The sequence below is a fragment of the Mesoplodon bidens genome (genome assembly GCF_964165515.1).
Source record: "Mesoplodon bidens genome assembly, chromosome: 8".
NCBI lineage: Eukaryota > Metazoa > Chordata > Mammalia > Artiodactyla > Ziphiidae > Mesoplodon > Mesoplodon bidens.
This window is the reverse complement of record NC_138165.1, coordinates 105761225-105832822: the sequence shown is the minus strand read 5'-3', so window position 1 is coordinate 105832822 and position 71598 is coordinate 105761225. Positions and strand designations below refer to the sequence as shown.

The 71598-nt window shown below is 46.7% G+C and overlaps 1 protein-coding gene and 1 long non-coding RNA gene across 6 annotated transcripts; both read left to right on the top strand.

Annotated features, from left to right (window-relative positions):
* Positions 1-19830: 19830 nt before the first annotated feature.
* On the top strand, positions 19831-31789 carry NMUR1 (neuromedin U receptor 1). 2 transcript variants are annotated; one of them, XM_081242128.1, is made up of 3 exons: positions 19831-19996; positions 21898-22783; positions 25431-31789. In XM_081242128.1, exons 1-3 carry the CDS (start codon positions 19994-19996, stop codon positions 25811-25813), a joined length of 1272 nt encoding a protein of 423 aa, XP_081098254.1. In that variant the 5' UTR covers positions 19831-19993; the 3' UTR covers positions 25814-31789. The 2 variants fall into 2 exon arrangements, with proteins under 2 accessions (XP_081098254.1, XP_081098255.1); XM_081242129.1 differs by having other exon boundaries at positions 21898-22767; positions 25431-25803.
* Positions 31790-34238: 2449 nt separating this feature from the next.
* Positions 34239-53951, top strand: LOC308621759. 4 transcript variants are annotated; one of them, XR_014016505.1, is made up of 6 exons: positions 34239-34328; positions 35254-35362; positions 38203-38299; positions 38610-38817; positions 40167-40253; positions 52186-53951. It is a non-coding gene; the product is annotated as an uncharacterized lncRNA (long non-coding RNA). The 4 variants fall into 4 exon arrangements; XR_014016506.1 differs by lacking the exon at positions 52186-53951 and having other exon boundaries at positions 35257-35362; positions 40167-41379; XR_014016507.1 differs by lacking the exon at positions 52186-53951 and having other exon boundaries at positions 40167-41379.
* Positions 53952-71598: the final 17647 nt, after the last annotated feature.

The window sequence follows — 71598 nt, the reverse complement described above, 5'->3', positions numbered from 1 at the left end:
TTTTTAAACTATTAAAGTGGTTTGGGCTCTCTTTTTTAATGATATTAAAAAAGATATGCAATTTTTAATGCAATTTTAAAAATTAAATTTTCATTTTAACCAAGGTTGCAGAGGTACATGTTTTTAAAAGTCAAATAATTCTTTAAGGCTTACAAAAAACAACCCCCCCAAAATAGCAGCTTCCTTCCAGCTAAATTCCCACACCTCAACAAATAGAAAGAGAACTTTTCCCTAGTCTTATTACGTGCCAGGAATTGTGATAAATAATTTACCCAGGTTATCTCAACTTGATCCATACAACCACCTCAGGAGGTAAATATTATATTTATTTATCTCTCTAGTAGAGAAGAAATTTAGGCTGAAGAAGCAATTTCTTTGGCCTAAGGGGCCACTTGCCAGCACGGGGCAGATCTGTGATTGGAACCCAGGTTGCCCGAGACGCCAGAACCCGGGGAGCCAGACTTCCACATTAGCGGTTCTCAATGCGCGGTCCTCACCCGCAGCATCCGCCTTTCCTGGGACCTTGTTAGAAATGCATATTTCTTGGGCCCCACCGCACCCCTGGTGGCTCAGAAACTCTGGGGTTACAATCAACAGTTCAGTGACTTTGATGGACACAGAAGACTGCCAGCTGGTCTCTACCCGGATCCTCCCCACGCCGGCTTCAGTCATTTGGGGCTATTAAAAACGTTACTTTGCAGACAGACTTAGGAGCCCCTGGCCGTCCGTGGTCCTCCCCACTGTGCCCCCTTCCCCCACACACACACCTCCAACTCCAGCCAGACGCAGAGCTGAGTGAGGAGGGTGCTCCTCTTTCCCCTTTGAGGGGCGAAGGTGTGCGTGTGTGGCTTGGGGGCCTGGCTGGTTGCTCGGGGAGGTCTCTGCAGCCCTAACCTGGACTCAGAGCTGCTTGATGTCTGGTCTGGAACCGGATAGAGGCGTCTTTGCACTTTTCATCTAGGAAATAAGTGGAAAAAACCAAACAAACCAAGCCTACAAATGTCAGAAATCTCCAAAACAAGTTCATCGCTGAGCTTTAGAGCATATAAAGCTCAGTCTACTTGCTTCGTTTCAGCCCCCAGCCCCCATGCTGATGGGTTTCACCTCAGCCCTTTGCAGGGGCACCGTCTCCCACTCCATTGCCTCCGCACACCATTCCACAGAGCTGAGGCCAGGGTGGGAGAGCAGAGGGTCAAGAACCCACCCTGTGGCTGCAAGACTTCTTTTGTCTCTCTGTTGAACCCTGGAGGGTGGCTGCTCCCCACAGCTTGGGGTTGCCCTTGGGCTTGGTCTCTTACCTGATGCTGCCCTGGGGCCCTCGTCCTGGGGGCACCTCGCTAGTCGCATCCCTCTCTTGGTCCTGCCGCTCCCCAGGGGCACTGCCGTGACACAGGAGATGGGGGCCCCTCAACCCTCAGACCCACTGACCTCCTGTCTCCCCTCCCCTCTCTGCCCATCTCTCCCTCCCGTCCTGTAATCGGGGGAGGGGGAAACCGTGCCCTCCTTCTAGCTGTTACTCTGCCCTTCCTCCCTTTTACTTCCTCAGCAAACCCTCCAAGTTCTCCTAAGAAGGGCCTTCAGGAGAGAAGGGACCCTGCCCGAGTGGGTCCCCAGGGGTGGAGTGGAAGGGCAGACATGGGAGATAGTTTGAAGGCTGAATCAACAGAATCTGGTGGCTGATGGATGGTGAGGACAGGGAGAAGTTAAAGCCCAGCCATGCTGGGAGAACAGGCCTAGTCCCCAGAGATGGAGATGTGAAACATTTGTTCATGTTAAAGATGATGGAAGGACCAGACAGTGGACAGGTCCAGAAGGCCATTTGGAAGGGCTGGGCCTGGATTCTATTCATGGAGGGTATGGGAGACCTTGGTGAGGACCACTGCTAGGGAGTGAGGTGGTGATCTTGCACAGGGAGGGCAGAGGGTCAGGTCGCAAGGTGGAGATGGCTTTATTTAGGGGACTAAGGCAGAGGAGGAGCAGGCAAGGAGGATGGAATGTTTACAAACAGCTAATGGGGACCAGCTGGCCCACAGCCCCACCACAGGCCAAGCAGAGCAGTCAGCAGGAAAGGGAAGCAGGCAGGCCTGAGAATCAGGCATCCATGTATCCAGTGAGCCTGGTGCATAATAGGTGCTCAGTATGTGTGTTTCCAACTGTAAGGAACAAATGCAGGACTGGAGTGTATTAGTTTCCTGCGGCCGCCATAGCAAAGTACCACAGGGTGGGTGGCTTAAACAACAGAAATTAAATCTCTCACAGTTCTGAGGTCTTGAAGCACAAGATCAAAGTGTCATGAGGGTTGGTTTCTTCTGAGGCCTCTCCCCTTGGCTTCTAGATGGCCATCTTCTCACTGTGTCTTTTGCACAGTCTTCCCTCTGTGTCCTAATCTCATCTTCTTATAAGAACACCAGTCATATTGGATTAGGGCCCACCCCAATGATCTCATTTAACCTTAATTATGTCTTTAAAGATCCTATCTCCATATATAGTCATGCTAACTGGAGGTTAGGATTTCAACATATGAATTTTGTGGGGACAACATTCAGTCTTTAACAAGCAGCAACTACATACAGTTGGGGAGATAAAATATACACACTGAAGTAATGGACAAAATGGTGCACAATTAATTGTTAAATTGTGTGCTAGAGAGGAACAAGAAAATAAGGCTGTATATAAGAAATGACTAAAAGTTCTAGAGAACCAACTCCCTCTTGCGAGAGCACCAGAATCGCAACTAACTGCTGAACAATCATTGACAGAAAGACACTGGAACTCACCATAAAAGATACCCCACATCCAAAGACAAAGGAGAAGCCAAAATGAGATGATAGGAGGGGTGCAATCACAATAAAATCAAATCCCATAACTGCTGGGCGGGTGACTCACACACTGGAGAACACTTATACCACAGAAGTCCACCCACTGGAGTGAAGGTTCTGAGCCCCATGTCAGGCTTCCCAACCTGGGGGTCTGGCAATGGGAGGAGGAATTCCTAGAGAATCAGACTTTGAAGTCTAGCGGGATTTGATTGCAGGACTTTGACAGGACTGGGGGAAACAGAGACTCTACTCTTGGAGGGCACACACAAAGCAGTGTGTGCATCAGGACCCCAGGGGAAGAAGCAGTGACCCCATAGGAGACGGAACCAGACCTATCTGCTAGTGTTGGAGGGTCTCCTGCAGAGGCAGGGGGTGGCTGTGTCTCACTGTGAGGACAAGGACACTGGCAGCAGAAGTTCTGGGAAGTACTCCTTGGTGTGAGCCCTCCCAGAGTCTGCCATTAGCCTCATTGAAGAGCCCGGGTAGGCTCCAGTGTTGGGTTGACTCCAGCCAAACAACCAACAGGGAGGGAACCCAGCCCACGCGCCACCCCCCCATCAGCAGACAAGTGGACTAAAGTTTTACTGAGCTCTGCCCACTAGAGCAACAGCCAGCTCTACCCACCACCAGTCCCTCCCATCAGGAAACTTGAACAAGACTGTTAGATAGCCTCGTCCACCAGAGGGCAGACAGCAGAAGCAAGAAGAACTACAATCCTGCAGCCTGTGGAACGAAAACCACATTCACAGAAGGACAGACAAAATGAAAAGGCAGAGGGCTATGTACCAGATGAAGGAACAAGATAAAACCCCAGAAAAACAACTAAATGAAGTGGAGACAGGCAACATTTCAGAAAAAGAATTCAGAATAATGATAGTGAAGATGATCCAGGACCTCAGAAAAAGAATGGAGGCAAAGATCAAGAAGATGCAAGAAATGTTTAACAAAGACCTGGAAGAATTAAAGAACAAATAAACAGAGATGATCAATACAATAACTGAAATGAAAACTACACTAGAAGGAATCAATAGCAGAATAACCGAGGCAGAAGAACGGATAAGTGACCTGGAAGACAGAATGGTGGAACTCACTGCTGCGGAACAGAATAAAGAAAAAAGAATGAAAAGAAATGAAGACAGCCTAAGAGACCTCTGGGACAACACTGGGAATACACTTTCTTCTCAAGTGCGCACAGAACATTCTCCAGGATAGATCACATCTTGGGTCACAAATCAAGCCTCAGTAAATTTAAGAAAATTGAAGTCATATCAAGCATCTCTTCTGACCACAACGCTATGAGATTAGAAATCAATTACAGGGAAATAAACGTAAAAAACACAAACACAAGGAGGCTAAACAATACGTTACTTAAAAAACCAAGAGATCACTGAAGAAATCAAAGAGGAAATCAAAAAATACCTAGAGACAAATGACAATGAAAACACGACAATCCAAAACCTATGGGATACAGCAAAAGCAGTTCTAAGAGGGAAGTTTATAGCAATACAATCCTACCTCAAGAAATGACAAACACCTCAAATAAACAACCTAATCTTACACCTAAAGGGACTAGAGAAAGAAGAACAAACAAAACGCAAAGTTAGTAGAAGGAAAGAAATCATAGAGATCAGAGCAGAAATAAATGAAATAGAAACAAAGAAGACAGTAACAAAGATCAATAAAACTAAAAGCTGGTTCTTTGAGAAGATAAAGAAAATTGACAAACCATTAGCCAGATTCATCAAGAAAAAGAGGGAGAGGACTCAAATCAATAAAATTAGAAATGAAAAAGGAGAAGTTACAACAGACACCGCAGAAATACAAAGCATCCTAAGAGATTCCTACAAGCAACTCTATGCCAATAAAATGGACAACCTGGAAGAAATGGACAAATTTTTAGAAAGGTATAACCTTCCAAGACAACCAGGAAGAAATAGAAAATATGAACAGACCAATCACAAGTAATGAAATTGAAACTGTGATTAAAAATCTTCCAGGGTGGCACAGTGGTTGAGAGTCCGCCTGCCGATGCAGGGGACGTGGGTTCGTGCCCCGGTCCGGGAGGATCCCACATGCCGTGGAGTGGCTGGGCCCGTGAGCCGTGGCTGCTGGGCCTGCGCGTCTGGAGCCTGTGCTCCGCAACGGGAGAAGCCACAACAGTGAGAGGCCCACGTACCGCAAAAGAAAAAAAAAATCTACAAACAACAAATGCTGGAGAGGGTGTGGAGAAAAGAGAACCCTCTTGCACTGTTGGTGGGAATGTAAATTGATACAGTCACTATGGAGAAAAGTATGGAGGTTCCTTAAAAAACTAAAATAGAATTACCATATGACCCAGCGATCCCACTACTAGGCATTTACCCAGAGAAAACCATAATTCAAAAAGACACACGCACCCCAATGTTCATTGCAGCACTATTTACGATAACCAGGTCATGGAAGCAACCTAAATGCCCATCAACAGATGAATGGATAAAGAAGATGTGGTACATGTATACAATGGAGTATTACTCAACCATAAAAAGGAGTGAAAGTGGGTCATTTGTAGAGACGCGGATGGATCTAGAGACTGTCATACAGAGTGAAGTAAGTCAGAAAGAGAAAAACAAATATCTTATATTAACGCATATATGTGGAACCTAGAAAAATGGTACAGATGAACCAGTTTGCAGGGCAGAAATAGAGACACAGATGTAAAGAACATACGTATGGACACAAAGCGGGGAAAGTGGTGGGTAGGGTGGTGGTGGTGGGATGAATTGGGAGATTGGGACTGACATATATACACTAATATGTATAAAATAGATAACTAATAAGAACCTGCTCTATAAAGAAATAAATAAAAGAAAATACAAAAAAGAATTTTCTCATAAGTCCCACTCAACAATTTCTACTCAACAGTATCTCCTGTTTGGGAAATGTAATTATTTAGCTGGATACATACTGTATAAATGGTCATTTGGAAAAGCAAAGAAACTAGGATCTGGGAGTGAGGAAAGAGCGAGAAAGGAGAGTGGAATTATGTGGGCAGCTTGCGTCTCTGTCGCAGGTCCCAACCCAAATCCCCTCTATCTCTTACAGTCTGGCCTCCACCTAGCGGTCAGAGTGATTGTGTTTTTGCTTAAATATTAAGGCAGTACCTTTACAGAGTGGAAAAAAAAAATCTAGCAGTGCAGCTGGTACTATAGTAAAAAATGTCCCTCTCTCAGCCCTACTCCCCACTCCCTCAGTCCAGAAACAACCACTGAATTTTCAACATGTAAACCAGACCATAGCATTTTCCTACTGAAGACCCTTCCCTGGATCCCAGAGTCTGCTCTCAGGCCCTGCCCTCCTTTCTGCCCTCAGCTCACGCGGCTCTCCTCCTGGCTCATAGCGGGAGGTCCTCTGGCTTCCAGTCAGTTACTGAGGACACTGCCCCACAGCCCTTCCCCTGCTGTTCTCTCCGCCTGGAACACTCTTCAGGGCTCATTTCAGTTCCATCTTGTTTGGCAGCAAGTTTTTCTCTTTAGGTCCAACCCTGTTCAAGGTATCCAAGTCCTGTACCCTCCAGTGAGGGGCTCAAACCCCCGCACAGCTGAATTCCATGGCTGTACTGTCAACAACCAAGGGACATGATGACGCTGGTCCAGGGCACTGTGGGAAGGGGGAAAGGGCTCCTGACCCAACATGGATGAGCTTAGGAGCTGAGGGATCATTCATTTATTGAATATGTATCAGGGGAATTCCCTGGTAGTCCAGTGGTTAGGACCCAGTGCTTCCACTGCAAGGGGTATGGGTTCGATCTCTGGTCAGGGAACTAAGATCCTATAAGCTGTGTGGCATGGCCAAAAAAAAAAAAAGAATACGTATCAGGTGCTGTCTCCTATGACCTGGTATTGGGAAGATACAAGACAATGAGATGGGCATGTTCTCCTGGAACCTCTAGACAGATCGAGGAGATGCAATAGACAAGAAAACGAACAAATAAGGTCGTTCCAGGCTGCAATAAGTTCTATGAAGGGCATAAACAGGGGATGTAGAAGAAGGTTTGGGAGTGGAAGAGGGCATGCCAGAATGTGTGGTCAGGGAAGCCAACTCAGAGCCCTGAGGATGAGAAGATGCCAGGGAAAGAGCCAGGGAAAGGGAGTCCTAGCAGAGCAAGCAGCACGTGCAAAGGCCCTGAGGTGGCAGAGAGTGGTCTGGCCAAGCACAGGGAAGCAGAAGGTGAACAGAGTTGGGCAAGGCTGAGCTGCAGGCTGACTTAAGCTGGGGTTTATTCTAGGAGCCTTGGGAGGATTTTCAGGAGGACTGTGGCATGATCCGGTTTGATTTATGAGGAAGCTGGCTAAGGGACTTGAACTTCATGAGTCCTTTGTGTGGTTTCTGTAATTTTCCGTTTGCAGTGCTGTCTTGGGATAGCATTATGGGGGTTATTTTTGGTTTTCTGGCCAGCTTGGTTAAACCAACAGCAGGATGCATTTTATGAGTGCAGAGCAGCAGGGCAAGTCTCAGCAAATCTCCTACCTGCTTTTCTAAGACCTTGGGAGTTGTCTCCCCAGGAGTGACACTTGTGCCCCCTGAATGGGGTACCCTTATCCTTGACATCCCGCCACTCAGCACCTCTCCGGCTTGCCTTCCACTGAGAGTAGAGGCATCAATCAGGGCTCTCTAGAGAAACAGAACCAATAGGAGATAGGTGATAGATAAATAGATAGGTAGGTAAGTAGATAGATGGATGGATGGATAGATAGATAGATAGATAGATAGATGGATAATGAAAACTTTGAGCCAACCTGGGCCCTTTGGCTCTGTTGCTCTGGGCAACTCTGTGTATATTGAGAGTATTAACATCCACCAACTGTCTTTTGCTTGAAGATGAAGGCATTTGACTGAGGCTGAACAGATCTGAATTTGGGAAGGGATAAAGTTCTGGGCACTTGGTGCCTAATCTGGGCCTGGAGGCTGGTGTGAGAAGCCTGGTTGAGCCCAAACCTCTCCCCTCTGCTGTTTGACTCTCAGCCTTTGCTCGGTGACTGTTGGTGAAGTTCACTGCCAAAGTGACCTGGGACTCGCTGGGCAGGAGATGACTCACCACACTGGTCCCTTTGCCTGGGGGACCTCAAGAGGTGTTCCTGTCTCCCTAATTGCAAGTCTTGGCTGTGCAATCTTTGCTTTTTCTTAATCAGATCCCTCAATATCACACTCGAAGGGTCTGACCCTTCCCACAGAGTCTGCTGAACTCTGACCCCACAGCCCTTCATAACCTCCTGCTTCTCTGTCTTGGTGGTTTGTGTGGTCAGATGACGCCCAGCCACAGAGACAGGAAAAATAAGCCCAAGGGGAAATGAACACGTCCCACATATCCCATCTCAGATAAAGGGCAGAGGCAGGCCCTGGTTGTTTAATGGTCCTACCACTGTTCCCAGGCCTGAAAGTGTGTGTGTGTGTGTGTGTGTGTGTTAGCATGTGTGCAAATCACACCAGGCTCATGCCACGCATGCTGGGGGGATGAAGGCCAGCTCTGTGACTATTTTGGACTTTGGTTCAAGCCTTTTCCCTGGACAACCAGCCAGTGGGCAGTCCCCCAGCTGAGATCGTATGGATGGGGCTCAGAACCAGCCCCACCCCGGGGGACCTTGACCCTCAACCCGAAGAACATGATTGCTTTTGTTTGGGTTCCCTCAAAAGCGAACCTTGAGACAAGAATTGGGTTAAGTAGTTTATTTGAGATGTGATCCCAAAAAGCGTGGGGTGGAGGAGTGAGACAGTGATGAGAGGAAAGAAAATCAAGTGTTTATTAACAGACCAGCTCTGGCTTTGGGCAACTAGTGTTCAGTCCTACTGGGGACCCTCTGAGAGACTCTGTGGAACATGCCTCAGAGTTGTTCCACGAGGGGGAAAGGAAGCTGTGGTGTATTCGTGACCTGTTTTTTTAAAAAATAAGTTTTATTATGATATAACTGTCAGGACTTCCCTGGTGGTGCAGTGGTTAAGAATCCGCCTGCCAATGCAGGGGACACGGGTTCAAGTCCTGGGCTGGGAAGATCCCGCATGCCGCGGAGCAACTAAGCCCGTGTGCCACAACTACTGAGCCTGCACTCTAGAGCCCTTGAGGCACAACTACTGAGCCTGTGTGCTACAACTACTGAAACCCACGCGCCTAGAGCCCGTGCTCCGCAACAAAAGAAGCCACCACAATGAGAAGCCTGTGCACCCCAACGAAGAGTAGCCCCTGCTCGCCACAGCTAGAGAAAGCCTGCACGCAGAAATGAAGGCCCAATGCAGCCAAAAATATAAATAAATAAATAAATAAATTTATTAAATAGTTTTTAAAAAGATATAACCGCCATACCATACAATTCACCCATTAAAAGTATACAATTCAGTGGGGTTTTTTGTATATTTACAGACATGTGCAACCATCACCAACCATAGTCAATTTTAGAAGATTTTCATAGCCTCAAAAATCCCACACATTTAACTGTCACCCCTATCCACTACCACCCCACCTCAACCTAAGCAGCCACTAATCTACTTTCTGTATGTATAGATTTGCCTATTCTGGCCATTTCATATGAATAGAATCATATAATACATGGATTTTTGTGACCAGCTTCTTTCACTTTTCAAGATTCAGTCAAGCTATAGCATGTATCTGTACTTCTTTCCTTTTTATGGCCGAATAATATTCCATTGTATGAATATACCACATTTTGTTTCTCCATTTGTCCACTGCTGGACATCTGGGTTGTTTCCACCTTCTGACTATCATGAACAATGCTGCTATAAACATTTGTGTACAAGTTTTTGTGTAAACAAATGTTTTCATTTCTCTTGGGCATATACCTAGGAGTGGAATTGCTGAATCCTATGTAACTCTGTATTCAATCATTTGAGGAACCACCAAACTGTTTTCCAAAGTGGCTGTTCTGTTTTACATTCCTACCAGGAGTGTATGAGACTCTTAGTTAGCTATTGCTGCATAACAAATTACTCCAGAACTTAGCAGCTTAAAAAAATAAACATTTACATAACACACTTTTTTCAAGGGTCAGGAATCCAGGAGCAGCTGAATTGGTGGTTCTGGCTCAGGGTTCTAGCTACTGTCTCTCATGAGACTGGAATTATCTGAAGCTTTGACTGGGACTGGAGGATCCCCTTCCAAGGGGGCTCGCTTGCTTGCCTGACAAGTTAGTGCTGGTTGTTGGCAGGAGTCCTTATTTCCTCACCCCAGACACCTTCTCCTGCGCTGCTTCAGCATCCTCATAACATGGCAGGTGGCTTCGACCAAGAGCAAGTGACACAAAAGAGAGAAGGGCAGAAGCCTCAATGCTTTTATGATCTAGCCTTGGATGTCACACACCGTCATTTCTGCAACTGCATAGTTCAACCCTATTCAGTGTGGGAGGGAACTACATGGGGTGTGAGTACTAGGAAGCAAGGCTCATTGGGGGCCATCTTGGAAGCTGCCTACCATGTGGGGCATTTATCCATCCATTCCCATCCCTCCATAGGAGTGTTGTTTCTGGGGAGTTAAGTCCCTGGCACTTTTGGCCTAAACCAGAAAACCCTGAAGACACTACCATGCTAAAGAACACCCTCAGGCAGAGAGAGAGATTCAGGAAATTGTCACTGTGTATGAGCTGTATTTGCAGATGTTTACAGGAGATAAGGGCAGGGTGCTGACTTCACCTGTTACAGTGATCAGACCCGTCCCACGTCAGGTCTCCTGTGTCCTCCTTCCTTGCTGAAAGGCCCACCACCCAACACTTGCCCTCATGCTAACATCCCTCCCCTCCCCTGCCTGTGCGTTCTTATCTGTTCCTCCCTTACTTGGTCAATAGCTGTTTCAGCAGATTCCACAGACTTCTTTAACTATTTACTTGATTTTTGTTTGTTTTATGATTATACAAGCAATACACATTGCTGAAAATACAAACAACACAAAAATACATTACTTAGGAAGGAGAAGTCCCTTATAATCCCACTCTCTAGAAACGATCACTGTTGTCTGATTGATGTATGTTCTTCAACAATTTCCTGGGCATAAAAACCTACCCTAGGGCTTCCCTGGTGGCACAGTGGTTGAGAATCTGCCTGCCAATTCAGGGGACACGGGTTCGAGCCCTGGTCTGGGAAGATCCCACATGCCGCGGAGCAACTAGGCCCGTGAGCCACAACTACTGAGCCTGTGCATCTGGAGCTTGTGCTCCGCAGCAAGAGAGGCCACGATAGTGAGAGGCCCGCACACCGCGATGAGGAGTGGCCCCCACTCGCCGCAACTGGGGAAAGCCCTCACACAGAAACGAAGACCCAACACAGCAAAAATGGATAAATAAATAAATAAATTAAAAAAAAAAAAAAAAAAAAAACCTACCCTAGGGCTTCCCTGGTGGCACAGTGGTTGAGAGTCTGCCTGCCGATGCAGGGGGACGTGGGTTCATGCCCCGGTCCGGGAAGATCCCACATGCCGCAGAGCGGCAGGGGCCATGAGCCATGGCCGTTGAGCCTGCGCGTCCGGAGCCTGTGCTCCACAACGGGAGAGGCCACAACAGTGAGAGGCCCGCGTACCGCAAAAAAAAAAAAAAAAAAAAAAAAAAACCTACCCTAGTTTTTTTTAAAAAAAAACAACCACCTAGTAATATACATGCCTGGGATCCAACCCTTCCTGCTGCTGTTTCTTACAGGCTCCTCTGGGCAACATATCTTGCCTGGGTGCCTTTCTAGGGCAACATGTGTAGATCAGCCTCCAGCTTTCACATGCATGCACAGTGCCACTTAATATGCATGTTCGACCATTTATCGTGCCCATTCCCTATTGACAGAGATAGCAGATGTCTCTGGGGTCCCCTGTCTCCTCCCCTTGGTCTGACTCTGATTTCAGCCTCAGCTGGGGAGGGAGGGTCCCTGCTCAGGCACATGCTTTGCATCTTCCTCTTTCTGCTCCAAGACCTTCTCTGGCACACAGAAGCCCTCTGGACTCTTGTACAAACACAGTCAGGAAGTACAGGGGGAGCTAAGAGCTCCGAAGGAAGTCAATTAGAAACCAGTTGTCTGGTCCTCAGGCAGATGACTCTGGGAGGCATGCAGGGCACTCTGCTTTCAGGAGCTGAGATAAAGAAAATTTAGATTGTCTCCAATTTTTCATTATTACAGACAAAGTTATAACTCGTACCCTCTTACACTTATCTCTGTATTTTAGCTACTATTCTTTCCCATAAATTTTTGGAGGTAAAGTTGCAGGGCCAAAGGGATAAATCTCAATATTTTGGTAGTTACTGCCAATTTGTCCTCCAGAAATGTTGTAATACTCATCCATGGTGAGGGAGACTGTTTCCCTCTATCTGGGAGGCTGAGTGCAGTGAGGAGGGTGTCCTGCATGCTTCTCAGCTAGAGGAGGGGCGAGGGCAGGGACAGCTCAGAGCTAGACTTGAGTGGGTGAGGAGGGGTCGGCAAGATTGGTTACATACTGAGGGGGGTCCACCTAGTAAGTAAATATGCTGAAAATAACAGAAGGTACATTTCTCACTGTCAGGGAGGGATAGTAAAGGATGAATGCTGTGGTGTTGGATTGGAATTAGGGGTACTGATGTCAGTTCATGTTTTTCAATGTTTATGGCTAGATACACAAATAAATATTGATGTGTGCATATATGTGTGTTATGTTTACCTACATGTATATTTATGTTTATACATGTATTCCCTAGTTGGGCTTCCTGAGAGGGCCTGGGGGCAGCAACACCCTAGTAGTAATGAGCACACATGGCACCCAGATCTTGGTTTCTAAACTCCAGTCTCTGCTAAAAAGAACCAGAGCTCCTTGGAAAATGGCTGATTCCAGACTGGTGCAGGGAAATACATGATGAGCCTGGAATATCTGATTGTGCCAGAAAACACAGATATATTTATGATGAAGACATGTGAAAAGGATATAGCAGGCAACTTGAAGAGGTTCCCACTGGCCAAATCTGGGACAATTTAAACATGATAAATAATGATAATGGATTATTATTCATTGAATACAGTAAGAAATCCTGAGTCCACAAGGATATAAATAGTGAGAGGAAAATTTTTTATCTTACAGTACAGTGTCAACTAATCAATGAAGGAACGATAGAATTAGAATTACCATTTGGCAACCAATAATTAATTCATCTAAGAATCATAAATGAATGCTAAAATTAGTGGGTAAGGGTTTGATGAGAAATGGGATATTTACACAATCTCAAAGTACCCTCCACAAAATATAAACTAATTCCAAAAGGAAACGTAGTAGCTTTCCAGAGGAGAAACCTGGCAGGTACCACCTTAACCAAGGGAATAAAGATTACCATTTTCAGTAACAGGGCCAATCAAAACTGGGTCCTACCTCATAGGATGCGATGAAAAGGGCGGATCTCCCTTTCTATGATATTCCCACCCAAAATGTATAACCTGAATGTATCGTAAGGAGACATCAGCAAGCCCTAATTGAGAGAAATTCTACTAAATAACTGGCTTGTAATCTTAAAAAATGTCAAGGTCACGAAGTCAAGGGATGATTGAGGAACTGTTCCAGACTGGGACAACTGGCAGAACTTGAAAGGGTTTGTGGATTAGCCGGCAGTAATGCCTCAATGCAGTTCCTGAGGTTGATGGCTGTGTTGTGGTGATGCAGGAGAGGGTCTCCGTTTGCAGGAAACATGTACTGAAGTATTTAGGCAGACGGAGCTTCAGGCCAACAACTTACTTTCAAAAGGTTGAGGACAAAAAGTTCTTTGTAATTTTTTTTTTTTTTTTACCCGGGCTGCACCGTGCATCTTGCAGGATCCTATTTCCCTGACCAGAGATCGAACCCGCAACCTCAGCAGTGAAAGCGTGGAGCCCTAACCACTGGACAGCCAGGGAATTCCCTTTTTGTACTATTCTTTTTTTTTTTTTTTTTTTTTTTTTGCCGTACGCGGGCCTCTCACTGTTGTGGCCTCTCCCGTTGTGGAGCACAGGCTCCGGACGTGCAGGCTCAGCGGCCATGGCTCACGGACCCAGCCGCTCCGCGGCATGTGGTATCTTCCCGGACCGGGGCACGAACCCGTGTCCCTTGCATCGGCAGGCAGACCCTCAACCACTACGCCACCAGGGAAGCCCTTTGTACTATTCTTGCAAAAATTTTTCTGGAATGTATTTTGTCATTAAAAATGCCACATGTACCCCGGAGTCTGTAAGAATTATTTCATCCTCACAGCAGCTGGGGAAAGATGGTTAATGAGGCCCTGCAGCTCACACAGGCAGTCGGGGCAACAGGGGTTTCAGCCAGACTTGTGCTGTCTTTTTAGGTCATTCAGTGAGGGATGTGGTTGGTCAAGATCAGGGCTTTGCACAGGGAGTGAGAAGTAGGGAGAAATAGAGAGGATGGCGCCCTCCCCATGGAAGCGAAACTAAAGCCTGTAAGTGCCCACAGGCCCACGCTGTTAGGCATGATGCATCCCACCCCGACACAGGGACCACATAGGGGATGGGATCTGTGTCCAGGCTCCTGGCCAGAAACCCCTGTGTGCCCCTGGTGGCCAGGAAGTGCCCATGCTGGGCCTGGGCAGAGGTTGCCCTTCCATCCCGGCCGCTGCACCAGGACCAGGAGTGGAGGACCATAAGGCAGAAGGCCCTGCACCTGGGCGCGAGGAGAGGGGACCAGAGCAGGCTCGTGCTGTGGCTCCTGGCTCCTTGCACAGGGCCTGGGATCCTGCGTGCTTGGTAGGGGTGACAGAGTGGGGGGTGTGACAGTGGGGGTGACAAAATAGCAGCGAAACGGAGGGGGCCTTGGGAGCACCAGGGCATGTGACCAGCTGGAGTGCATCTCTGTGTCCAAGTTTTCCCCACCTGTCCTTGGAAGGCTTCTGACCAGGCTAAGCCTGACCCCAATGAAGGGCTTGGCCAGAGACAAGCTACCAGGATTAAGCAAGGAACTGCATTTTAAAATAAAAATATATATATATATATATATCTACATATATAATTATTATAAGAAAAACAAATGTTGACTGTTGAAAAAAATCTGTTTAACGGAAAACAAAAAGAATTACCTCCCCTCCTCTTACCCTAATCCACTCCCCAGAGATAACCCCTGTCAACTTCAGAACTGAGGGCTGCTGGGTTATAATATCCATCTCAAGGCAGCTGGGAGGAGAACTGACATTGTCTACTTGAGGACAGGCTGTTTATAAGTCCGCCATTTTTTAGTCCAAATGGACCAAAAAGTGTTTAAACTTTCAGTTCCTGGATGTGGCTCCCTCAAATAGGTGTGTGAACTGGTCCTTCCAAATTTGCATAACTGCAATCTCTTATCTTCTTTGCAGACACGTGTTCTCCTGGGTGTAGTTTTCCAAAAAGGTTTTGTCAACACTTGTGAGCCTGTTGGGACAAGCCACCCCACCCCTAATTGCCAGGCTCCCCTGTGCCCACGTGAGCGCCAGCCCCTCTCTCTGATGCTGGTGCATTTGAAGAGGCCTTGAACCCCTGGGTGGCAGAGACTTGTGTGCTTTGTTTTGATTGCTTGACAGCTGCATCGTCTGCCAGGGGCTGTGGATGCCCCTCTAGGCGGGGCATCTGCCTTCCTCCACTCCAGAAGGCCTGAAGGCTCACCTGTCCCAAACAGTGAGAGTGCTGGGGTAGGACCCAACTTCACAGCATCCGGGGTGTCACCCCGGGGCAGGGGTCCATCAAGTGTCTCAAAGAAGTAGGGACATGGTCCTGGGCTAGGGCTCATGTCCAGGGGACACAGGGTCACACCAGCAGCCCTTTCAGCTGCAAGGGGTCTTCAGCTACCTAATGGTCTTCAGGAAACCGTGCCTAAATTAGCCAGACCCAGTTTTGATATTTGCAAACCAAGATCCTCATCTGGCACAGGAGTCCACCATCACCTGCGACAAGAATTTCAGCAGCAGCATTTCTGGCACGCTGCCTTCAAGCGCTCAGACTCCTGGCCTTCTTTAACTTTGGGCCAACTGTACCCACACTGATACCTAACCCCCAGCACACACTCTCCGTGTCCCTGTGTTTTGTGCCCTTCGCCATGTCTAACGACTACTGGTGGATACAGCCAGCACTTTTCACTTACCTTGCGATAACCCTAGAAAGACTCACGCACATGCACAAACAGCTTTCACTTTTTCACTGCTTTTAGCTTCTTTAATTGATTTTCTCCAATTTAATGTTATTTCCTTTGTAATCCTGAGCCTCTTTTTGCTAGCACTTTGAATACTGCTTTTGTATCCATTGGCTTGAAAGCAGTCTGCCTTGGGAATGGCAATAATTGGGAAGAAAGGTAAAGTGGTAATCAGACCAGCTGGAAGTGGTCTGCTGTCTATAATCACAAAGTGCTGAGTGGAAAGATATTATTCCTGCCAGGCTGACTGTTCCTTCTACCCTCACCCCTTGGCATGCCACTGCCTATGGGAAGGTAGAATTAATAATATTCATGGAACTCTTTGAAACTAAACCAGAACTGAAGTATTAAGTGGTAAAGGGGCATCATGTTTGCAACTGACTCTCATAGAGTCCAGAAGAATTGCATACACACATATACATACACACAGAAAAGGATTCAAGAAATGTAAAATTTTAACACTTGGTGAATCAGTGTCAAGGGTGTATAGGAATTCTTGGTTGTATTCTTTCAACTTTTCTGGAAGTGTGAAATTGTGCCAATATCAAAAGCTGAGAGACTGGGGTCGCTCAGAACCAGCTCATGGCCCTTTGTCAGCAAGGGGCCGGACGGTCCCAAGTGGGCCTCTTCATGGGCAGGAGAGGCGGAGGTCTCCGAGGTCCAGCTGCAGGGCCTGGCCTGCCCATGCTCCCCACAGCTTTGTGCTCTCCTTCCCTCCCACTGGGGCCAGCTCTCCCGCCCCAGCTTGCTGGGGACCTTCCCCCCCAACCTGCTGAGGGAAGCTCTTCTGTCTTCCAGCTCCCACACCAGCACTGACTCCTGGCAGTTTTCTGGTATCTCCCGGAGAATTCCGAGCAGAGTTATGACCCCCATTTCTTGAGTGTGTCAGACCGAAGTGTTTTAACCCACGTTATCCCGCTGAATCCTCACAGCACCCTGACAGACAGGTGCTGTTCTTGCTGGTTTACAGACCAGGAAGCTGGGGTCTGGCATGCACAGTCTCTGGCAGAGTGGGGATTCTCATCCAGGCCCCACTGTCCCCTGCCTTCCTTTACTATCTCTCTTCTTGGGAGTAGGCCAGTTTCTGTGAGCAGAACCAGGTATGGGGGCTCGGCAGTACGGTTGACCACACAAGCCGCACGGCTTACTGAGGTGCATCCCAGCCCCCCACCACCTTGTGGGACCCAGACCTTTCCTCCTCTCTCCTGGCCATGGCCTGGCTCCGAGCCAGCCGAGCAGAGCCAGGTTGAAAGGGCTCTGACCTGGGAAAGTGCCCAGGTAAGCACAGCGACTCTCCTGCTCGGATGTTTGCTGTTCCCAGCTCTCCGTGTTTGCTGAGCCCGATTACTGGTGGGTCCCGGGCTGTCCCCCTTGCCCAGGCTGCAGAACTGCCCCTCCGTCCCATCCAGCGCCCCAGTGTCCCCAAGCTCACCTCTTCCTCCTTGTCTCATCCTCGAGGGCAGTAAAGCAGGGCGGGGTGGGGTTTCTGGACCTCCCAGGAGTCAGCAGGGTGGGGAGGGCTATGGGACTCATCACATGCCTCAGGCCCAGTGAGCCCTGTACACGCTCCGGGACCTGGGAGGTGTGCCCACCAGCTCCTCGAGGTCCCAGTGGCACACGCTTGGCAGATTTGCTGTTGTGTGGAGTTGGGCCCCTAGCACCCAAGTCTGGGTAGAAGTCTACTGGCTAAGCTCAGGAGACTGAGGTATACACCCAGAAAACCTGGCACCCATCTAGGCCAGGCCTCAGCCTTGTGGGAGTCCCCGGACGGACACGGCCCTGGGGAAGCCACCTCAGGATGGAGAGGAAGGCAGCAGATGTCATGGGGTTCTGATGGGACATGCTGCCGTGGTGCTCTCAAGCTCCAGCCCGGAGGCTGGGACACCCAGGGCCCTCTGGACAGTGCTACAGCCATGATGGCCACTGGGTCTCTCCTTTTGGGGAGCTACTCTTTTAGCCTGACTTGGTGTTTGATGGTTGCTAAGTGAATGATTCAGCCAGCTGTAGGAATTCCTAACAGGCGGAGCCATTCTTCCTCTGTAAGACAGAGATAAGGTCCTTCCCCATCCTTTCCTGGGCTCTGAGCGCCTCCAAAGAGTCCACAGTGGGTTTCGGACCCTCAGAGTCTGTACGAAGTGGTCACAGTGGTGTGAGAGGGTGTGTTCCAGTGAGGGGGGTAGGGGTCCACAAGGCTCATCACATGCCAAGTGCGGTCTGTGACCCCATGGGGGGTGGTCTTCCCCTCACTGCTCACCTCATGTGATGACAGCCCCGATCTTGAAGTTTCCATCCAGCCAGGCTCACGCATCTGAGGCTGAGTAGTTAAGTCTCAGGGACACCCCAGAATCCTTTCCCCCAGGGACATGGGCATCCCGTGTGGCTGCCCTGCCTGCAACCTTTCTGTGCCTGGGGCTGTGTTTACATGTGGAGTTCCTGGGAAGGCAGGAACAGGGTCTAACTCCCAGTCTCCAAGGCCTGACCGTGACTCATGGGGAGGGGGTGGGGCAGCGAGAGAGTCTGAGGAAAGAAGGTTTTGCCTCCAGTTGTCATTAAATAGAAATAATCCCACCCGGCGTTCTTGAGTGCTGCCCCTGTGCCAGCCCTGGGCTGCATCTTTGCAGTCCGCGTCTCACAGAGTGCACACAGTAGAGGTAAGGATGGTTACACGTTCTACAAGGCACAGAGGAGCTGAGTCTCTTCCCTCTACACAGCTCACAGCAGCCTTCCTGGGGCCTGGGGCTTTATACTTAACCCTGCCTGGTGCTTCTCACAGTGAGATTCTGGGATCTGGGGCTCTCTGGAGGGTGTGTGTATCAAAAAACACGAGGATTTCTGGATCTCGCCCAGACGAAGTAAATCAAACCTTGGGAAGAGGCCCAGGAGCCAGCATTTCAGCCTGTGAGATCCACGCTTCTAAGCTCCCTAGCAAGTTCCTGATGAAATAACTTCAGCTAAGGAGCTGGTTGGAGGAGGTGGGCCAAGCAGGGAAGGTGCTCCCTGCTGGGTTGAACAAATGCACAGTTTGGGGGAGAGGAGGAGGTCTCTTCCCTCTCTACAGTCTCCTCCCTCCTGTGGACCCCCTGTGGTAGGGAGAGAGGAGCAGGGGGAACATTTGAATGGCTGAGAGGTATTTGGGGTATTTGGGCTGGGAGAACATAGTGACGGGGGACCAGGGAGGCAAGTGGGGTGGGGAGGTCCGAAACCAGGCTAGACTTTGGTGTTCTTTTTCAGGAGGGAGTGGGGGGGCCCTACAGAAGGTTTTCAAGAAGAGGAATGCCATTGTTGGAGCTTCAGGAAGATGACTGGGCTGTGGGAGCCCAGACCAGAGGGAGAATGGAGGTTCCGGCAGCAGTCCTGTGGGGGGATGAGGACTGGACTCAGGGGCTGGAGGACCCAAAGGGAGAGAGCGTTAAGGGAGAGGGCGTGGAGACTGCTGTCTTGGGACTGAGATAGAGGGGTAAGAGTCCCATGTGAAGCCTAGGAGGGGGGATGAGACCTTTTGGGGCTTGTTGACTTGGAGGGGCTGGTGGGACGTCCTTGGAGGTGCATTTGAAACGTGGGGCAGGAGGTGGGATCTGGAGGGACACCGTAATAAGGGATTAAGCTAAGAGTCAGCACGCTGGAGCGCAGGGACATGGTGTGAGACCCAGATCATTTGAACTCCATCTCTCTGCGGCTCAGTTTTCTCATCCGTAAAATGGGTTGTTGTGAGGGCTCCATGAGGTAAGGGTGTTCCTGGAAGCGCCCCATCAGACACTGGGAAGCACAATCGCTACGGTCTGGGTGGCTGCGGGGGGCCCCAGACGAGCGTGTCTGGGTTCAGCGGCCGGGTGGGCTGCAGGGGCACCACTGCCCCCTGTTGGCGGTCCTGGCCAGAGCGTCCCCGGCCTCTGACAGGCGGGGCGACCCGGCGGGCTGCTAGTGCGCCGGCCGCCCTCAGTCTGCCTGTCGGCTCGCTCTGGGGCCGCGTCTGTCCGTCGATCGATCCGCGGACGCCCGCCCCACGCTCGGCGGGTGGGCTCCCGGCCCCTGGATCTCGCGGGGCGCAGACTGCATGGTAGGTGAACGGGATGCCGGCGTGGGCACGGGCGCGGCGGGAAGAGCGCGCGGGCAGGGTCTCCCCAGGGCTGTAGGGATCGGAGGGCCCGTCGGGACGCCCCCTCCCCGGGGGACTCGCAGCCTCCTGGGGTATTTCTGTCTTTTTGTCGGCCACGCACGCCGCGGGGCTGGGGACTCCGGTGCAGCGACCTTTCTCGGGGGCGTAGGGAACCTCTCTCGAACCTGGGTTGGCGCCTGCGCATTCCCAGCTCATCTCCTCTGTCCCCGCTCGGCTCCCGCAACAGCCGGGGTAGGGAGTGCGGGTGCGGCGGTCGCGGGCGAAACGTTTGAGTGGATGAAGATGCCCCTCGGTTCCAAAATGCGGGGATTAGGCGTAAGAGAGGCAGGGAGGCTGGGGGAGGCTGCTGGGGGGAGGCTTCGGCGAGGAGAAAGATACTCGCGATTAAGAATACTTGGGATCTAGGAGAGAGACAGACCTGAAAAAGAAAGTCGAGTGGTAGGTGCGCAGGTACGTGGGCCACGGGAGCCCCAAACCCCCATCTGAGGACAGGAAATGGTGCTGAAAAGAGAATCCAGGGAGGGGATCCAGGAACCGAGCCTGAAAATCCGCGGTTACTCCGAAGGCAGGGGAGGTGGTGGTGGCGGGCTTGGGGAATAGGCTCAGAAGGGCAGCTCCCCATCTTTCGCGCCAAGACACATGCCCAGTGGAATCCCGTTCAACCCCTGCCCCATGTCCCTTAGACTGTCCTTCCCTTGCCAGGTGGGAAATAAGGATCATGTCACTATGCGTTGAAGTTGAGCACCTGAAGTGTATCAGGCACACTCCTGAGAACTTTATTCTTTCATTTAATCTTCCCAGAAACTATGAGGTAGGTTCTACTTACCCATTTTACAGGTGAGGAGACTGAGGCACAGTGAGGGCATGTCACAGAAGAGGATAGCAGAGCTAGCATTTGACCCCAGGCCTGTCTGTTTAGTTCCGTGGCCTGGGCCCTTAACTACTATATCTGGTGGACTGGCAAAGAGATGGGAGCTGGAGAAAGGAGAGGGAACCCCAGAGCTGGCAGTGTCAAATATTCCTACTTCAAACAGTTCAGGTGATAGAAAACAGAAACAAGAACCAACTTTTGGATCAGCATTATAGTTTTTGGCCCTTTCACTGCCTTGCTTGATCCCCATGGTGACTCAGTCCTCACAGTGAGGTGTTGTAATCAGGCCCTTCTGTGTGTCAGGCAGGCCCTGTGTTAATACCTTTCATGTCTTAAATTCCTGGATCCTTGTAATATGGGAACAGCCACAGAGAGGTCACCATGCAAATAGTCCCACAGCTCGAAATTGGGGAGGCTGGATTTGAATCCAGGCAGCTGTTTCCAGAGACCTTGCGACACTGTGCATTGTGCCCATTTTACAGATGCCCAAACTGAGTGTCTCTCCCAAAGTCCATGACTTGAAAGGGGAGAGACCCAAAGGGTGACTGCTGATGGCATAGCCCATGCTTGAGAGTCTCCAACACTGTTCAAAGGTTTCAGTAGATCGTGAAATTTAAAATTGAAGTCCCACTTTTTATCATTTTAAAGATATACTTGTTTTGGTTTTTTTTGGCCACACCGCGTGGCATGCGGGATCTTATTTCCCCAACCAGGGATTGAAACTGTGCCCCCTGCAGTGGAAGCATACGGTCTTCACCACTGGACTGCCAGGGAAGTCCCTAAGGTGTACATTTTTAAGATGAAATTGTGATGCATCTTACAGTGGATGGCAGAGTTTTTCCTTCTCAGCGGCACATGATATATCGGCCTTCTTGGTGTCGATGGCATCTTTGGTTTGACGAATAACAACAGAACCAGATTCCCTGAGTGACTTTTCTGGGTGTCTCTCTCTCTCTCTTCTGTTCCACAGGCTCCTCTCTGCCTCAACTGCTCCACCCTCCCTGGAGACAGGTCCCTGGGTACAAGGAGCCCGGTGCCCTGCAATGGCAGCAGGGCTCTGGGGCCCTTTGACCCCCAGGACTTGAACCTGACTGATGAGGAGCTCAGGCTCAAGTACCTGGGGCCCCAGCAGACGGAGCTGTTTGTGCCCATCTGTGTCACGTACCTGTTGATCTTTGTGCTGGGCGCCGTGGGCAACGCGCTGACCTGCATGGTCATCCTGCGCCACAGGTCCATGCACACGCCCACCAACTACTACCTCTTCAGCCTGGCCGTGTCAGACCTGCTGGTGCTGCTCCTGGGTCTGCCCCTGGAGCTCTATGAGATGTGGCGCAACTACCCTTTCCTGCTGGGCGCCGGTGGCTGCTACTTCCGCACGATGCTCTTCGAGACTGTCTGCCTGGCCTCGGTGCTCAACGTCACCGCCCTGAGCATAGAGCGCTACGTGGCCGTGGTGCACCCGCTGCAGGCCAGGTCTGTAGTGACGCACGCCCACGTGCGCCGCGTGCTCGGGGCCATCTGGGGCCTCGCCCTGCTCTGCTCTCTGCCCAACACCAGCCTGCACGGCATTCGGCAGCTGGACGTGCCCTGCCGGGGCACAGTGCCCGACTCGGCCGTGTGCACCTTGGTCCACCGGAGAGCCCTCTACAACCTGGTCGTGCAGGCCACCGCGCTGCTCTTCTTCTGCCTGCCCATGGTCACCATCAGCGTGCTCTACCTGCTCATCGGGCTGCGGCTGCGGCGCGACAGGCTGCTGATTCTCAGGGAGGAGGCCAAGGGCAGGGCCAGGACTAGCGACGGCCTCAGGGTCCAGCCGCTGCAGGATAGGGGTCGGACACAGGTGACCAAGATGTTGTGTAAGTGTTGCTGCTGGGAAGAGGGGCGGAGCCAGGCACTGGGTATGGGGCTGGGGCTTCCAGGGGCCTGGAGGAAAGGGCCGAGTGTTTCGGTTTAGGATGGAGGCTGAGTGTGAGGTGTGAAGTAACCACCCCCCCCACTCCCCCGTGTGTGTGTGCACGCACTGCATGTGTGTATACTCTTCTAGATTACCCTTGAGAAAGTGATACCAAAGGTAAATGCTAATGGTTCATGGCGGGACCAGCTACATAATTTGTGGGGCCCAATGCAAAATGAAAATTCAGGGTCCCCTGTTAAAAAATCATTAGGAATGTCAAGACAGCAATAGTAGAGCAGCTGTCTTTTTTTTAAAAAATTAACTAATTAATTAATTATATTTATTTTTGGCTGCATTGGGTCTTCATTGCTGCACGCGGGCTTTCTCTAGTTGCAGCGAGCGGGGGCTACTCCTCATTGTGGTGCGCGGGCTTCTCATTGCGGTAGCTTCTCTTGTTGCGGAACATGGCCTCAAGGCTCCTGGGCTTCAGTAAGCTGCAGCACACGGGCTCAGTAGCTGTGTCTCTCGGGCTCTAGAGCGCAGGCTCAGAAGTTGTGGCGCACGGGCTTAGGTGCTCCACGGCATGTGGGATCTTCCCAGACCAGGGCTTGAACCCATGTCCCCTGCATTGGCAGGTGGATTCTTAACCACTGTGCCACCAGGGAAATCCCAGAGCTGCTGTCTTGAAGGTTCGAAGGTCAGGGCTCTGTGCAAACGCACAGGTGGCACCCATGAAGCCAGCCCTTGCTCATGGAACCAACCACAGACAGGGCAGAGGCGTGCGGCTGGGCTCCAGGATGACAGAGCTGTTCATGGGCTCTGGACCCTCCAGGTCTCTCATCTTTGCTCCTAAATATGTTTTGGTTCTGTCCTTCCCTAAGTAGCCTGGGAGGCAGGACCATGGGCACAGAGTTCCCCTTTCCTGAGGAATTAACTGTCCTCTTCCCTTAGTGGCTATGGAAAATCCCAGGGAAGGATTCTGATTGGTGGGCTTGGGTCATGGCCTGCCACTGGGCCAGAGTGGCAGGAGGCTGAGGTAAGCAGCCCCCACAGACCCACATGGGGATCCGGGGGGAGCAAAGTTCCCAAAAGAAGGGGAGCAGGGTGCTGGAAAGGCAAGATGGTGAATTTCCTGCACACTGTGTCTGCGGTTCCCTGGGGACCAGAGGAAGGCTCATGATCTAAAAGAGGTCGTTGGAGGCATGTTTGTGAGGGTCTGTGTACAGAGCACAGGAGAATCAGGGCAGAAGTGTGGATTGGGGCCGGCCAGGGCATGCCCAGCTGGCTTGAGGCTCTGGATCTTACTGTGGCCTAGGCCCGGTGCTTTTTCAAAAACAGTGGCCCTGGGGAAACCAGGCAAACTGATGCTAAGCCAGTCATTGATTCCCTCCCCATCCTGCCCTGTCCCACAGAGCCTGAATCAGGTAGGTGGGGTGAGCCAGGGCAGGACAGGGCTGGTGAGACCTTGGTCAAAGCCATGGGATTATGGCCAGCTAAGTGGGAACTGCCCCATTCCCAGAGAGACTCACTCCTCTCACCCCCCAGAACAGTGTCCCAGAGCCTATGGTCACTTGTACAGCCCCCTAAGATGGGACTGACCTGGAGCTCTGTGCTTGCCTCCTGCACTACAGACCACCTGCCCGGGTCTGCCTCTGCTGCCTTCTACTGCCCTGCCTACCCGGGCCGAGTCTGCTCATCTGGGATGGCTCTCGCCCTGGGAAAGTGGGGTGTTTCCTTAAGGCTGCCTTGCTTGCTGGCCCGGGGCTCTGGCTTTCTTCTCTCCCTCCTTCTCCTGTTTTCTCTTTCTGAGGGCCTACTGTGCACCAGGCTGTGTGCTGGGGATGTAAGCAATGTTCTGATTGAAATCCGGGATTAAGAGGAAAACCACGCTGGAATGTAAGGGGGACGACACTGTAGGGGAAGGATTGTGAGCTGGAGATGCAAACATGAGAAACAAGAAGCAAAAATCAACACAGACCTGATAGCAAAGACCCAGGAAGGGTAGGGTGAAAACCAGGTCTGGAGGGAAGCTCCGGAGAAAGAGTGAAGGAGTCTTTTACTGGGGCTTGGGGTGGGGCTGTCGAGGAAAGGGGAGGTAATGAAGGGCAGGGTATTCAGGGGCACCCAGGAGAGCTGGGGTGTGGGTCTGGGTCTGGGTCTGGGAAGGCTTCTAGGGCCAAGACAGGCAAGTGCATGGCGGGGGGGGCGGGGGTGTTTGTCTCGCTCTCCCTGTAACTCCCTGGCTACTGCTGTCTGACCACAGGCCTCATCCTCCTGTTCGTCTCTGCTTATGCATAAGCGGGCATGGCCTCTGAGTGGCACCCAGAGTGGGCCTTAGCCGCACTGTGTCACACTGGGGCTCAGCATCCACAGCTGTCACTTAGTTCCAGTTCCACGGTGAGAGAATCGGACCAGGCCAGTCTGGCCCGGGTGTCCACACCTGGTCCAGGGCGCACGCCCACTGCCCAGTCGGTGACAGTGGCGAGAGCAGCCTCTCCTATAGAGGTGTGGCCAGGACAGGCAAACTTCCAGAAACCTCCAGATGGACAGTGGGTGTGGGTGGCTGGTGGGAGAGGAGAGGAGAGAACAGGCTCCCTTTCTGCCCACAGTTGTCCTGGTCGTGGTGTTTGGGATCTGCTGGGCCCCGTTCCACATCGACCGCCTCATGTGGAGCCTCGTGTCCCGCTGGACCGAGGGCCTGCACCTGGCCTTCCAGTACGTGCACGTCGTCTCCGGCGTCTTCTTCTACTTTAGCTCGGCCGCCAACCCTGTGCTCTACAGCCTCATGTCCAGCCGCTTCCGGGACACCTTCTGGGAGGCCCTGTGCCCGGGGACCCGGTGCCGCCGCCACGGACCCCGCCGCAGCTCCCACAGCCTCAGCAGGGTGACCACGGGCAGCACCCTGGGTGACATGGGCTCCCCCAGCAGCAGGGCCCAGCCCCTGGCTGAGAACGGTGGCCCAGAGGGGTGGCAAGAGACGGACCCCTCCTGAGAGGAGCCTCAGGCAGCTTCACCCTGAGGGGCCACAGGGCCACGCCCAGCTTTGGGGGCCACACCTGCCTCCTCTGCAGCGTGTCTTCGTGGCCTGTCCCCCTTCGTGCCCCGTCCCCACTTCAGCCTAGAAACCCTGACCAGCACCTCAGTGATCCTGCCCCACCCACGGATCGGAAGGACTGTAAGGTTGCTGTCTGTCCTCCAGACTCTCAGGTCCCCAGTTCCAGCCCTTCCCCTGGAAGGGGAACATCGTGGTCGGATAACCGCGCACGGCAAGACTCCATCTGGGGACCCCCCACCCCCAGCGCGTTTCTGAAGTGTTTCCGTGGCGCCCTACCTTTCCTGCCCATTTCTTGCAGAGCTTCTGCAAGTTCTGGCCCATTCTGTCCCTCTCTAGCTCTTGGCCTGCACCTGGGATTCTGACCCGACCCCTCCCTGGCCCCCAGTCGGCTTGTTTTGCTCTGGGAGCTCCACCCGGTGGAGCCACTAAGCGGCAGGTGTGTCAGGGATCCGGGAGACCTGGCTCCGGTCTCAGCTGAGCCACCACCACCTGGCCCTGGCATCAAGCAAACTGCCTCGCCTTACAAGCCTCGGGCCCTGTTTGCAAAATGAAAGGGGCCATGACATTCTGGAGTGTGGCGCTTTGGCACTTTAGCTGTGGTTTTCTGTGTGCGTGCCTAAGTCCCTGCTTGTAACAAAACAGATACCCTCAGATTAGCAAGGCGGAAATTACTCTTTACATCCTCACTAACCCCCAACCCTTACTCCCTCCCTGACCTCTACAAGCCCCCCACCCCACCCCCTCGAGAGCCACTCAGGGAACATTCTTTGCTTGTCCTAAAGCAAGTGAGGCTTGGCACCGACCAAGGAACTGTGTGTGAGCAGAGGCCCCTGCCTGCCTCTGTCTTCACCTCCTCACAGGCTGGCTTGGGGGCCTGAGATGAGCAGAGAATTGGGCCTGACTGGCCAGAGAATCTCTGGGGGCAAGAGACATGGGCCAACCAAGGGCAACGAGTGACTCCGCGAGAACTGCTTGGGACTCAGTGAGGTGAGGAGACACGTGAGTCCTGAAACGAAGCTCCATCCCAAATCCCTGTGGGTAACTGGGTGCTCAGTCAGGACCCAGTTAATGGCCAGAACTTGTCCTGCTGCAGCCCCTGACCTGTCCTCCTCCTAAGAGGGGACTGCAGCAGAAGGAGCCCTGGCCTCCTTTGTGGGGAGCTGCAGGACGCCCAGGGTGCTACAGGTTCTCCCTGCAGACTCTCCACAGCTCAGGCCCCAGGTCCCCTGACTGCAAAGTGGAGAAGATTGTACAAAAATGTCCTGGAGATTTTGAAATTCAGTTGTAAAAATAATAAATACTCATTTTGAAAAATTGGAAAGTACAAATGAGCAAAAATGAAAACAATTTAAAATAATTAAAACCCACCCTTGCTAGGGGATGGGGGGAGGGGGAAATAGAGAGTTGTTTAATGGGTACAGAGTTTCAGTTTTTTAAGATGAAAAAGTTCTGGAGATTGGTGGCAAAACAATGTGAATATGCTTGAACAATATTGAATTGTACACCTAAATGGTTAAGATTTAAATTGTATATGTATTTTACTACAGTTTTTTTTAAAGAAAGGATTAAGTCTAAAGGAAAAGAAAAAATTAAAAAGCCACCCATAGCTTTACCTTCCAGGGGTAACCACCACATATAAGACAGGATGGGGGGATCTGAGAAAGGAGCTTGTGAAAAGAGGCTGTGCTGAGCTAGGAGTTCCCAATGTCACCCCTGAAATGAGCTCCCAGGCGGCCTTGGGGTGTCGTCGGGGGAAGCAGCTGAGGCCAGACTTCAGGCTGGAGCCTGCCGTTGTTCCCAAAGACAAACTGGACTCCCCGGGGCCTCTCTTAAGTGACAGAGACGACATGCTCCTGAGGCTCTGGTCAGTATTTATGAAGGGACTACTATGGGCAGAGAAGCACTGGGCAGGTTGGGGAAGGGGGGGATGTGAGTTATCAGAAGGCCTGGGCTCTGTAAATTTGATGTCTCTCAGGTGTCTCCACGGCATGTCTGTGGATAGGTCCCACTTGTCATGAGTCACTAGTTACCATGGAAAGTGGAAGCAGCAGCTGTGGGCTCAGCCCTGGAGAAAAAAGGATGGAGGTGGAAAGGCCAGCCAGCAAGCTCCCAGTCTCTGCTGGAAGCAGCATCCCCTGCAGCTTGCTCTTCTGCACTGGTCAGGGGGTAGCAGCATTCCCGAGTGCCCAGTGCTGCTCCCAGGACAGGAGTCCTGGCTCATCTGGGACTCGAGTCACCTCCCGTCCTGGCTCTGGCTGCAGTCACACAGATCTCTCCTCCTCCCACGTTCGAGCGTTTGGGCCCGCTCTACTTTCCGTCTGCTCCACCCCTGCCACTATCCTGGGTGATGCTGAAGTCCCCGTGGATGGCCCACCGCTGCCCCGGTATCAGCTCCTGATCTTTCCTGCAGCTCTGGAGGCTCTCCTCCACCGTGTCCTTTTGGCCCCTTGGTAACATCCTGACCCCAGGACCTCCGGGCGTTTTTCCATTTCTGGAAGTGTGAGCTCCTGATCATGATTGCCTCCTTCCTGCTCTGCTGCTCTATAAATCATATTTATTCTTTTTTTTTTTTTTTTTTTTTTGCGGCACGCGAGCTTCTCACTGCTGTGGCCTCTCCCGTTGCCGGACGCGCAGGCACAGCGGCCATGGCTCACGGGCCCAGCCACTCCACGGCATGTGGGATCCTCCCGGACCGGGGCACGAACCCGTGTCCCCTGCATCGGCAGGCGGACTCTCAACCACTGCCCCACCAGGGAAGCCCGATACATTTATTCTTTAACCTCATCTCACCTTCCCAGTTCTCGACCACTCTGCTTTCTCCCCCATCCATCAGCTTCCCCTCATCTTCACTTCCTTTCTGATGGGTCCTAGATCCCATGGTCCATCACACACAACCCTCTCTGCCAGTATTTCTGAGGGCCAAGGTGAACATACTGGGATCACCCTTTCCTTCTCAGAAAAAAGGTTGATTTTCTTTGGGAACTCACCAAGACGAGTCTCATCAACAAACAAAGCTGCGTTTGCCCACCCTTCCTTCTGTGACGTACCTGATCAGGAAATATCAAGTGTGCAACACTTCACATCTATTCTTACACAGTCAGGTGGCGTTTCCAAATCAATTCTGACACCTGGGAGCCCATCTCATTTTGTACACTTCTTGGTGTCTCCCTTTTCCCCATCCTTGTCTTCTAGTGGGTCCACCAAGTCTTCTTTGTTTCATGTCTTCCCTGTAGAGAGGAGTTGCCTTTTTGGAGGGCTTCCTAGTATTTGCACTCCCTTCCCATTGAGGGGGATCCCTGTGTGTGTGACTCTTGGTGTGAGACCAAGCCCAGGCTCCTACTACAGAAGCTGAAGGGGTTCTGGACACTGCATCACTGACATCACTGTGTGACCCAGGACTTGCACTCAGGCAGCTGGATGATCTGACCTGGGACTTCCACTGGGAGTGATACTAAGACCCCTGACAACAGGGGCAGACATGTCCAGGGTGCTAACAGCAGCATCCCATCCAGGCTGCTCCCGGGGCCCCTGCTGCCCAGCCTGCCTTGGCTTCTGCCCATTTTCTCTGCCGGTTTTTCAACCTTCTTGTTGTTCTGAGCTACTAAGAGCCTTTCAATAAATTCCTTTTTTGCTTCAGTTGGCCAGAGTTGTTTGCTGCTGTTTGCAACCAAGAACCTTAACAGATCCATCTACCACTGCTGTGAAGGTTACACATTCTGTTTGTTCTACTAGTGGTTGTCTTTACGTATTTCTAAGATGAGCAGATATTATCATTGTTTTGAAACGCCAAACTACGGTCTGTAATAATCATTCTCCTCTCTCACTCTGTTTTTAAAAGTTTTTTTAAGAGGCAAGAATGATGAGGACAGACTTAAGGAATCTGATCCTAGAAACACATTTACATTTTCCTAACAGTCTAATCCTCTTCAGCACAAGAACTTTAGTATGCTTCTTCTGACAAAGCAGTAGGGTATAAAGGTGGTGAGCAGGGACTCTAGTCAGGCTGCCTGGGTTCAAATCCCGACGCAAAAGTCAGACTGGCCTTAGGCCAAAGTCAGACTGGACTGAAAGGTACTGACATTTCTAAACAAAGGATGAGCAACCTGCCTGCACACAAATAAGAGACTCAGAGGCCAACACTGACCGCTGCATCGTTGCAGTGTCCAGTTTCCTAAGTCTACGACGTTTAGTTTGAGGATGGTAGTTACTGAGGTAAATGTCCCTCTGTGTGGCCTCTTTAAATGCAACACCCCAACTTCACCTTCTTTCAAGCTTCTGCACAAGGCAGGGCAGGACAACTGGGGGGCTGTTTAGGAATAGAGGCCACGGCCCAGTTGAGGGACAGTGGGGATCCAGGGAAGGCCGTACCTGGCTGGGTAAGAGTGCCCTGGCTCAGGAGAGGTGGCCACAGGCTAGAGCTAGGCTGGAGGGCCTGGAAGCTGCTTCCACATTCTCTGGAACATCTACAAGAGTACCTGGGGTCTTTTAATCTAATATTCAAGTACCTTCATCAGCTCCAAGCAGTGTGGGCATCATTCATTCAGCTAACATGTACTGAGTACCATGTGCCAGGGACTGTACAAGGCTGGGAGGTGGGGGCGTATAAGTGTTCTGACAGCTGGAAGTCTGGGGGCACAGAAGAGAGGCAGCTGCCCCAGTGGAGGGAAGGTTTCCAGGAGGAGGCGATGCTGCTCAAAGTTGTGGGAGAAGGGGTTGCACTGGCCTCTGAGCTTTGGCCAGGGAAGGGCGGAGCAGCTCTAATGACAGTTCCACCAAAACTGAATCCAGGGGAGGAGGACCCTAAAGGAAACAGGGGCCGTCAGGAGGAGGAGTGGACACTGGACAGGCAAAAACAATAGCAAAGCAGACTGCGGTCCAAGTTCTTTGCTCTCATCCTCTGGACTACCCTGGTTGCTCTTCCTGGAATTTGGACTTGGAACCTTCCCTCCAGTCTTCTTCCTTGTCTGTCTGGCCTTCATGCATAGGCAGGATGTGTTTCCATTTTAGTAAATTTGAGAAAAAAAAATGAAGTACACAAATAACTACTTTTATTCCCAACACCTAAATTAACCACTATTAACATTTTGGCAATTTGATCCCTGTCATTTCCCACACATATACCCTCCCCTAATTAATGAATAATAGATTGTTTTCAATCATTTGCTTTATGAGAGAACTGCCTTGAACCGTCTGGTACAATGTCCATGGTTATGATGGATGGATGAAGCTGACAATACCCAAACTGTGAGATCAATTTTACCGTCACTAAAAGTGGTGACTTAACCAGACATTAAGTGCCTCCTAGAAGGGTGTAACAAGTACACAAAACCAACCATAAGTCTTGCAAAAAAAAAAACTGAAGCTGAATGTAAGGAAGCCTCCAGATCTAACTGGCAGTTTACAAGATCACTGCGGATGCAGGAGCATGTTCAAGACACCTCAGCGATGTAAGCCAAATCTAGTGTAAGGACAAAGTCTATAAGACAAATGGCTTGGTTTCCTCAACAGATAAATGGTATTTAAAAGGGGGTTTCTATTACAAAGTAAAAAAGATTTAAAAGATGTATCAACCAAATGTAATGCATGGAAATGTCTGAATCCTAATTCAAACATGCTAACAGCAAAAAGGCATTTTTGAGACAGAAGACTGAACACAGACTAGATATTAGATGATATTAATCCTGATAGCCTGTATCAGCACTTAATAAAGTGTTTATTGGCGAAATAATAGGATGCCTGGGATTCACATTAAAATACTCAAGCCAAAAAAAAACAGGGAGAGAGGGAGAGGAAAAAAACAGTGGGGCAGGGAATAGCTGAAAAAAGAATTGCAAAAATATTGAAGTGATTGAGGTGATGGGTAAAAAGGAATTCATGATATTATATTCTACTTAATAATGTATGCTTGAAAATGTCCATAATAAATTTTAAGTTTGCAATAAAGATTCACATATTTGTATCTTCATCAGCGTGATCCTTTATCTCTAGGTGAGAAAAGTGGAATTCCTAAATTTAAGGAAGGAGAATTTTTACCTCAATAGGAAGTCGCCAAATTTCTCTCCAGGTGTTTGTAATAATGAGGGGGTTCAGGATATGCTACCCCAAAATACAGCACCTTGGCGTACTGAGTATCTTAAGCCAAATGCATTGGTAACATAGCAGGTGCAGAGAGGACTCTCTGACCTTCCCCTGAAGCAGGTCATAAGACCGTCACGTGAGAGGTGCTCTCCCTCTACCCAGAGGGAAGAAGCATTCTTTTCTCCAAGACTGAGGAACACCAAGACCACACTTACCTCACACTTCTTTCCATCCTATCACATTTTGTGACACCCTCTACTCTTCATCAAATCTAGCAGAACACTCAGGTTTAACCCATTCTTCAGGTCTTCATTTCCTTAGGAAGGCTCCAGTGTCACATCAAGCTGTATGCTTTTCGCTTGTTAATCTGCCTTTTGTTACAGGGTCCCAGCTAACAATTTAGACAGGTAGAGGAAAAAGATATTTTTCCTCCTCTACAGTAACAATTTGCCTTCTCACCAGTTTCCCCACAATCCCCAAACACTTGTTTGATGTTTTAATTTCTGTTAATCTGACGATACAAAATAGTACTGTATTATTGTTTTAAATGATATTTTCCCTGGTGGTTGTATAGCTGAGCATCTCTTCATTATCTTTTCGTGCCACCTAAATTTCTTCTGAAAACTACTTTTCATATCCTTTGCCCATATTTGTTTGCCTTTTTTTTTTTGTTTAACTTTTGGCCGCACCCCATGGCATGTGGGATCTTAGTCCCCTAACCAGGGATAGAATCAGCGCCCCCTGCGTTGGAAGCGCAGCGTCTTAACCACTGGACCACCAGGAAAGTCCCTGTTTGCCTTTTTCTTATTGTAGTTTTTCATATTCTGATACTAACTTTTTATTATATATGTTACAAATATTTCTTCCCAATTTGTTCCTTATATTTTAAATTTGTTTGTAGAGACTCTTGCACCCAAAGGTTTTAAACTGTAACATGGCCAAATCTGTCATAATTTTTTTTGCTGTCATAATCTTGCTCTGTGTCTTAAGAGTGACATTCATATCCCAAGTTCTTATTACAGATTTTAATAAGAATGCTTCTTAATTTTTGCCATCAAATATTGTACATTTTCAGATAAGGTTTATCTAAAAGATGTGTATTTTTCTTCCTTTAGTCTCTTAGTTTGACATTATTAACTTACCTTGCAACATCTGGCATTCCAGAGACAAATCCTATTGGTCAATATTCTTTTACTATATTCAGTCAAGTACCAAATCTAAAATATGTACGCAAATCGTTCTTCTTACTCTTCTTCCTTCCCAATTTGGGACTTTCTGAAGCTAGGACAAAAGCAGGGCCCCTTACTCTGGGCCACCCTTCCCCACCCCCCAAAACACACACACATGACCCAAAGTGCTCATTTTCAAATGCCAATGTGGGTATTATTCCTAGAATTTTGATCCTACTACAGGGCCTTATGGTGCTAATGGTTGTTGAGAGAGCACATATTAAAGATGGCTTAATTCAAAGAAAATAAGAGACCATATTAAGTAATTGAGGATGCAAATCAATGGCCTCGGACGAGCTCCTTAACCTTACTCTGTGAGCCTGTGAAACCAGTAACCGATTCTAAGTCACAGATTTGTTTTGAAAAGTCCATGATAAAATGTATGAAAAGCAACAAGTATAAGGCCTGGCACAAAACAGGTATTAATGTTTTAGCTGTGACCATTACTACTATCACTAACTGCTTTGAGGGCAGCTTCAGACGCGGGTGCGCAGCGAGGGAAGGTTCCCCGGGGTCAAGAGGCCGACTGCCGGGTTCTGGTCTCCGCTCCACCTCGCGCTGTAAGGTCTGTGCCTCCTTCTAGGCTGAAAATGTCTAGCGTACACACCCCAATGAGGCGGTGGCTGCCTCACCGGATTAACGGATGAGGAAGCCTGGAACCGACCCTGGTTTACCAGCCCGCAATGAGTTGCTGTTTTGATGACCCCTGTTTGCTTCCTACAACTCCACTAGTAGGTAAGCGTCGAGGTGCGTGACCTCCCGCCAGGTCCCCGCATGTACTGGAACCCGTGCCTCCTTCCACGAAAACACTGCTCTCACGGCGGGCGCCCACCTGACCCACTCGGTGGGCCTCCCGGGCCCGCCCAAATCAAAATGTCCGCCCTGCGCGCAGGCGCAACACTTGCTGCCCCGGCTCGAGACCCCGCCCCTAGTCTCGCGCACTGCCCGCCCCCCCAGGACTGCGGCTCGGGACTGGCCTAAAGGCAGCGCGGGCTCTGATTGGGTGAGGCGTAGTCACGAGGGCGCCATTCTCTTCCGTGCTGTATTCTGCCTGGGCCTAGAGTTCTGGGAGGCTGCTGGGAAGGCGTTCCCAGCTTGTCGGCGCCTGCGAGCCGCTGCAGGCTCTTCCCGGGCGTGTAGTGCAGGTGGCTGCGCGTGGTGGCCCGCGGGGCTTTGAGTGGGCGGGGCCCTACACCAGCGATAGCTTTAAGGGGAGGAGTACTCGTCAGGGACAATACTGTGCGGGTTAATTTGGGAAGTGATGGTTAAAGGTCCTGGCTTGAGACTCACTTGTGTTGTTAATTTTGATGGGGGTGGAGATGGAAGCTGCCCCAGTTAACACTGAGTTCTCAGTCTGGAGAGGTAAAGACACTTGAATTGTAGGTACTGATTTTGTTCCGCTATGGGGGCTTTATTTTGGTCCCGTGTGCTTCCGTTTGAGCAGTCGGTGGTGGAATTACTAATTTTTTTTTTTTTTTTTTTTTGCGGTACGCGGGCCTCTCACTGTTGTGGCCTCTCCCGTTGCGGAGCACAGGCTCCGGACACGCAGGCTTAGCGGCCATGGCTCACAGGCCCAGCCGCTCCGCGGCATGTGGGATCTTCCCGGACCGGGGCACGAACCCGTGTCCCCTGCATCGGCAGGCGGACTCTCAACCACTGTGCCACCAGGGAAGCCCGGAATTACTAATTTTTAAGAGCATCAGAGTTACTTGAAAACGGTGGTGAAGGGAGCAGAATGAGAGGAAAAGGGAGGAATTCCTTTTTTACCTCGAGGAGTTTCATTTCTAGATCGTGGCAAAAGAGAAGGTATGGGAGGCCTAACCTACAAACATATACCGAAAATTATCTGTGCAATATATTTTGATATTAGCTGTTGAGAGTAAAAGATTCCAAATGAAAATAACTAGGATGAGGCCTAACACGGACTTATTGCAAATGGAAACTTACCACGAATACTAGAGGCAAAAGGTGCATAGCCTGGAATGTTGAAGTCCCCGTGATGTGCCTTGTCCATTTGAAGCAGGAAGTCTTGCCCATTTGAATAATAATAATAATCTTGTCCATTTGAAGCAGGAAAACAAAAAAAGGTGAACTGAAGAAAATGAGTCTTTCCCCAGAGGAGATAGAAGATGGGGAAGATGAGACGTCAGAAGATGAGGACCATGGCAGTAGAAGTGAGGTAACTCTATGTACAGTGTGCAGCAGAGTAACTTAATGTCAACAATCAAAATCCAGAGGAGAGCAGTTAAACTACATTGTTTGATCTGAAAAGTGGTTTTGTGAACATTTTCCGACTAGTTTTGCAAACTCACCCTACGCTCAATACCAAAATCTGACAAGGTCATTTTTAGAAAAGAACATTACAGACCACTCTCATGTGCATAGATGTAAAAATTCCAAACAAAATATTACCAAACTAAATATTAGTGTTATGCAAAAAGAAAAGTACATTGTGACTAAGTGCAGTTTATTTGGGGAATACAAAAGTGTTCTTTGTTTGAAAAGTGATTTTGATTGCCTGGAAATACCGGTTTGAAAGAAAATCTCTCGACTCTTAAAATTGCTTCCTTAAATTCCATTAGTTTGTGTGTCCACCAAACATATGTTTCCATATTTATCCTTTCGGCAAATATTTAGGTCCCTAGTATGTTCTGTTTCTGGCTGGGAGCCTCTGCATTAGTAGTCCAATGTAGATAGGTTTAAGTTGGGCCCTAAAAGAATTGCGGTGGGTGATTGGGTACACAGTTAATGAATATTGAATGCTTCATCTGTGCAGCCACTGTGCTAGGACTTGATGCACTATCTCATTTCATTCTCACAGTGACCATGTTAGGTAGGGATCCTTAGCTCCATTTTATAGACAGGAAAAGAGATTTAGTCATTGACTAACTTGTTCACGGTTTCATGAGCTAATAAGTGACAGATAATAAGTGACAGAACCTGTGTTATGCATTTGGTTCTGCCGAATCCAAAGCCCCTACTCTTTCCCGGTTCATTTCTCAGTCTTTGCCCAAGCAGCTCTTTTGGAGAGACAGATAGGTATTCAATTGCCAATCTTTTGATATGGGGCTAAGGCTTTGTATTTGACTTTGAGTTCACTGTTGCAGTAGCTTATCTTTGTATAAAGTATCCCATTGTGTATCTTTTGCAATTTAAAATTTGTTTCTTTAAAACAAAGCAAAACTTAAACCCTAGGAAAGCAATTCGAATACAGACGCCTACATTTTTACCCCCATTCTTTTATGGTTCCTCACCCACACCTAATTTGACTGCACTTTTTGAGCTTTATTGAGTATGTCCAAAGCGTTCACCTTTGTTTTACTAGATTCAATAACTTTTTGCATTAATCTGATTGGTTTATATGACATTTATTATGTAATTGAAACTGCAACTACAACGGTCATATATAGGTTTGCGAACAAAAGACTGAGGCTTATTAAGGATACAGTTCAGCTTATACGATCAGAAATTTCCAGGTGTACTGAGTACCACTTAGTAGCCCATTAGCCGCGTGTGCTTTTTTTTTTTTTTTTTTTTTTTTTGGCGGTACGTGGGCTTCTCACTGTTGTGGCCTCTCCCGTTGTGGAGCACAGGCTCCAGACGCGCAGGCTCAGCGGCCATGGCTCACGGGCCCAGCCGCTCCGCAGCATGTGGGATCTTCCCAGACCGGGGTACGAAGCCGTGTCCCCAGCATCGGCAGGCGGACTCTCAACCACTACACCACCAGGGAAACCCCAGCCGCATGTGCTTTTCACATGCGTTTCATAGGCATCAAGTTAGTAAATCCTGTTTGGAATTGAGATGGCCATTTAATCCAGCCACAGACTAGCTTAATGTGACACAGTTAAGTGGACATAGATAGGAGAGCACCTACTGTACTGTGATGTCCACAACACAGTGCATTAACTCTCTATACCAATCAGAGCCAAAAAATTCTTGGTGAATGCAACTTTTGTTTCAGAACCCAGACTGTGTTAGCTCAGAGGAAAAGAGGAGTAGTCACATTAAATTTTCCTTAAACTGAGATGCACGTGTTATGGTTCTAGACTGTTCACACTGGCAGCCCTTGGTCATTCCTCTTTACAATGTGATGTTTTCGGGCTTCCCTGGTGGCGCAGTGGTTGAGAGTCCGCCTGCTGATGCAGGGGACGCGGGTTCGTGCCCCGGTCCGGGAAGATCCCACATGCAGTGGAGTGGCTCGGCCCGTGAGCCATGGCCACTGAGCCTGCGTGTCTGGAGCCTGTGCTCCGCAACGGGAGAGGCCACAACAGTGAGAGGCCCGCGTACTGCAAAAAAAAAAAAAAAAAAATGTGATGTTTTCTCTGATTGGTGCAGCATATAGTGGTAGTATCACAGTTAGATTAACTTCTAGGCTAACCATACCCTACTGTGGGCTCGTTGAAATTATTTAATTCAAACCCTAGTCTCTTTCACGTGCCTTCCCTGATCCCATGTCATTCCTATGCCAGATGAACTGGTCCCTCATCTGTTTGCCTGTAAATATTGTTCATAGCCAGTAATGCTAATCACATATTATAGTGACTCATCTCTTCCTGTGATGTGGGTTGAGGTCTGTATGTGTGTATGTGTGTATGTATATATGCACACATACATATACATACACACACACACCAGTTGTGTCTTTGCTGGGGCTGCCATAATAAAATATCACAGATGTATGGGTGGCTGAAACAACAGAAATTTACTTTCTCTCAGTTCGGGAGGCCGGATCAACTTGTTGGCAATTTGGTTACTTCTGAGGCCTCTCTCCTTGGCATGTAGATATCTGCCTTCTTGCTGTGTTTTTACATGGTCATCCACCACCCATAGTTCTTCATTTTCTCCTTTTGTATGTGGCGAGACTTCATTCAGTGTTCTGCTAAAATTTTCATCTTCAGTCATTTAGTTTTATAATACTGTGCCCAATTTTTAGTAGCTCTGGGATGGGGATCAGTGGTGTAATTAGGAAGCATGAGGTCCAGTTTTGGGGCCTGGCTCTCATTCCTGTGTGTGTTTCAGGTGCCTGCGTGGGGGTCCTCTCCTTTGGTGTTTTACTTGAATGCAGAGAGTTGGGACTCTACAGACACACTGAGCCACCTAAACAGTAGTTGACTTGGTATGTTTTCCTAGGGCAGTAGCTTGCATACTTTTAGAAACCTAGATCCTTCCCTGTAGAGATTCTGATTTCAAAGCTCTAAGTGAAATCCAAGAATTCTCTTTTTCTCTTTTTTTCTTAGACAAGCATGCCAGGTAATTCTGGTGCTGGGAGCTCTTTTACTGCACACTGAGAAATTCTTTCTGGAGAAATCAGCACAGACGTTGACACGTGGGCCTGAGCAGATGTTGCACTTGCTGACTGTGCAGTGTGACGGTCGCCTCCTGGCCACAGAGGAGACATCTCTTCATTGTTGTTCTTCCTCCTCTAGGTTGATGTCCCTTAGAAAAATGGTAGGAAGATTACTACTGCTCCAGGAAACAAAATCGAGAAAAAAAAGTTTCTGGCTCCCATGTTTGCTGAGAAATTAATATCACCATGCAGGAAGGGAGCCACAGGGGCCAAGTTGCCAAAAGACAGGAGGAGTGCCGTGCTCGAGAACCATGAGAAGTTACATGAGAACCCTGAGGAGGATGAAGGTAAGAACTGTGAGTTGTGTTAGGATGAGGGACGTAAAGAGTCCCCTCTGGGGACATCCCTGCTGGTGGCTGTCGGGTCAGCCTTACGTGCCATTGCACATGGCTCTCGAAAGGGTTCTGTGGAACTACCACCCTTGGCATCCCTCGCCGATTCTCCAGGCTTGGCTTGAGGAGTCCCAGTGGACACTTGACTTCTGCTGTCCACATGACCAGAATCAGAGTTTTCTCTTTGAATACTGTACACTCTTTCTCTCTTTGTGCTTATGAGCCAGGCAGGTTAATTGTCCCCCAGATTTCACTCTGAGTGATTTTTTTGTCCTGAGGGCGTCTATGTAACATTTTAAATGGTATTGCTTCCAAAGCAGTAATTCTTAGCATTGTTATGAAAATACAATAATACATTTTAAATTATTTCAAATAAAAGGTTAAAATGACAGCGAATTTTTTTCTTAGATTTGTGTATACAGTCAGACTTATGAGCAGTTTCTCTGAAAGAACAACTTGTTTTCATTCTTAACAAGTCTGTGTGGCAGTAATTGATTGGGTGGGTTTTCATTTAGATTCTGAAAAAGAAGCCCTGTATCCTTCATGGGCCAGGGGGAGAAAAGCCTTTCCCCTGGGGGCAGAGGAAGATGAGCAGGATCATAAGGGTGATGACACAGGCTGTGAGGAAGAGGAAGGTCAGAATGACCTAAACCAGTTCTGTTAGTGATGGCCAGTATCAAGGAATTAGAGTTATAAGCAAAGCCATTGAGCAGGGCTGTTGAAGTTCTTTTATGAACTTGAAGAACTTTTCCTAATTAATTTATAAATGCTTTTAAAAGTATTCTGACCAGGCCTAACCCAGGTGTCTTGTAGAGAATAGGCACAGTGTAGGTATGGTATTTGTGGACAGTGCAAAAGCTCCCACTTTACTCATTAGTGGCACAGACAGATCATTAAAAATACTGTATTCTGGGGACTTCCCTGGTGGCGCAGTGGTTAAGAATCTGCCTGCCAACTCAGGGGACACGGGTTTGAGCCCTGGTCCGGGAAGATCCCACATGCCGTGGAGCAGTTAAGCCCATGCACCACGACTACTGAGCTTGCTCTCTAGAGCCTGTGAGCCACAACTACTGAGCTCACGTGCCACAACTGCTGAAGCCCGCGTGCCTTGAGCCCGTGCTCCACAGCAAGAGAAGCTACCGCAGTGAGAAGCCCGCGCACCACAACAAAGAGTAGACCCCGCACGCAGCAACTAGAGAAAGCCTGTGCAGCAACGAAGACCCAACACAGCCAAAATAAATAAATAAATTTATTTTTAAAAAACCCAAAGAAACAAAAAACTGTATTCTGGCTTTTGCCCACAGAGCCTATGAAGAAAGCAGCTGATAAACAGAAGGAGGAAATGACCAAACAGAATGCTTCCCCTGAAACCAAAAATCAGAAATTAGAAGGTAACTTCTTTGCTGTGTTTTAGAGCACAGGAGACACGTGGAGAATTTCATATTGGCGAAAACCAAATCTCTGTTAGCCCAAATGATGGACAAAGGGATTTTAATTGCAGCCTGGTGTTACAATATGCCAGATTCTTCAATGGATATTTTTTTTAGCGTCATTCTTTCTGAACTGTTTCTTTGAGTTCTCTCTCTCTAGTTTTTGCCTTTTTGTATGGCAGCTAAACCACCTGTAAGTTTCAAACTATTTGTTGGAAATCTGAATTTCAACAAAACTGTTGCTGAACTAAAAACTGGTCTTAGTGAATTTTTTGCTAAAAATGACGTCGCAGTCATTGGTGTCAGAGTTGGCTTGTCCAGGTAAATACTGATAAATTAAGGGTGTTGTTAAGAGTTTATCAGCCCAACAATTATTATTCTTGTCAGATCCTTTTGTTACTTGTTCTTCGCCCTTTATAAGATATTACCTCAGCCTCTTGTAGTTCAGAACGAGTATTTAAAGTCCTTCAGTGGCTCATTTAATACATCCATTATATTAAATTTTGCTATCCCATTTTTCCAACCAAAATACTAAACTAATCACAAGACCTTCCAAGTCTTTACAGAAACATGTTTTCATGATTTTCCAACTGTGAGCAATGTTATTTGCCTAGAATTATTTTAAATGAACACAGATTTAATCATAAAACCCCTAGCTTTGGTGGCAAATATAGGTTCTGTGTCAGTTCTGCTTTTTTGCTGAGTTGAATTTCATCCTTTCTTACTTCTTTCTCATCAGAAGCATATGTCTTGGGTGTGAGCATGCTTATTTTATGGTACTCAGAATTTCTTAGGTAGAAATGAAAAGATAATAATAATAGTAAGCATTCATTGAGTACTCACTGTACCAGGCATTGTTCCTTGTTTATTTAACTCATTGAATCCATAAGACAATTCTCAGCAGTAATTATTGTCATTATCCCCATTTTACAAAGGAGGAAGTTGAGGCACAGAGAAGTTAAGTGACGTACCAAATATCACACAGTTAGAAAGTGGCAGGCTCAGGATTTGAGCCCAGCATTCTGGCTCCAGAGGTAATGCCACAACTTTTGACACATTGCCCTGCTTACACTTTTTGTTAACTATATTGTGAAATATTGTTGTGTTTGTAGTAAATAAAGATTCCTTTTGCATTAAAAAAAAATTCTTGGGACTTCCGTGGTGGCGCAGTGGTTAAGAATCCACCCGCCAATGCAGGGAACACGGGTTCGAGCCCTGGTCCTGGAGGATCCCACATGCTGCGGAGCAACTAAGCCGTGTGCCACAACTACCGAGCCTGCACTTTAGAGCCCACAAGCCACAACTACTGAGCCCGTGTGCCACAGCTACTGAAGCCTGTGGACCTAGAGCCCGTTCTCCACAACAAGAGAAGCCACCACGATGAGAAGCCTGTGCACTGCAACGAAGAGTAGTCCCCGCTCACTGCAACTACAAGAAAGCCCGCAGGCAGCAACGAAGACCCAACACAGTCCCCAACACCCCCCCCCCCCAAAAAAAGAAAGAAATTTACTCTAATAGCCTTTGAGTTTGCCAACACGTTCTGTTTTAAGAATGATATTTTTGGGAATTCCCTGGTGGTCCAGTGGTTAGGGCTCCGTGCTTTCACTGCCGTGGGCATGGGTTCAATCCCTGGTCAGGGAACTAAGATCCCACAAGCCAGGGCTTCCCTGGTGGCGCAGTGGTTAAGAATCCGCCTGCCAGCGCAGGGGACACAGGTTTGAGGCCTGGTCTGGGAAGATCCCATATGCCACGGAGCAGCTAAGGCAGTGCGTCACAACTACTGACCGTGTGTGAGCCCGCAAGCCATAACTACTGAGCCCGTGTGCCACAACTCCTGAAGACTGCATGCCTAGAGTCCGTGCTCCACAGCAAGAGAAGCCACCGCAATGAGAAGCCCATGCACCGCAATGAAGAGTAGCCCCCGCTTGCCGCAACTAGAGAAAGCCCACGCGCAGCAACGAAGACCTGATGCTGCCAAAAGTAAATAAATAAGTAAATTTATTTTCAAAAAAAGATCCCACAAGCCGCATGGCATGGCCAGAAAAAAAAAACAAAACGATATTTTTGTTTCAGTTCACAAGTGCAATGGCTGTTTCTTAAAACAGAAATTCAAAAACGTGTCATTTCAAGTTACATTTTTTATAGCTTTTAGTTAAATCTGGCCAGTAGTTAGAAAACTAATAATGATTTCAGCGGGTGAGTTTGCCCTGACTCTCAGTCCTTGCCCCAGAGGAGGGCTTCTCGACTCTTGCACTATTAAAATTTGGGGCCAGCTAATTCCTTGTTTGGGGGGGGGGCGCTGTTCAACAGCATCCCTGGATTCTACCCACTAGATACTAGAAGTAGTCCCCCAGTTGTGACGGCCAAAGATGTCTCCAGATATTGTCAGACTCACCCCAGGTGAGAACTGCTGCTCTCCAGTTACTTCATGGCACCGATATTGCCAGTTGGTGGAGGCTTGGTTTTAATTTGTAAAATTTGACAGCTGCGTTTGACTCAATGCTAATTTCCACTTTCACAGCCAGTGTGAGTAGCCAGCTGGAAGGCATATGCCTTTTGACTCTGCTTGTGTTTTTTTTTTCCTTTTCGGCTGCATCTCTGTAGGAGATTTGGTTATGTGAATTTTAAATCTGCTGACGACCAGGAAAAAGCCCTGGAACTTAGTGAGACAAACGTCCTTGGATATGAAATTAAATGGAAGAAACCGAAAAGGGAAAGGAAACAAAGAAATGTATGCAAGCAAGGTAACTTGTTCAGAGATACCTGTGTACCTAGAAGACTCTGCATCAGACAGGAATATCGTATTCTTTCTTACTCTGTGCAAGCACTCCTCAGTTTCTAGCAAGTCGCCTACTTCCACAGCACAGACTCTCTCTGCCGTGCTCACTCCTTCTGCTCTAGCCTCACGGCTCACCTTCTCTGTCCTAATGTTCATGACTCATCCCCTGGCTACTGACAACCCATCCAAGAGTCTCAGCTTAAAGGTCACCTCTGCAGATCAGAAAAATTTTCCCTTACCCCCAGACTAAGTTAAGTCTTCTCTACTTGATGTTTTCATTTCCCTTTTTACTTTTCCTTCCTGACACTTACCACAGTTTGTAATTATGTGGCTATTTGTTTACTAGCCTTTTCCCCAACAAGACTACATTCTCAAGAGTGGAAACCAAGTTCGTATTTTCACAGCCAGCACATAGCACAGGCTGTTGTCACCCAGACGCTGTGTGCAAATGTCTATTTTTAAAAAATATTTTATTTATTTATCTTCCTTATTATTATTATTTTTTTGGCTGTGTCAGGTCTTAGTTATGGCACATGGGATCTTTGTTGAGGCATGAGAGATCTTTTTGTTACGGCGCGTGCGGGCTTCTCTCTAGTTGTGGCGTGCAGGCTCCAGGGCGTGTGGGCTCTGTAGTTTGCAGCGCATGGGCTTAGTTGCCCTGCAGTATGTGGTATCTTAGTTCCCCGACCAGGGATTGAACCTGTGTCCCCTGCATTGGAAGGTGGATTCTTTACCACTGGACCACCAGGGAAGTCCCCAAATATTGTTAAATGAAGGAATATGTACTACTCTCCGACTCTTTGAGAAGTATTTTTTCTCTCTTGGAGAACTCTTGATGCTTATGAGATCTAAACTCAGACTAAAAATACTCTTTTGTGTTTATGAAGATGGAAATGCCAAAACACTTTTGATCAAGAACTTGCCTGACAGAGTCATTCAACATGAATTAATAGAAGTGTTTGAGGATACTTTTCAAATCAGATTGGTGAGCAAGGATGGGATGAGTGAAAGGTATGCCTTTGTACCTTGTACTGAAAAAGAATATATGATAACAGAATTTCATTGTATTCTCCCAAATCACTCATACCGGATTTTAGAGAAGGAAAAAGTAGTTATCCAGCCTTTCTACCAGCAGGCAGAAAAAGCATCATAAATGGATAGCCAAAGGCTTCTAGAAGACGGTAGGGCTGTCATAGAGAAATGAAGACTTTATTCTATCAAGTACAAGATTGAAGATTAGAACTCATAGGTTATCTTCATCCTATCTCTCCAGGGCTGACTACAGGAAAATAACACCCTTGGTGACTTGTCTGGACAGGTACCAAAAGAGAACATTAACTTGGTCTGTTAGAATTATGTTGTAGGCAATTAATGAAATACTGTCACTATGTATCTGGGCTTTGGTAGCCTAAGAGGGTGAATATGGTGAAATTAGAAAGGATGGAATAGAATGTATTTTGAAGGGATTCTCAATGTGGTAAAAAATGGGTATCAGGATTACAGATACATTTGAGCTAAATTTGTTGGTGTAGGTGAACTCTAAAATAATCTATGCCACTGTATTCTGATGAACATAATCTCTGGAAAAGAATCCCACAGATTTAGAAAACAAGTCTGAAAAGATAAATCCCAAATTGTTAGCAGTGTTTACTGTGAGGAGGTTTCGGGGCACTCTGCTGGGCTTGCATACCGTACCCCAAAATTAACTCAAAATAGATCAAAGACCTAAATGTAAGAGCTAAAATAGAAAACTATGAAGAAATACAGGAGTCAATCTTTGTGATCTTGGATTAGAGTCTTGCACAAGCAATAAAAGAGAAGATTGAGAAGTTGGGCTTTATCAAAATTAAAAACATTTGTACTTCAGAGGACACTATCTAAAAAGTCAAAAGAAACTCTACATCCTGGGAGAAAATATTGCAAATCATATATATGAAAGAGACCTGTATTTGTAAAAGGTATATAAAGAACTCTTATAGCTCAATAATTAAAAGACAACCCAATTAAAAAATGGGGAAAGGACTTGAATGACCGTTTCTCCAAACAAGGTGTACAAATGGCCAATAAACGTGTAGAAAGATGCTCAACATTAGTCACTGAGGAAGTGCAAATCAAAACCATGATGTGAAGCAGGGCTGAGTCAAGATGGTGGGCTAGGAGGATGCAGAATTCGCATCTCCGCACAACTAGGGAACCTACCAGGCACAGTTGGGGGATCACGGACACCTAAGGGGACGGGAGGAACTGCTAGCAACCGGCTTGTGGGATGGGATATTGGTGCCCAGGCTGGAGGTCGGGCCTGAGCTCCTGTAGTGGGAGCTCTGAGTGCAAACTGCTGGACTAACAGAGGACCTCTGTTATTAATTGGAGTGAGGCCTCCCATGGGTCCTAATCTCAGCACCAAGACCCAGCTCTGCCCAACTGCCAGCAAACTCCAGTGCTGGATGCCTCAGGCCAAACAACCAGCAAGACAGGAATACAGCCCCACCCATAAAAAAAAAAAATGACAGAAAAATATGTTACAGACGAAGGAGCAAGATAAAAACCTACAAAACCAAATAAATGAAGATGAAATAGGCAACCTACCTGAAAAAGAATTCGGAGTAATGGTAGTAAAGATGATCCAAAATTTCGGAAACAGAACGGAGAAAATAGAAGAAACAGTTAACAAGGATCTAAAAGAACTAAAGAGCAAACAAACAGTGATGAACAACACAATAACTGAAATTAAAAATACCCTGGAAGGAATCATTAGCAAAATAACTGAGGCAGAAGAACGGATAAGTGAGCTGGAAGATAAAATGGTAGAAATAACTGCCGGGGAGCAGAATAAAGAAAAAAAAAATGAAAAGAATTGAGGACAGTCTCAGAGACCTCTGGGACAGCACTAAACGCACCAACATTCGAATTATAGGGGTCTCAGAAGAAGAAGAAAGAAAGAAAGGGTATGAGAAAATATTTGAAGAGGTTATAGTCGAAAACTTCCCTAATATGGGAAAGGAAATAGTCAAGTCCAGGAAGCGCAGAGAGTCCCATACAGGATAAACCCAAAGAGAAACACGCTGAGACACTTATTAATCAAACTATCAAAAATTAAATACAAAGAAAAAATATTAAAAGCAACAAGGGAAAAGCAACATATAACATATAAGGGAATCCCCATAAGGTTAACAGCTGATCTTTGAGCAGAAATTCTGCAAGCCAGAAGGGAGTGGCAGGACATATTTAAAGTGATAAAAGGGAAAAACCTAAAAGCAAGATTACTCTACCCAGCAAGGATCTCATTCAGATTGAACGGAGAAATTAAAACCTTTACAGACAAGCATAGTTAAGAGAATTCAGCACCACCAAACCAGCTTTACAACAAATGCTAAAGGAACTTCTCTAGGCAGGGAACACAAGAGAAGGAAAAGACCTAGAAAAACAAACCCAAAACAATTAAGAAAATGGTAATAGGAACATACATATCGATAGTTACCTTAAATGTAAATGGATTAAATGCTCCAACCAAAAGACATAGACCGGCTGAATGGAAACAAAAACAAGACCTGTATATATATTGTCTACAAGAGACCCACTTTAGACCTAGGAATGTATACAGACTGAAAAAGATACTCCATGCAAATGGAAATCAAAAGAAAGCTGGCGTAGCAATTCTCATATCAGACAAAATAGACTTTAAAATAAAGATGATTACAAGAGACAAAGAAGGACACTACATAATGATCAGGGGATCAATCCAGAAGATACAACAATTTAAATGTTTATGCACCCAACACAAGAGCACCTCAATACATAAGGAAAATGCTAACAGCCATAAAAGGGGAAATCGACAGTAACACAGTAATAACGGGACTTTTAACACCCCACTTTCAACAATGGACAGATCATCCAAAATGAAAATAAATAAGGAAACACAAGCTTTAAATGACACATTAAACAAGATGGACTTAATTGATATTTATAGGACATTCCATCCAAAAACAACAGAATACACTTCTCAAGTGCTCGTGGAACATTCTCCAAGATAGACCATATCTTGGGTCACAAATCAAGCCTTGGTAAATTTAAGAAAATTGAAATCATATCAAGTATCTTTTCTGATCACAATGCTATGAGACTAGATATCAATTACAGGAAAAAAACTGTAAAAAATACAAACACATGGAGGCTAAACAATATGCTACTAAATAACCAAGAGATCACTGAAGAAATCAAAGAGGAAATCAAAAAATACCTAGAAACAAATGACAAAACACGACGACCCAAAACCGATGGGCTGCAGCAAAAGCAGTTGTAAGAGGGAAGTTTATAGCAATACAATCCTACCTCAAGAAACAAGAAAATCTCAAATAAACAACCTAACCTTACACCTAAAGCAACTAGAGAAAGAACAAAAAAACCCCCAAAGTTAGCAGAAGGAAAGAAATCATAAAGATCAGGTCAGAAATAAATAAAAAAGAAATGAAGGAAACAGTAGCAAAGATCAATAAAACTAAAAGCTGGTTCTTTGAGAAGATAAACAAAATTGATAAACCATTAGCCAGACTCATCAGAAAACGGGAGAAGACTCAAATCAACAATTAGAAATGAAAAAGAAGAAGTAACAACTGACACTGCAGAAATGCAAAGGATCATGAGAGATTACTACAGGCAACTGTATGCCAATAAAATGGACAACCTGGAAGAAATGGACAAATTCTTAGAAAAGCACAGCCTTCCGAGACTAAACCAGGAAGAAATAGAAAATATAAACAGACCAGTCACAAACAGTGAAATTGAAACTGTGATTTAAAATCTTCCAACAGGGCTTCCCTGGTGGCGCAGTGGTTGAGAGTCTGCCTGCCGACGCAGGGGACACGAGTTCGTGCCCCGGTCCGGGAAGATCCCACATGCCGCGGAGCGGCTGGGCCCGTGAGCCATGGCCGCTGAGCCTGCGCGTCTGGAGCCTGTGCTCCGCAATGGGAGAGGCCACAACAGTGAGAGGCCTGCGTACCGCAAAAAAAAAAAAAAAAAAAAATCTTCCAACAAACAAAATCCCAGGACCAGATGGCTTCACAGGCGAATTCTATCAAACATTTAGAGAAGAGCTAACACCTATCCTTCTCAAACTCTTCCAAAGCATAGCAGAGGGAGGAGCACTCCAAAACTCATTCTACGAGGCCACCATCATCCTGATACCAAAACCAGGCAAGGATGTCACAAAGAAAGAAAACTACAGGCCAATATCACTGATGAACATAGATGCAAAAATCCTCAACAAAGTACTAGCAAACAGAATCCAACAGTACATTAAAAGGATCATACACCATGATCAAGGGAGGTTTATCCCAGGAATGCAAGGATTCTTCAATATACTCAAATCAATCAATGTGATACACCATATTAAGGAACTGAAGGATAAAAAACATGATAACCTCAATAGATGCAGAAAAAGCTTTTGACAAAATTCAATACCCATTTATGATAAAAACTCTCCAGAAAGTAGGCATAGAGGGAACATACCTCAACATAATAAAGGCCATATATGACAGACCCACAGCCAACATCATTCTCAATGGTGAAAAACAAACCATTTCCTCTAAGATCAGGAACAAGACAAAGGTGCCCACTCTCACCACTGTTATTCAACACAGTTTTGGATGTTTTAGCCACAGCAATTAGAGAAGAAGAAGAAATAAAAGGAATCCAAATCGGAAAAGAAGAGGTAAAACTCTCACTGTTTGCAGATGACATGATACTGTACATAGAGAATCCTAAAGATGCTACCAGAAAACTACTAGAGCTAATCAATGAATTTGGTAGAGTAGCAGGATACAAGATTAATGCACAGAAATCTCTTGCATTCCTATACACTAATGATTAAAAGTCTGAAAGTGAAGTTAAGGAAACACTCTCATTTACCATTGCAATAAAAATAATAAAATTCCTAGGAATACACCTACCTAAGGAGACAAAAGACCTGTATGCATAATACTGTAAGACACTGCTGAAAGAAATTAAAGATGATACAAACAGAGAGATATGCCATGTTCTTGGATTGGAAGAATCAACATTGTGAAAATGACTGTGCTACCCAAAGCAATCTACAGATTCAGTGCAATCCCTATCAAACTACCAATGGCATTTTTCACAGAACTAGAACAAAAAACTGCACAATTTGTATGGAAACACAAAAGACCCTGAATAGCCAAAGCAACCTTGAGTAAGAAAACCGGAGCTGGAGGAATCAGGCTCCCTGACTTTGTAGTATGGAAGTATGTACTCCCATACTACAAAGCTACAGTAATCAAGACAATATGGTACTGGCACAAGAACAGAAATACAGATCAGGATAGAAAGCCCAGAGATAAACCCATGCACATATGGCCACCTTATCTTTGATAAACGAGGCAAGAATATGCAGTGGAGAAAAGGCAGCCTCTTCAATAAGTGGTGCTGGAAAAACTGGACAGCTACGTGTAAAAGAATGAAATTAGGACACTTCCTAGCACCATTCACAAAAATAAAGTCAAAATGCATTAAAGACCTAAACGTAAGGCCAGACACTATAAAACTCTTAGAGGAAAACATAGGCAGAACACTCCATGACATAAATCACAGCAAGATCCTTTCTGACCCACCTCCTAGAGAAATGGAAATGAAAACAAAAACAAATGGGACCTAATGAAACTTAAAAGCTTTTGCACAGCAAAGGAAAACATAAACAAGACGAAAAGACAACCCTCAGAATGGGAGAAAATATTTGCAAACGAAGCAACTGACAAAGGATTAATCTCTAAAGTATACAAGCAGCTCATGCAGCTCAATATCAAAAAAACAAACAATCCAATGCAATAATGGGGAGAAGACCTAAATAGACATTTCTCCAACGAAGATATACAGATTGCCAGCAAACACATGAAAGGATGCTCAACATCACTAATCATTAGAGAAATGTAAATCAAAACTACAATGAGGGGGCTTCCCTGGTGGCACAGTGGTTAAGAATCTGCCTGCCAATGCAGGAGATACAGGTTCGAGCCCTGGTCTGGGAAGATCCCACATGCCGCAGAGCAACTAAGCCCATGCGTCACAACTACTGAGCCTGTGCTCTAGAGCCCACGAGCCACAACTACTGAAGCCCGTGTGCCTAGAGCCAGTGCTCCGCAACAAGAGAAGCCACCGCAATGAGAAGCCTGTGCACCACAATGAAGAGTAGCCCCTCTCTCGCCATAACCAGAGAAATGCCCGTGTGCAGCAACGAAGACCCAACGCAGCCAAAAATGAAATACATTAAATAAGTAAATTTATATATAAAAAAACTACAATGAAGTATCACCCCATACCGGTCAGAATGGCCATCATCAAAAAGTCTACAAATAATAAATGCTGGAGAGGGTGTGGAGAAAAGGGAACCCTCTTGCACTGTTGGTGGGAATGTAAATTGATACAGCCACTATGGAGAACAGTATGGAGGTTCCTTAAAAAACTGAAAATAGAACTGTCATATGACCCAGCAATCCCACTACTGGGCGTATACCGTGAGAAAACCATAATTCAAAAAGAGTCATGAACCACAATGTTCATTGCAGCACTATTTACAATAGCCAGGACATGGAAGCAACCTAAGTGTCCATTGACAAATGAATGGATAAAGAAGATGTGGCACATATATACAATGGAATACTATTCAGCCATAAAAAGAAACGAAATTGAGTTATTTGTAGCGAGGTGGATGGACCTAGAGTCTGTCATGCAGAGTGAAGTATGTCAGAAAGAGATAAACAAATACCGTATGCTAACACATATATATGGAACCTAAAAAATATGGTTCTGATGAATCTAGGGGCAGGACAGGAATAAAGATGCAGATGTAGAGGATGGACTTGAAGACATGGGGAGGGGGAAGGGTAAGCTGGGAAGAAGTGAGAGAGTGGCATGGACATATATACACTACCAAATGTGAAATAGAGAGCTAGTGGGAAGCAGCCACATAGCACAGGGAGATCAGCTCGGTGCTGTGTGACCACCTAGAGGGGTGGGATAGGGAGGGTGCGAGGGAGACGCAAGAGGGAGCGTATATAGGGATATATGTGTGCATATAGCTGATTCATTTTGTTATACAGCAGAAACTAACACAACATTGTAAAGCAATTATACTCCAATAAAGATGTTAAGAAAAACCAAAACGAAACAAAACCATGATGTGATACCACTGCACACTTGTTAGTGTGGCTGTAATAAAAAAGACAATAACAAGTGTTGACAAGGATGTGGAGAAATCCGAACCCTCACTCATTGCTGGTGGGAATGTAAAGTAGCACAGTTGCTTTGGAAAACGGTTTGGCAGTTTCTCAAAATGTTCAACATAGAGTTGCCATACGGTCCAGCAATTCTACTGTTAGGTATGAATCCAAAAGAAGTGAAAACGTATATCCACACATTTCTACAAATGTTTGTATCCGCTTTATTCATAATAGCCCAAACCGGAAACAACCCAAAATGTCTTAACAGCTGATGAATGGATAAACAAAATGTCGTAGTTTCATGCAATGTAATGTTACTCAGCCATGAAAAGGAATGAAGTACTGATACATGCTACAACCCAGATGAATCTCAAACATATTAGGCTAATTGAAAGAAGCCAGACACAAAAGATGGCATATTTGTATAATCCCAGTTATGTGAAATGTCCAGAATAGGCAGATTTACAGAGACAGGAAGTAGCATAGCGATTGCCTGCAGCTGGGGGATGGGAGTGAGTTGGGGGGGATGAGGAGTGACTGGGGCTGGGTGCTTAATTGTCCTAAAATTAGATTATGGTGATGGTTGTAGAATTCTGTAAATATACCCTTGTACACTTTAAATGGGTGAATTTTATGATTTGGAAATTATATCTCAGTAGAGATTTAAAAAAAAAACACAGTGTGTGTATGTGTGTACATTTGCTTTTATTTATACAGCATGTTGCCTCTAAGGATAGAAATTGGGCAGAAGGAAGACTTCACTGTACCCTGTCTACCTTTTGCATTTCGAATCTTGTATGTGCATTACTATTTCGAAAGACAATACAGAAGAGTACTAAATGTTGACTTCTTTCTTCTCACCCCTACCCTATCCCCACAATTGCAGGATTGCCTCTATTGACTTCATGTCACAGGCCGATGCAGAGAGAGCCTTGGAAGAGAAGCAAGGAACAGAGATCGGTGGGCTTGCTGTAGTTCTGGAACTTGTCGGAGCAAAAAGCCAAGGCCAAGATGAGAGAGACGGGAAAAAAGTGCAACTGGCGAAGTAAGGGTGTGACAGCTTGGTAGATGGAGACTCGCCAGGTTTCCCAGGGAGGGGCTTGTATGAGGTTAGGGGCACTTGGCACTGTTTTTTTTTTTTTGGCTGCGTTGGGTCTTTGTTGCTGCATGTGGGCTTTCTCTACTTGTGGCGGGTGGGGGCTACTCTTTGTTGCGGTGTGTGGGCTTCTCATTGTGGTGGCTTCTCTTGCTGCAGAGCATAGGCTCTAGGGGCACGGGCTTCAGTAGTTGCAGCACATGGGCCCTAGAGTGTGCAGGCTTCAGTAGTGTCAGCATGTGGGCTCAGTAGTCGTGGCTCGCGGGCTGTAGAGCGCAGGCTCAGTAGTTGTGGCACGCGGGCTTACTTGCTCTGCAGCATGTGGGATCTTCCTGGACCAGAGTTCGAACCCATGTCCCCTGCATTGGTAGGTGGATTCTTAACCACTGCACCACCAGGGAAGTCCCACTTGGCACTTTTAAATACAGTTTCTCACTCTATCAAAAAGGTGTAAGTCATCCTCATAATTCTGTCAAGCTAATACGTATTGTCCTAATTAACTGTAACCTCGATGCCTGCAGAAGGCATGGCACTTTGAGAGACATCAGTTTAGTTCCCCCTTTTGGGGTATCTTCTAGGATTCTGTTTCAACAAGCTCTTAAACCTGTGGTTTCAGAGTTAGATATTTAATTCTCTTCAAGTTGTGTTTTTTGTTTTTTTGTTTTTTAAAAAATTTTGGCTCTGTTGCGTGGCTTGCGGGCCATGGCAGTGAAAGTGCCGAATCCTAACCACTAGACCACCAGGGAACTTCCTCAGGTTTAAAGACCCCAAACCTAATCTGCCTAATCTGATTGCTAGACGTGGTGGCTTATACAGAAAAAAAAAAAATAGTATTTACCATGAATATTTTTAAAAATCAAGAGATTTCACATAAAAAACTGGATTTCCAGCTTCTTTTGCTACATCAGAAAATCTGGTGGCCCAGAGGCTGCATCCCTACACGTCCACAGGCGTCTGGAGAGAGGCAGCTGCTTCCTCTCAGCTGTGGCATTTGCTCTGCTGGCTACAACCCTACTGTTCCGGAAGTTCTTACCAGCCCTGAAGGAGTGAACATCACGCTGACACTTTGAAAAAGTAGTTAATACTTTTTTTTTTTTTATCACAAAGCCATATATTTTTCTTCTCGGTAAAGATATTTTTATATGTCTTATGCATTTGTCTCTTTCAAAAGTGGGAAAATGAAAGTTAGAACAAGAAAACCATGGACTTCAAGAAAAATGGGAGAGAGCTTATTTCTTTGGAGGAAAAGAACGTTCCTTCATATTTAATATGCAAACAAAGTCTGTCTGTGTCAAGAGAATGTGACCTAAGACACCATTATGAAAGCAACCATCGTAGGAACCATGATGAATTTACAGAAAAGCTGTGTGATAGAAAATTCAATGAACTGAAAAAAAGACTGAAATTTCAACATGATTTGCTTTTGAATGTGAATAAAATAAGTGATGCTGCTATGAAATGTAGTACATATTAAGCGAGAAAATTGCCCGGGCAGCCAAACCTTTTGCAGATGGTGAGTTTATCAAGGACTGTCTGTTGAGTGCGGCAGAAAACATGTGCCCTGAACAGAGACAAGCGTTTGCCAACATAAGACTAACTGGTAGTGTTGTTGCCCAGCATGTTGACAACACGACTGAGAACTTGCAGGACAAGTTGCAAGAAAAAGCCGAATCATTTGTGGCTTTTTCCATTGCAGCTCAGGAAGGAGTGGATGGCAATATCGACCCCCACGTAGGTGTATTTATTCGTGGTGGCAGTGAAACTTTTGATGTGACCAAAGAACTTCTGGACATGGTCCCCATAACAGGCACAACATCAGGAAATGAATTAGTTTTACATGTTGAGAAAAGTCTTAAAACATTTAACGTGGACTGGTAAAAATTGGTGAGTATTAGCACAGATGGTGACTCTGCAATGGTTGGTGTTAAAGAACTAGTTGCAAAACTGAAATCTAAAGTGTCAGGGCTGGGCTTCCTTGGTGGCCCAGTGGTTAAGAATCCACCTGCCAATGCAGGGGACACGGGTTCGAGCCCTGATCCAGGAAGATCCCATGTGCCATGGAGCAACTAAGCCCGTGCCCCACAACTACTGAGCCTGCACTCTAGAGCCCGCGAGCCACAACTACTGAAGTGCGCACGCCTAGAGCCCATGTTCCACAACAAGAGAAGCCAGTGCAATGAGAAGCCTGCACACCGCAATGAAGAGTAGCCCTCGCTCACTGCAACTAGAGAAAACCCGCGTGCAACAACGAAGACCCAATGCAGCCAAAAATAAATAAAATAAATAAATTTATTAAAAAATAAAAATAATAAAGTGTCAGAGCTTTGCCAAGACACAGAACTAAAGTCTGTGCACGGCCTCATTCTCCAGGAGTCACCTCGTGCTAAAAGGTTAAAAATGGTAGTTAAGGGCTTCCCTGGTGGCGCAGTGGTTGAGAGTCTGCGTGCCGATGCAGGGGACATGGGTTTGTGCCCCGGTCCGGGAAGATCCCACATGCCGCGGAGCGGCTGGGCCCGTGAGCCATGGCCGCTGAACCTGCGCGTCTGGAGCCTGTGCTCTGCAATGGGAGAGGCCACAACAGTGAGAGGCCTGCGTACCGCAAAAAAAAAAAAAAGTAGTTAAAAAACTACTATGTCATGGACAGAGTAGATTATACCATAATCTGGATACGCTCCCATGGCTTGGACTGCAGAAAGTTCGGTGCTTTGTGTAATGAGTTAGATGCACCATATGGAAGCATGTTCTGCTCCATGGAACTTAAGTGGCTGAGTTGTGGTGTGGTCCTAAGGCAGTTTTTTGAACTGTTGGAGGAAATTAACTTTTTCTTGTCTTCTAGAGGAAAATCTGTGCCTCAGCTTACAAGCAAAGATTGGGTCAGAGACTTAGCCTTTTTGGTTGACATTATGACATATCTAAACATGTTGGATATTTCTCTGCAAAGGCGTTCTCAAGTGGTGACACAAATGTATGATTCAGTTGGCTCATTCCTAGCGAAATTGTGTCTTGGGCGACTCATTTGGCAAGGAACAATCTGGCCCACTTTCCTACCCTGAAATTAGTTTCTGAAAATGAAAATGACGGCTTGAACTACATTCACCAAATTAAGGAGTTGAAGGCTGAATTCCAAAAAAGGTTCTCTGATGAAAACTTTATGAGAATGAACTAATATTGGTCAGTTACCCTTTCTCAATTAGTATTAATAATGTGAATGAAGAGCTACAAATGGAAGTTATTGAATTGCAGTGCAATAGTATACTGAAAGCCAAATACAGTGATGTTGGGATCCCAGAATTCTACAGATATCTTGGGAATGGTTACCCTAAATATAAAAACCATTGCGCAAAGATTCTGTCCATGTTTGGAAGTATTGATGTTTGTGAGCAGCTATTTTCTTCTATGAAACTAAAGAAAACTAAATGTTGCTTCCAGTTTAAGGATTCAAAGATGAATGTGCAACACAGGATTCACAGCCTGACGTTGATTGACATCTTGGAGCATAAGAAAGGAGTGTCAGATTTCGAATTTCAAATCTGAGGAGTAATAAATTATGGAACTTTGAATAATTATTTCTATTTCCAAATTATGTTTTTTCAATGTCAGATTTAAAGTATAATCTCTGGCATCATATGTTTGTACCTTATAACATATAAAATAACATTTGATTATATCCTGAACGCTTATTTCTCCTATACTTTGCTTTTCTGGCGCTTAGGTTATTCAAGTTTATAAACCTGTGCCCTAAAAGCAGCCACATTTTCCCAAAAGGCACTTGTGAGCCAGCGATGTGAACCAGGGAGTCAGCTGGATGAACGGAATGTTTAGATGCTTCATGCAGCCCTGTCCCCTAGGATGACAGACGTGCCACAGTGATCATGGGGCTCAGGCCAGAGTAACCCGCTTCCTTAGACAGAGCTGGGGCGGCATAGCCAATTCTGGCCTCTAGGCTTCTTTTTTGGTGTTTCCATTTTTCATTTAAACACCTTTCTTTTTTTTTTTTTTTCTTTTTGCGGTACATGGGCCTCTCACTGTTGTGGCCTCTCCCGTTGCGGAGCACAGGCTCCGGACGCGCAGGCTCAGTGGCCATGGCTCATGGGCCCAGCCGCTCCGCGGCATGTGGGATCTTCCTGGACCGGGGCACGAACCCATGTCCCCTGCATCGGCAGGCAGACTCTCAACCACTGCGCCACGAGGGAAGCTCTGAACACCTCTCTTTTGAAATTTCAATATTGTTGGTCAGCTCACAGTCAGTTGTGTCTGGACCTGGGAGGCCATTCTACCTCTTACAGACAAGGATGGGTATTCCTTTGGCATCCTGGTCACCCCAAGGGGATGCAGAATGGGGTGTCAACATGTCTAAGAGCTTATGAGCATTTTTCCAGGGAGAAGGCCCATAGCTGCCTTCAGAGTCTTAAAGAGGTCTGTGATCCAAAAAGTGTTTTTCTACTGTGAAATTGGGACAGGACTCCTCACTGTTGCAGAAACTATATCTTGAAAAATTAGTCACATTATAGAAATGATATGTACTTTAGAACATTTGGAAACTCTAAAGAAATAAAGGGAGGGCTTCCCTGGTGGCTCAGTGGTTAAGAATCCGCCTGCCAATGCAGGGGACACGGGTTTGAGCCCTGGTCCGGGAAGATCCCACATGGCGCGGAGCAACTAAGCCTGTGCACCACGACTACTGAGCCTGCGTGCCACAACTGCTGAAGCCCGCGTGCCTAGTGCCCATGCTCTGCAACAAGAGAAGCCACCACACTGCAGCAAAGAGTAGCCCCCGCTCACTGTAGCTAGAGAAAGCCCACGTGCAGCAACGAAGACCCAACACAGGCAGAAATAATAAATAAATAAAAAGAAAAGCAATAAAGGGAAAAACCTATAATCTCAACAACCAGAGGTAACCCCTATAAATATTTAGGTATGTTTTCTCCATCAACTTTCTGTGCATTATTTTATATGGTTGAGTACATCATGTATTCTGCTGCCTTCCCCCTCACTCCCTCACTTAGTAAACTCTAAACATCTGTCAGTTCTGCCAAGCTCACGGTTGAGTTTATTTGATTGTGTCAGGTGTGCACTGATGGGCCTTTGACAGCCAGAGTGAGTTCTCTGGGCATCACGTGAGCCACAAGGTTGATTTCCAGGGGTGGGATTCCTCTTCCATTCTGCCAGGCTCTGCGAAGGCCAGAGAACGACCCTGTTGTCTAGGGAAGCAGAGGCAGATGCCACCTGCTGACCCTCAAGGCAGCCTTCCAGCGGAGGTCCTGGGACCACTACTGAGGAGAAGCTTAGCTGAACAGCCACAGCAGAGCAAAGAGGGAGATGGGGGCTTTAGGACAAGGTCTCACCCATGGCTCCAGTCTTGGCTGGGCCATCAGTGCCCCCCAAAAGTCTTCCATTTCCTTTGTCCCATTGTCCATATGACCCCCTATTCTTCCTACAAGTCAAACCAAATTTACCACTCTTCTCTCCTTCTCATTCCGTAACTTCACCTCCTAAATAAAAGCCATTTGAGAAGGACCCCCTCCTCTCCTGTTCACCTTTACACACTTGCCAGGATCTGTAGCCTCCTCCCTTCCTAAGGTGCCTTCTCCCTGCCCATGGCCAGTCCCTCCCCCTGTGCTCCGGTCTCCATCCCTGCCTCTGTAGGGCTTTCCTCCATCCTCTACCTTTCTGTACTTCTGGGATTTTTGTTTGTACTGGCTCCTTCCACCAATATTTTTTTTAGTTTTCTGAATTTTTTAAACATTGAATACTTTTTGAATATTCACATAGTTCAAAATCAAAATAATACAAAAAAGTATATGGTGAAAATTATTGCTTCCTTTCCAGGCCACACTCATGTTCACCCTTCACCTCTCCTCCATCTTACTAGTTTCTTGTGTTATCTTTTTTTTTTTAACATCTTTATTGGAGTATAGTTGCTTTACAATGATGTGTTAGTTTCTACTTTATAACAAAGTGAATCAGCTATACACATACATATATCCCCATATCTCTTCCCCCTTGCTTCTCCCTCCCTCCCACCCTCTGTATCCCACCCCTCTAGGTGGTCACAAAACACCGAGCTGATCTCCCTGTTTCCACCAATATTTAAACATGCCCATGTCTCTGACACACTCTTTTAAATTTTCTAATTAAAATGTTAAAATTAGGACACACATTTACTAGTTCAAAATTTAACAGGTGTAAATTGAAAGGCCTCCTCCCCCATCCCCTAGCCACCTAGCTCCTTTGTATGGAAGTAACCAGTGTTATTGCTTTCTTGTGTCCTTCCACTGTTGTGCATGGTCAAGGAATCATGTTTACGTTATTTTTCCCACCTATTTTTTTTTTACACAAAAACCTCATAGGTTATACAGGTGTATAATAGGTTACACAAGTGTAACCTATTAGTACCTTGCTTTTGTTTTTTCATTTAAAGTATCTTGGAGATCATATCAATACAAAGAGGTGCTTTGTTTGTTTTTACAGTTGTAGTGTCGTATGGATGTACGAGGATTTATCTGCCAGTGTATTAGGTTAACTCCAGCTCCCCTCCTGTAACAGATGGACTCCAAATTCTTAGTAGGTCAACAGAGTAATCGTTTATTTCTCACTCATGACACAGTAGGGAGTGTATTCTTGGTCACGTGGCCTTCCATGTGATCATTTAGGGACCTAGGCTTCCTCCACTTTGTGCCTCTGTCCTGGGCCATTGGAAATCTCTTCATTCAGCAAGTGGATAGGAAAGAACAAGGAGGGTCCAATGTGGGGACTTTTTATGGTGGGCCTAGCGGTGTGTTGACTACTACCTTTGGCTAGAGCTTGGTCAAGTGACCGAACCTCTAGTCCCAAGGGAGGTAGGGAGAGCTGGACCACAGCTCCGTCTCCAGGAAGAAGGAATGGCTTGGACGAGCAGCTCACCAGTCTGCTGCCACTGGTCTTTGGCTGATGTTGCCTCCGTTTCCACAGAATCCAAAACAAAGCCTTTCCCTCAACCCACATCTGCCTTTGAAGTCCTGCTCTCCTTCCTTTTACAGCTAAATGTATCTTGAAAGTGTCTCCCAATTTGCTGCCTGCAGTTCTTCTCTGACTCCTCTGTGCACCTGTGATGGAGATGCCCCCCTCCCCACCTGCCATTCTGCTGAGACTCTTCCCAAGGACACCAAGGACCTCTGAGGCAAAGGCCCCTAGATGCTTTTTAGTTCATATCTTAATCCCTGCAACGTTTGACACCACTGACCCCCCCCTTCCTCCCCCTTTGAAATCTCATTCTTTTCATTTTTCTCCTCCTCTCTGAATGCTTCTTCTCAGGCTGTCCCCTTCCTCTGTCCCTTAAATGTTGATGTTCCTTAGATGACTTTTCCCCCCTCACGACGTATCAGTGGCTTCTAACCTTTTGGGGGAAGGGGAAAGGGGAGGGCAGTCAGGGATCTCTTGGAGCATCAGTTAAAAGATGTCAACCCTCTTCCAAGAATTATGCACATGTGCACCTACATGTGTATTTTTGTTACACCTTCAGGAGGTCCCTGGATCCCAGAAGCCCACCTTGATATCCAGGTTAAGAACCTCTATTCTGTGTGTCCCCTGGGTGATTCTATCTACTCCCACAGCTTCCATTGCGTGCAGAGGCTTCCAGAGTAGAATCTCCAGCCAAGCACTTCCTTCTAAATGCCAGCCTGTAAGTGCTGGACCTCTCCATTAGGAGATCCTCCAGGCCCTGCCCCTGTATGGTGTTGATAATTGAATTCATCATTTCTCTCCCCAGCTTCTAAACCAATTCTCCCCTAGCTTGCTTTATTTTAGTGAATGGTACCACCATCCATCCAGTTTCTGGCTCAAGTCAGAAACTTGAGAGTTGTCTTGTACTTCCTACTACTTAGTCATTTCCCATTTCTATCTAGTTGCTAAATCCTGTTGACTGTACTACTTAACTAAGCCTTTGAATCTTTCACTTCTCTACAATCTCATCAGTAGTGAACAGTACCACTCTTGTTGGGACCATCGTCATCTCTCGCTTGAACTTCTCTGCAAAAGCCTCCTAATTGGTCTCCCTGCCTCTCCATCTCTAATCTTTCTGCCTTCAAAACATTCTCCAGCCAACAGAGTGATCAAAAAATAAACCCAAATTAGGTCACATTACCCCCCTGCTTAACATTCTCCAATGATTCCTTAAATCATTTATAATAAAACCCAAACTCTTCTTAACAGCAGCAACAACAACAACAAAACAATTAAAAATGGGCAAAGGACATGAATAGACATTTCTCCAAAGAAGATGTACCAAATGGCCAATAAACATATGAAAAGATGCTCAACATCACTCATCATTAGGGAAATGCAAATCGAAACTACAACGAGATACCACCCCACACTCATTAGGATGGCTACCATAACAACAACAACAAACAAAATAACAAGTGTTGGTGAGGATGTGGAGAAACTGGAAGCTTTGTGCACTGTTGGTGGGAATGTAAAATAGTACAGCCACTGTGGAAAACAGTCTGGTGATTAATCAAAGATTAAAAAAATAATCATGTGATCCAGTAATTCCACTTCTGGGTATATATCCAGAATAACTGAAAGCATGGTCTCTGAGAGATACTTGTACACCCATGTTCACAATAACTAAAACCCAAGTGTCTCTCAGTGGATTAATGGGTAAGCAAAATGTGGTATATATATACAGTGGAGTATTAGTCCTTAAACAGGAAGAAAATTCTGACACGTGCTACAGCTTTGATGAACTTTGAGAACATTATGCTAAGTGAAAAAAACAGTCTCAAAAAAAACAAATACAGTATGATTCTACTTACTTGAGGTGCTTAGAGTAATCGAAAATCATAGAAACAGAAAGTTGAGCAGTGGTTGCCAGGCCTGTGGGGAGGGGGACTGGGGAGTTCTTGTTTCATGGATATGGAGTATCAGCTTTATGAGATGAAAAGAATTCTGGAGGTGGATGCTGGTGATAATTGCACAGCCTTATGAATGTATTTCATACCATTGAACTGTACACTGAAAAAAAATTAAGATGGTAAATTTTGTTATGTGTATTTTGCCACAGTCAAAAAATTTAGGGAAAAAACCCCCCAAACTTCCCACCTACCATGTGACCACAGAGCCCCATGTAATAGGCGTTTCCCTGTCTTCCTGATCTCTTCTCTACTTTGCTCCTCACTGCACGCCGGATACTTGCCCTCTTTCTGTGCCGTGAGTCCTTGTACATAGCTGTTCCTGCTACCGGGAGCACTCCTCTCCAGCTCTTCTGACCACTCAGGTCAGAGCTTAAATGTTGCCACTTCAGAGAAGCCTCTCCTGACCCATCTTAGAATGACCACCTCCGCCCCATCACCCCTTGTTTTGTTTTCACTTAGGTGATGTTCTTACTCCCCAAATGTCATATCCTTCTCAGTGCATCATATCAGGAGGCACATGTCGTCCACTGCCCCTTTTTGGGCGATGTTCACTTTGGTCATTTGGTTAAGATGATTTCTGTCAGGTTTCTTCATGTAAAATTACTCATTTTGGGACTTCCCTGGTGGTCCAGTGGTTAAGAATCTGCTTTCCAATGCAGGGGATGTGGGTTTGATCCCTGGTCAGGGAACTAACATCCCGTGTGCCGCAGAGCAACTAAGCCCACGTGCCGTGACTACTGAGCTTGTGCACCTCAACGAGAGAGCCCGCGTGCTGCAAACTACAAAGCCCATGTGCCCTGGACCCTGTGGGCCACAACTAGAGAGAAGCCTGCCCCCTGCAACGAAGAGCCTGCGCACTGCAACTAGGACCCAATGCCGCCAAAAGTAAATTTTTTTAAAAAATTAAAAAAAATAAAATTACTTGTTTATAAGTATCTTATGTAGAGAGACTTTGCAACTCTTTAAATATTCCTATTTCTTATCCTACTTATCCCCACTCAGTTTAGTATCTACTGGTAATTCTTGCCTGACACAGTTATTACTGGGGTATTTGCCAAGTGGTGGTTTTCAGTTTTCCTTATTTTACATTTATGGGTTAGAATTCTACCATGAGGAAGGCTTTTCCCTTCACCTTTCTCCCTCCCTCCCTCCCTTCCTTCCTTTCTTCATTCATTTACTTATTTATTTACTTATTTATTTATTTGGCTGCACTGTGTGGCTTGTGGGAATCTTAGCTCCCCAACCAGGGATTGAAACTGGGCCCTCGCAGTGAAAGCACAGAGTCCTAACCACTGGATTACCAGTGAATTCCTCCTCCTTTATTTCTTCATTCATTCAAGTATTTATATTGATACGGACTCACAGATTCTTATTTTATTCTATAGGTTCTTATTCTATGAACTGTCATCCATTACTGTCATTACTTATTTTGTCTGTCACATTGTCCCTGATTTGGCATGGGGACATTCAGGTTGCCTCCTGTATCTATTGACATGTCCCAATATGTCCCCATTACTATTTGAGCTCTTCCTTCCCTTTTGGCACCATAAAATGTTGGAGGCTCACCTCATACTTTACTTGCTGCAGCCCTGGAAATAGCCATTTCTCCAAGGAGTCTTGGTGCCCTTTATTGGAGAATGAGTTTAGACACCAAGATCCAGGAGCTGGGTGAGTTCACTGGTGTTGGGCGTTACAACTTTCAGGCCCTCTCAGTGGACAGTTAGGAAGCACACACACGCACATCCAAAGCTATTTCTATATCTATTGATACGTATTTTGAAAACCATGAGTTCACACTGATGCCCCTTCAACACCACAGTGTTTATTTTGGCCTACCCCCTTCTTTCTTTCTTTTTTTTTAAAATAAATTTATTTATTTTGGCTGTGTTGGGTCTTTGATGCTGTACACGGGCTTTCTTTGGTTGCGGTGAGCAGGGACTACTCTTTGTTGTGGTGCACGGGCTTCTCATTGCAGTGGCTTCTCGTTGTGAAGCACGGTCTCTAGGCGGGCAGGCTTCAGTAGTTGTGGCACGTGGGCTCAGTAGTTGTGGCTCACAGGCTTAATTGCTCCATGGCATGTGGGATCTTCCCGGATCAGGGCTCGAACATGTGTCCCCTGCATTGGCAGATGGATTCTTTTTTTTTTGCGGCACGCGGGCCTCTCACTGTTGTGGCCTCTCCCATTGCGGAGCACAGGCTCCGGACGCGCAGGCTCAGCGGCCATGGCTCATGGGCCCAGCCGCTCCGCGGCATGTGGGATCTTCCCGGACCAGGGCACAAACCCGTGTCCCCTGCATCGGCAGGCAGACTCTCAACCGCTGCGCCACCAGGGAAGCCCCTTTTTTTAAATTTTGACATCTTTATTGGAGTATAATTGCTTTACAATGGTGTGTTAGTTTCTACTTTATAACAAAGTGAATCAACTGTACATATACATATATCCGCATATCTCCTCCCTCTTGTGTCTCCCTCCCAGCCTCCCTATCCCACCCCAGCAGGAGGATTCTTAACTACTGCGCCACCAGGGAAGCCCCCCCTTCTTATTTCTAACTCATTTTTCTGACAGTGAGAAAGCTGGCTCTCATTAGTCACCATATATTTATTTGCTTAGTGCTAGAATACACATAAGCAGTTTCTGAATTTCTAACTCACAGCTCTGAAAAACAAACCTGCTACTTAGAGTACAATACTGTGCAGTTTTTTCCCTTTAATCTTAGAATAGATGGTCAGATACCCTTTTCTGAAGTCACGTAGAGGAGTGTCCCCCGGCATCCTCAGTGCTGTGATGCTCTCCATTTGTAGTACAGTTGGGTTCATCTGTTTCTGTTTATATTCCACTTTGGGGCTTCCCTGGTGGTGCAGTGGTTGAGAGTCCGCCTGCCGATGCAGGGGACACGGGTTCGTGCCCCGGTCCTGGAAGATTCCACATGCCGCGGAGTGGCTGGGCCCGTGAGCCATGGCCACTGAGCCTGCGCGTCCGGAGCCTGTGCTCCACAATGGGAGAGGCCACAACAGTGAGAGGCCTGCGTACCGCAAAAAAAAAAAAAAAAAAAAAGATAAAATATATTCCACTTTGGGTTGTCTCCACTCCCCCTTTCCCAATTCCTTGTTGATTAAAATTTTAAAAAAATTTATGAAACACAGTAATGATTCCAGAAGTCGGAACTACACAGAGATCCTCAGAGAAGTGTCACTGCCCCTATGCCTTCTACCCGCTCCTGTCCTTCACACCCTGCCTCTCCCGGCAAGTAAGCAATCTCACTAGTTTCTGATTTGTCTGTATTTATTACTGTTTTTCTTTTTGCACGGTGTGTATTTTCTAGTTCCTCTTGTGTACGTGGTAGGTAGCCTGCTAGAAGAGCTTTTGCCCTTTGCTTTTTTCACTTCACAGTTTCTTGGAAATCATTAGTAAACATTTTGGGCTGTTATGTTATGGCTGTGCTTATTCACCAACGGTTTGTTTCAACAGTGTCCCCCCATCTTAGAAGGGGATGTGGAGAGAAGTCAGGCCGAAGAGGCAGGCAGAGGTCAGATCCTGGCCAAGGCCATTGCTTGCTGCACTAGTGAACTGGTACAGGATGGATGGGGATGAGGCCAGGGCCAAGGCCAGGGTGAGGAGACAGGGAGACCAGCCAGGAGAGCCTGCCGTGCCGTCGGCCTGGACCAAGGCAGGGTCAGAGGAGCTGGAGGGAAGGGGACTAACTGGGGAGGGCAACATCTGGAGGTGGGGGACAGCAGACAAAGAGGCAAAGATGCCTCCCAGATTTCTAGTTTGGTGACTGAGGGAGAGAATGAAGGCAGAAGAGCTGGTCTGAGGGAACCTGAGTGACTGGTTGAGTTTCAGGCAGAGCTTATTAGAGGGCCGGAGTAGGGGGTGTGTGCCGTCAGCAGAGGGTGGTGCTCTTCCTTCCTCCTTCCCTCCCTCCCTCCCTCCCTCTCTTTTGCTGCACCATGTGGCTTGTGGGATCCCAGTTTCCCTACCAGGGACTGAACCGGCCCTCAGCAGTGAAAGCGCGGAGTCCTAACCACTGGACTGCCAGGGAATTCCTGAATGGTGTTTTAAATGATGGCTGTGCAGGGAATGCCAAAACATGAGATTCAAAAATGGGTGTGCAGACTTCCCTCGTGGTCCAGTGGTTAGGACTCCGCGCAGGGGGTGTGGGTTCGATCCCTGGTCTCGGGGAACTAAGATCCCGCATGCCTCATGGCCAAAAATGAAAAAAAAGGGTGTGGCATGATGTTAAGTGAAAGATGCCAGACTCCGAAGCCCACCTGCTGTATGATTCCACTTATATGACACTCTGGAAAGGGCAAAACCTGAGAGACAGGAAGTGGATCAGTGGTTAGTAGGGAGTGGTTGTGGTGGGGGGAGGGAGGGAGGGAACTGACTACAAGGGGCTTGCGGGGAATTTTGGGAGGGGTGGAAATACTCTGGATTATATCATGATTGCATACGTTTACTAAAACTCACTGAACTGTATACCTAAAAGTAGTGAGTTTTACTGTATGTAAATTACACTTCAATAAGTGACTTTTTAAAAACATGGAAGACTAGGGGACACTGATGGCTGTGGGGCAGTGAGGAGAGTCCAGAGGAGAATGAGGGCCCCTGAGCTGAGTCCTGAGACGCTCTGGAATAGAGGAATTGAGTGTCAAATACCAAAGGGGTCAAGTAAGGTGAGACCTAGAAGGTTTACTCACCAACAGTTGGTTGGTGAGGGAACGTTTCCCTTGTATGTGACAGCCAGGCCACCGATGACCTTGACCAGAGCACATTTTTTTCCCCCATCTAGGGTCCCCATCTTCCCCATGTAGGGTCCCCATCCTCCCCCCCCCCGTCACTATGTAGGGCCCCATCCTTTCCAGGCTTCCCAGCAGACTGAGCTGAGGAGACATGCGTGATCAGGAGCCCCAGGAAGGCTGAGCGAAAGCACAGCAAGGGGAAGCGCCCAGCACCTTTCTGGGAAATAGCAGTGATGGGGATCCCTGAGGCAACGCGAGTCCTGCCACCAGCACCATAATTTAGGGCCAACTGCAAAGTGAAAATGCAGGGCTCCTGTTCAACAGTTACTAAGGTTTCAAGATGGCAACAGCAGAGCATTAAACCAATCCCAGGGCCCTTCTAAGTGTGGATGGCATGCCTGTGAAGCTGGCCTTGCTGCCACCTGAGAGTTGAGTTCCCAAGAAAGCACCGTAGACCACAGGAGCTGGCTGGGGAGGCCCAGCCTCCTTCTCTGCAACTAGGACTCCCAGGCGTCCCCAGAACCAGGACATGCCTCAGGGCTGCCACCTGCTGGCTGTGTCAGGCCACTGCACCTCCCTTCGGAGAGAAGGACCTTGGGTGGAGCAGGAAAAACGGCTTGTTGATCTCCAGGTGTCCCAACCCTTCCTTTCACTGAAGAGAAAACAGCCCCTGAAGGGGCGTTTTGGCCGAGGTCACACTGGCCATAACTGTCGCACTTGAACCTCTCTGTTCTTTACAACCTCACAAATTAGAGATGGTACTCCCATGTGGATGAGGAAAGGAAATTAACAATTTGAGTTTCGTGGCTACTGTGGTTGCCTCCCATGACCCTTCTCTTGTCTAGGCACTCCCCTGATGATTCTTTGGGTACCCACTAGCCCAAGTGCTGACCCACCTGGGCCTGGGGCTGGGAGAGGCAGCATGACCTCATTACTCGGCCGCAGAGTGGGCCATAACCCAAGGACAGTGGAGGGGACTTCTTTTTGGCTGGGGCTGCTGGAAAAGACATTTTCTAGCTCCCTCTGGACACTAAGATGTGTAGACATGAGGGTCATTGCTTGAACTGCAGCAAGAGGTTTTGCCACCAGGATGAAAGCTGGTCTGAGCATGAAACTGACATGGGGAAATGGGGAAAGAAAGACAAAAAAGCAAGTACTGGATGACATCTTTGAGCTGCTGGATCAAGCCAGCCCTGAAGAGCTGAGAGTCAGGGTACCCAGCACTTTGCAGTGCTGAGAGCCAGTGAATCCCCTTGTGTATTTAAATAGTTTTGAGCAGCTGCTTGCGATGAAAGGCGTCTAATGCAAAAGTTCCTCAAACCTCCATCTGTCTCTAGCCCCATCTGCTATGATCACGAGTCCTCAAGCCCTCAGTCTCCCTTGAGTGTTCAAAGCACCAGGCCTCTCTCTCCAGGGCCTTTGCACAGGCTGTTGCATCTGCCAGGGCACTCTCCCCTCCCCCATCTAGCTGACAGATCCCATGGGCCATTATGGTCTCAGCCTAGATGGCATCTCCTCAACGAGGCTCTTCCTAATTCCGGTTCGCTCCAGAAACATTTGCTGAGCTCCTGCTCTGCCAGGCACCAGGCCAGGCCCACCTCTACCCCCCACCCCCCCGCCCCTCATGGGGAGCTCTGGAGATGCAGCAACATGAATCAAAGGGTCACACTCATGTCCTCAGACAAAGAGAAGAGACCTGGGCCTGGAAGTGAGAGTGTGGCTGGATGACCTGGGGATTTCAAAGAAAGCCAGTGAGACTGGAAAGCAGGGTCAGGGAGTTGGGAGTGGATCTTCCTGTCGTAGGAGCACGGAGGTGGTGAGGAGGGTTAGGGTGCTAGATATGTTGTGAAGGTAGTCAACTGGCCTTCCCTGTTTGCCAAGCTACCTTCTGATTCAGCTTCTATTGTAGGTCTGCAAATAAGCTGGTGCTGGTCCAGTGAGAGCTGTATTTGTCCCTGAAGGTTAATATATTTTTATATGGATTTTAAAATTGTGATACAATTCACATACCATAATGTATACTCTTCTAAAATGTACAGTTCTGGGGCTTCCCTGGTGGCGCAGTGGTTGAGAGTCTGCCTGCCGATGCAGGGAACACGGGTTCGTGCCCCGGTCCGGGAAGATCCCACATGCTGTGGAGCGGCTGGGCCCGTGAGCCGTGGCTGCTGAGCCTGCGCGTCCGGAGCCTGTGCTCCGCAACGGGAGAGGCCACAACAGTGAGAGGCCCGCGTACTGCAAAAAAAAAAAAAAAAAAAGTACAATTCTGGGTTTTGGTTTTTGGGGTTTTTTTTTTCACAAAGTTGTGCGACCATCACAACTGTCTAATTCTAGAACATTTTCATGACCTCAGAAAGAGACCCTATGCCCATCAGCAGTCATTCCCCATTTCCCTCTTCCCCTAGTCCCTGGAAACTACTAATCTCCTTTCTGTCTCTAAAGTTTGCTAATGTTGGATACTTCGTATAAATGGAATTATAAAGTATGTGGTATTTTGGATCTTCTTTCACTGAACATATTTTCAAAGTTCATCTATGTTGTAGCACAGATAAGTACTTTCCTTTTATTGCTGAATAATATTCCATTGCATGGAGAGACCACATTTTGTTTATCCACTCATCATTTGTTAGACATTTAGGTTGTTTCACTTTTTTGTCTACTGTGAATAATGCTACTGTGAACACTCATGTGCAGGTTTTTTTTGTCATGTGTGAGTTTTTGTATGGACGTATGCTCTCATTTCTCTTGGCTGTATACCTAAGAGTGGATTTGTTGAATTACATGGTAACTCTATGTTTAACCCTTTGAGGAACTGCCAGACAATTTTCCAAAGCAGCTGCACATTTTACACTCCCACCAGTAGTGTACAAGGCTTCCAATTTCTCCACATCCTCACCAACACTTGTTATTATCTGACTTTTTGATTATTGCCATCCTAGGGGTTGTGAAGATGTATCTCGCTGTGGTTTTGATTTGCATTACCTTGTTGGCTAATGATGTTGAGCACCTTTTCATTATTCAGTATTTGTTATATCTTCTTTGGAGAATGTTTATTCAAATCCTTTGCCCATTTTTTAACTGGGTGTTTTGTTTTTGTTTTTGTTGTTGAGCTATAGGAATTCTTTGTGTATTCTGGATATTAACCCCTTATATGATTAACAAATATTTTCTCCCATTATATATTATTATCTTTTCACTTTCTTGATAGTGTACTTTGCAACACAAAAGTTTTTTTTTATTTTGCTGAAGTCCAGTGTATCTCTTTTTTCTTTTGTTGCTTATGCCTGTGGTGTTATATCTAGGAAACCATTGCCTACCCTAAGATCAGGAAGATTTCCGCCTATGTTTTTTTTTTTTCTTTCATTTTTGGCTGCGTTGGGTCTTCATTGCCGTGAGCGGGCTTTCTCTAGCTGCGGCGAGCGGCGGCTACTCTTCGTTGTGGTGTGCGGGCTTCTCATGAGGTGGCTTCTTTTGTTGTGGAGCACAGGCTCTAGGCTCGTGGGCTTCAGTAGTTGTGGCACGTGGGCTCAGTAGTTGTGGCTTACGGGCTCTAGAACGCAGGCTCAGTAGTTGTGGCACACGGGCTTAGTTACTCTGCGGCATGTGGTATCTTCCCAGACCAGGGCTCAAACTCGTGTCCCCTGCATTGGCAGGCGGATTCTTAACCATTGCGCCACCAGGGAAGTCCCCGCCTATGTTTTCTTCTAAGAGTTTTATAGTTTTAGCTCTTACATTTACGTCATTGATCCATTTTGAGTTAATTTTTGTAAATGGTAGGAGATAGGTATCCAGTTTCATTCTTTTGCATGTGGATATCCAATTGCCCCAGCACCATTTGTTGAATAGATTGTTTTCCCATTGAATTATTTTGGCACCTTTGTCAAAATCAACTGACTATAAATGTATGGGTTTACTTCTGGATTTTCAGATCTATTTCTTTGATCTATATGTCTATTCTTATGCCACTACCACACAGTCTTGACTACCGCAGCTTTGTAGTAAGTTTTGAAATTAAAAAGTGTGTGTACCAACTTTGTTCTTTTCCAAGATTGTTTTGGCTATTCTGGGTCTCTTGAATTTTTATATGAGTTTTAGGATCAGCTTGTCAACTTCTACAAAGCAGGCAGCTGGTATTTTGATAGCGATTGTGTTGAATCTGAGATCAATTTGGGGAATGTTGCCATCCTAACAAAATTAAGTTTTCTAATCCATGAACACAGGATTTCTTTCAGTGTAATTTTCAGTGTACAAGTCTTGTACTCTTGTTAAACTTGTTCCTAAGTGTTTTATTCCTTTTGATGCTAGTGTTAACAGAATTGTTTTCTTAATTCCATTTTTGATTGTTCATTGCTATTGTATAGAAATATAATTGATTTTTGCACATGGATCTTGTATCCTGCCATCTTGCTGAACTTTTGATTAGCTCTAATAGTTTTTTGTGACTCCCACTGGATCTCTCTATATAAGATCATGTCATCTGCACGTAGAGATAGTTTTACTTCTCTCTTTCCAAACTGGATGACTTTTTTTCTCCCCCAAATCACCCTGGATATAACCTCCGGTACAGTGTTGACTAGAAGTGGTAAGAGCAGACATCTTCGTTTTGTTCTTATTCTCAAGGGAAAAAACTTTCAGTCTTTCATTATTGAGTATGATGTTAGCTGTGCGTTTTTTGTAAATGCCCATTATCAGATTGAGGAAGTACCCTTCTATTTCCTTGTTGAGTGTTTTATCATTAAAGGGTATTGGAGTTTGTGAAATGCTTTTTCTGCATCTATTGAGGTCAGTACAGTACATGGTTTTTGTCCTTTATGGTTAACACATTTTTAAAAGCAGTTACCTGTGCAGGTAGAGGAATAGGAACCAGGAGAATGGGAGACATGAGTGCAAGAGAGACTTTTTACTGTATATTCTTTTATATTTTTTGGTTTCTTGGATGTATTTCTTATTCAAAAATGAAATTATCTTTTAGAAAATTGTGGCAACATAAGCATAATATAAAATTTACCATATTAAACATTTTTAAGCATACAGCTCAGTAGTGTTAAGTATATTCACATTGTTGTGCAATCTCCAGAACTTTTTCATCTTGCAAAACTGAAACTCTATACCCATTAAACAACTCGGCATTGCCCCTCCTCCCAGCCCCTGGCAACCACCATTCTACTTCCTGTCTCTATGAATTTGACTCCTCTAGGTGCCTCATATAGTGAAATCATATAGTATGTGTCTTTTTGTGACTCACTTATTTCGCTTAGCATAATATCTTCAAGGTTCATCCATGTCATAGCATGAGTTAAAATTTCCTTTCCTTGTGTTTATCCATTCACTCATTGATGGATATCTGGGACCTTTGGCTATTGTGAATAATAGCCAAACACGGCTGTTGAACAAGGGTGTGTGATGTCTTTCAGACCCCACTTTCAATTCTTTTGGATATATACCCAGAAGTATTATTTCTGGATCATACAGTAGTTCTGTTTTTAATTTTTTGAGGAACCACTATAGTGTTTTCCATAATAGCTGCACCATTTTGCGTTTATACCAGCAGTGCACAGGGTTCTAAATT

Excerpts from the sequence above, each read along its gene's own strand:
- NMUR1 (XM_081242128.1), top strand. Across the intron at positions 22,784-25,430 it reads ACAGGTGACCAAGATGTTGT|TTGTCCTGGTCGTGGTGTTT; the intron begins GTAAGTGTTGCT and ends TTCTGCCCACAG.